The sequence below is a fragment of the Pyxicephalus adspersus genome, chromosome 1 (genome assembly GCF_032062135.1).
Source record: "Pyxicephalus adspersus chromosome 1, UCB_Pads_2.0, whole genome shotgun sequence".
Lineage (NCBI taxonomy): Eukaryota > Metazoa > Chordata > Amphibia > Anura > Pyxicephalidae > Pyxicephalus > Pyxicephalus adspersus.
Window position 1 is genome coordinate 95,412,628 of NC_092858.1, and position 72,089 is coordinate 95,484,716.

Sequence of the window (72,089 nt, forward strand, 5' to 3'; positions counted from 1 at the left end):
TAACCTTAAATAATTCAGAATATTCATATCAAGCATATCAAATCTTTTACAAGTATCCCAAGAACATGTTCATAACAAAGACTATCGATTCTCTTTGAGGAATGTGTTGAAGATAGGAGCCCATTAGATGCAAAACAATGTGGTTTTGCCATCAAAATAAGAATAAGTCCTTGGTCAAAACATAAAATATATAAACAGCAAGTTTAATCACTGATTTTTGAATTTACATGCATGGCTTTGTATCTCTCTTACGTAGGTCACACTGGTGTTTTGTTTATCTGGACATCACTTTACAATTCTACAATCAGAATTTGATTCTGAGAGCTTTCTCAGCATATCTGACAAGCATATTAATAAGGCAAAGAGCATATTGCAGTAACCCATTAGAATCAATCAACATAATTCATTGTTTTGACAGCAATAAATGGATGAAAGGTTATATCTGATTGGTTGCCATGGCCACTGCACTTTGCACATCATCATTTCTGTTTACACTGTTTTATTAAATAAACCTAACTTTATACTGATGTGTGGACACAAGCAGAATCCAATGTTATAGAAAAGTAATGAAAAGCATAATTATGACATTTGAATCACTAGCACCCATATATATACTATACACTATATATATATTTACATATACATGAAATCAAAATTACATAAGAATATATATATTTCAGGAAAAATACATTCCTAGTGGTTGTTTCCTATTGTAAGATAAGAAATAATTTTTTCTTCATACATATTTAAATAATTGAGCAAATGTGTAACTTTGGTTGTGGTAGTAAAGAATTTGAATCACATACAGATCGATGTTACAGCTATATCTATGCTGCCAATGTAAGCTGTTTCCATGAAAATTGTATCATTCCATAGCATGGCATACACCTTTAAAGTGGAACTAAGGTGAAAATAAAAAACCTTACTTTCCTACTTATCCTCAGATCCCTCTATCCCGTTGAAAATGTCTTCATTTGGATTCCACAAAGATGGATGGCAGGACAGCATGGGACCTAATTGAAGACAGGGAGCATCAGGCATCGCCATCTTCGTCCCTCTTCTTCCACGTTCTGGCTATGTCACATGATCTCGCACTGTGCAGGCGCAAGATCAGGTGATAAAGCCTGCTGTAATGTGCATGCAAAATTGGGCATGTCTACCCTTTTATGTAAATTAATAAATTTTGGTGATTGGTGCGGTTTAAAATATCTTGAAAATATCTTTGCCAAATATCTCACTGCCAAATGGTATTTGAAAAAAAAATGTTTTTGCACTGACTCTTCTCCTGGCATTCTATGAATCTGTAGTTTGCCTATTAGCTCTAAAAATGGAAAACATAGACTACAGTGGATTTAGCCGTAAAATGTTAAGTTCGCAAAAATTTGTTTGACTTCTTGTGAACCTAACCTGGACAAGTTCACCCACATCACTACTGTGATTAACCCATTACTTTTACATTAGCTTTTTAACCTGAAAGAGATTAAACTGCAGGAAAGCAGGCTTTAGGACCGCACAACAACAATATTGTTACATGCAAACGCATGTCATATAGATCTGTCACAATCGTATAGTGGTATTTCCAAATAGTACAATCATCGTATTTTTACTTTTTCAAATATGGTCCTAAAAATCCATCAGTACACACACAATTCTATGAAAGATTTGCTTTAACATGTTGAAAAGCAGAAAGTCAAAATGGATTTTTTAAAAAACTTAAATGATTACACAACATACCATTTCTACAATGGGAAGGATTATTTTTCATGCATTAAATAGCACTTTAGAATGCACCAATTCTGCAAGGCAAATGGACACCCATGGACATACTGCCCCTATTTCTAAACACTAAGTGCAAGTCCTAAAAACTAACAAAAAAAAAAGACTTTCAACAAAGGAAGCAGCAGCAAAACTAACTAAAGAAAGAAATATAAAGAGGATTGGCTAACTAAAGAAGAATGTAATAGTAGAATTTAAAGATGGGTTTAAAAATGGCATAATTGGAAAACAAATTACTTGAAAAAGATGGGTAAAAGAAATGTATTACACCAACTGCAATTTTGCAATAAATAAAGTTTGCATTTAACTTACAAACAGCAATGCTAATTTTTTTATAGGGGTATTTAAAGTGAATATATGTCCTGTTAATCTATTGCCCTACCACCCCTTCTATCATTATTACCTTTTTATTTGTCCTAGCAAAGCTGTATTTCTTCAAAGTATATTCATACCCAAAAGGTGTTTTTTGTTTTAGATGGAATAGAGAAAGATTAGAACTTATGATAGGTTTTACTGCAGTCAGAGAGTCTATTGGAGAGATTCAGCCAGAAGAGGAAGTAAATGAAACTCTCTATTATAACATTAGGTAAGAAATGCAGGAAGGTTTGTCAGTTTTTTTTATTTGTTGGCTGTTTTCCCCAAAATAGAGCATAAAAGTTGATTTACTGTTTACCCCATCAGTGAGGCATTTATTGTTGTGTATGCTTGTTTTATCATTGGAATTTGTGGTATATTTAATCATGGTAGCTGCACAACTCAGACCCCTACATTCCCTCCCCTATTGTGGATGGATAAAGAACAGGTAGAATGACGGGTGCAGATTTGGGATTTGATGCATTGGCAGCTACAGGTTTAGACCTTGACTTCTGGATACATCCACAAGGAGCAGCTGGACAGCAGTGCTTTTTCTAAAATGGGTGGGGTTGGGGAACTCATTAGGGGGATATGAGAATGTTCAGAGAGATCTGATAACAGGTTTTCACCTGCCCTGTCCATGAAAATACAATAAGGCACCAGGTGAAGGTAAAAATGGAAATGGGGCCTGTCCAGCCCATTTCTCCCCAGACAAGCTGCACAGAAACACAGAATTCCAAGAAAAGAGGGACTCTGACTCTTTTTATCTAACACAGCCCCCTTTCCCTACACATGACCATGAACCTGCCTTTAGTAGAGAACCTTTGAACCTAATGTATACTCCGATTATGAAAAAAGTAGAAAAGAAACGGGTTTTTTGGCAACAAATTAAAGTATATTTTTTAAATAAGTACAGAGTGGGTGACACACATTTTATTAAATCCGTATAGGAATTCACAATTTGTGTACCTATCTTCTACCTAATTATATTTTTTTGTAACTTTTCCTTTCCACTTAAGAAGCATAAGTCACTACTTATCTCATAGAATATAGGTTAATCTATGTTCAAATGAGCATGTACATACTTATATTACTATGACCTACACTATGATGAAATTGTCACACAAATTTATAAGCCACCCACTATATAGATTTGTAATCATCTATGTCAATATGTTAATATATAATTTATGCTAAGATAAACTTTCACATATGAAATGCACTCTTTGTACGATCTGATTCTAACATATATGTTTGGTAAATACTTGATAACATCTGCAATGATGTTTTCAGTTGTAAAATGACATTACCAATAATCTATAAATTTTTCCAGTGCATGCACATAGATTACTTTAATTATTGGATTATCAATAATAGACAGACCTTTATCTACATCTAATATATGCAATGATTTTGACAGTGGTAATGACATTAGCAATAATCCACAAATCATGCTTGTGCACCCATATAGATGTTTTGTTGTATTGTATTGTTCTAATTGGTATATTATGAACAATGGAGATGTTTCTATTTGCATTGAATCTATAGTATATATGCTCTTTTGACACATCTTTTATACAGAGATTCCTATTAACATTGTTGTTACTTAACAAGTAATGTTTTAAAAGAACCATATTGTATTAAAGAACTTATCTCCATTTTTTATAACAATCTTGATACCATCTTTTGTTTGCAAGTAGATTACTATATATTGAGGTCAGATATATTTATATATGTATACTGCATAATACAAGTTAATGATGCACGTTGATTTACACATTGTGCAGGAACACCCAAATGTTTACTGTCTATTGATTAATTATATAGTCTTGGCCTGACCTTTCATTATTATGTTATTGTTACATATAACTATATAAGATATTCATGATCATTTCTGTTTATACTTTACTGTACAGACGCTCTGACTCTCCTTGCACATCCCCTGATGAAGCCTTTTGGCGAAACACGGGATTGAGATTTTTGAGCTTTGTGTACTTCTGTTGCAACACTTAGTCAGACGATTTTCTATTTAGGAAGCAAGGCATATCCCTACAAAGATAAAACTGAGGGATGCCTTTATAGTCTATTTGTGATTTTACCATGTTTGCATTTCTTATAATGATTTAATGAAATGTGTGTCACCCATACTTTGACTTATTACGGGGTTTGCTACTACATTGTTGATATCATAGGTGGGGTCTCCTCCTCTATTTTTCGCATGTGGTATACTGAGATTAGTTTACTGGCAAGGAGGAAAGTGGAGGAGAGAGAAAAGAGTTTAGAGGGAGTGACAGTTGAGAAAATGTTGTTTGAGTAGACGTTCTATTTGATATGCAGATAGGACTGAGAACATATAGTCTACCCTTCATTAACTTTACCCCTTAGACTTAGTCAACCCCTACTTAGCTGAAGACCAGTTTGCAGTGGTGAGTGGCCCATTGAATCAAATTCTCCACCCACCAGCTTGTAATACTATTACTTCTCTTGAAGTTTTCATAAAGGAGCTCTCCTAATCCATTTGCTAACAATTGCTTTGGAGTCCCTTGTGAATATATGCTCAACTTGTGGAATACAAATATCTTCACTATAGGTGTTCTTCAATTATTTGTAACCATAAAAACAAAAACAATAAATACATTGTGGGCAGGCAGGTTCTTTTTTTCAGAAAGGACAGGCCATGTATCTTCTGCAATCAAACCAATTTACCTGTCTTTTTGCAAATGTTTAAATAAACTTACCTCTCCACACTCCTTCGCCAGCACCAACATCTTCACCTGTTCTACTTCCAGGTTGGGAATCCTATGCCATCCTCAATGACCTAACTCCCATGCAAGCACACTGGGGATCATTTATTCTTGGCAGTCAGATACACTGGGATTATACACTAAGCTGTGCATGCTATGGATAAGTGAGAATGCCCCTGACATTCTCGCAAAAATTTCCCCCAACATCCTATGGGTCAGCGAAATTTTGCCAAACTGATTTCACAAATTTCATTGAAGTTCAGGTTCCCACGCTCCCTGGGTTGATAAGTACAGCCCGGGGAGTATGGGAACCTGCAGTCAAATTTCACACAGTTCTGTGTACATTATATAAAGAAAATTGCAAACAGTCAGGTACGTTTTATTGCTGAATAGATGGGGAACCTGATTCATCAAGCCAAATCGGAAGCTCGTTCATGTGCACGTAGTCGCAATCCGGAATCGGATGCAAAAAACCCATTTATCAACCAAATTTCGTCCTGCAAGAAAACACTGGCATATTCTCCCGGCAGTTATCAACTGAAATGATTGCTCACTCTGAACTGCGCATCTCCTTGCATTAAAAGTCACTGTTACCCTAAAAAATAATTTTTTCTAATGGCACACATCTTTCACTTAGCCCTTAATAATAATGTTTGTGGTGTTCAAATGTTTAAAACATATATATTAGTTAAGAAATAAGCCTATTTTTAAATGACCTAATATTTTCAGTTTCGGAAAGAGTTAACTGATTTCAGCTGTTTACATAGGCACCTACCTAAACGCTTATGATGCCTGCCCCGAGGATCTGCCTGGTGATAAATACTAGCGAGTTCAGGCAGGCGAGACCTCGCTTTTGCCAGTGGACTAGATCATCCAACCATGTTCTTCTGTGCTTCCATATTTACCATGTTTCCCTGAAAATAAGACCTACCCCGAAAGTAAGCCCTAGCATGCTAATCATGCAAGGGTGAAATATAAGCTCTCCCCCAAAAGTAAGCCCTATTGGCATCTTCGGGGGGTGCGGTCACATGGTACATAGAGGGATTCCAAGAGGAAGGAGAGAGCAGGAGATTTTCAAAGCACTGGAGCAAGGGGTGAAGAAATTGCAGGGATAATTAACCTACGGTACTCTGGTGTGACACTACAACTAATAAGAGGTTGGTGGATTTTCTTCTCAAAGGGTCCTTGCTAGTATTTCAATCATTAGCAGCAATGCATATTTATTGATTGATTTTTTTTTTTTTTTTTTTTTGCTTTTAATATTGGTTACTGTTCTGTGTCTGCATGTTTTTGGAAGTTTTTTTTGTTTCTGTGTCCGCATGTTACTTTATGAGTCATATGTTAATTGTCAGCACATTTTCTTGTTATGTTGCACTTGTTTGCTTATAAAGCTGTGTTGTTTTCATTAATCATTTTTGTCCATTCTTATTCTTATGACTTCTTGTATATAACAGAAAAAATCTGTGATTTTGATAGGTCACAGGTAACACTGAGGTATCCTATTATAGCATTGTAATATTGGTTACAGGTTTTGTTAAAAAAAAATTTTTGTACATGAATAAATACAGATTTTTGTACATGAATAAAAACAGATTTTTGTACATGAATAAATATAGGTTTTTCTACATGAGAAAGACATAAGCCTGATTTTAGGAGGTAAAATAAATATAAAACTCTGTCTTATTTTCGGGGAAACACGATGTATGTTTGTATATATATATATATATATATATATCTATATAAATAGATATATATATATAGATAGATATAAAGACATAGATATATATAAAAAATTGTAAAAAATATATTATAAAAATAATAATCACAAATGTTAAAAGTTACACTTAACACACACTTAATAAATGACCTGAACATTAAAGCCTACTTTAAATTTGTTAATAATTAGATAGCTGTTCACTAGTGTACAAATGTAAAGGATCATATTGATAAATGATTATGGAATGTCAAACTGGGGGGGGATGTTGTTTGCTGTGTTCTACTAATCTATGTTACTACATTTCATACTTTTGCTTACCATTAAGCATAGTAGATGCTTTTGTTTTTTAAACTTTGAATGATTCAATGTCCATTTTGCAAATAAGAAGTCAATGTTAATGCTATGTTTTTGTGTTTGTGGCCATATTGTTTAATTTCAATAATTTGTCCTAATTACAACCTTTAAATGTTTGTCCTGCATAAATATTTTCTAATCCAGTTTTCCACCCTTGATAGGTACAAATTGAATCTTGCTTTGGTAAGTTTTTTTTAATGCAATATTTCTCGGTCCATTTTTGAACCGTTTGGGCTTTATATGGAAATGTGGGTTTACGTGTGTTTGTTTTTTTGTAATGTAAATGTAGTGGTGTTTGTGTGGTCCTTATCTTTTAATGTGACGTTTAAGCAAATGTGTTTATTTTGAATAAAGTTGTTTTCTAAACTTTGACATTTTTTATGGGGTGTTTGTTTTTGTGATCTCCTTTACAATCTCCCAGGAACTTTTAACCTTGGGTGATCCAACAGACCTCCAATTTAACAAGTCAACTGTGATTGTTTTTAAGCAGTTCCTTTCTCTGAATTGTTGAAAAGCTAAAAACACCACAATTTTCATATCAAAACTGTTGTTTGATGTGCATAGTTGTGCACCAAACCACAGAAGCCTGCTGCGCATAATTGTGCGTGAAAGTGGACCCGTTATGTGCGCGTGAACTGTGTTCTATTAGTTGAAAAACGCACCGGCCACTTTTGCAGAGAAGGATCCTCATTCGGATACGTTTTTCTTTTTAGGTGTATGTTGTTTGTTTGCCTTCACGTGCACTCATGTATGTACATACATGCATATATGTATACATATAATACATGGAAAAGAGAAATTATAGAAAGAAATAGGCAAAGAGGTTTTTTGGGGGGTCATATTGCTTAACATGCTGCAAATTGAAAAGAGTGCCTATTTCTTCCTATGATTTCTGATGTCATGGGGCTGGCTCCAAGCAACATTCATGGATTATATTGGTTCTGGTTAAAAGAAGGAATCCACCTTTATGTGCTTCCACTACCAAGGCGAGGCGAGTAAGTCAATTATATATAGTGGCCCAAGGTCTAAAAAGGCTGGAAAAACAAGAAAATATGTTTGGCACAAAGTGAATTTGTCCCTGGAAGTTTGATATACTACTTGAGCAAAGTTCATTTCTAAGAGTGCCTGACCCTGCTTGTGAGCTTGTCAATCAATGTGGTTTGATGTTGTGCTTGGAACCTGGACCTGGACCTCCTTCCATTACCCTCAGGTGTGTTAGAATGAGTATGCAACACAGCTGGACAGCAAGTGGAAGTGTGTTTGTATACAATAGGGCTAAGATCAGGCAGCACAGCACAATAAGAACAATCTATAACACAACTACAAATGAACAGAGGAGTTGTGTGGCAGCAAACCAACATGAGTGCAAATGTCAGACTTTAAAAAACAAAACAAAGACATAAAAACCCTGACAATGTATTCATAAAAGGAATATGTACATAATACATTCAAATACCAGTATGTGACTTTGAGAATGGGACAAAGACAACGAGGGGGGTCAAGTAACAGTTTGTAGTGGAAACCATGCATACATTTGTACGCAATATTTGTGGAAAAAATTACAAAACATAGAATTGCTAAACAACAGAAACCGTAATAAGAAACCAGGCTCAAACACATTGCAGCAACTGATGAAGCTAACAATAATAGGATTACAAAAAGTCACATCAACGCATACTATCCAAGCATACTTACTTGATTATTCCCCCCCCCCCCCAAACCTGTCCAGTTAAAAAAGTAATAATAATAATAAATGCATATGTTTTTCTATACATTTAAATGTATTATGCCATACACACACAAGTGAAATCACTAAATTTTCCTTGACACATGTATTAGAACATCTTTGCCAACAATCCTTTTTTCAAATATGTGATTTCTCTAAAGCCAAACTAGAATGAAATTTTAATCACATCCAAAATGCTTGGTCATATTTTTTTTACAGTCATACTATTTTGTGATGACATATTATAAAGTACTAATTAGTATGTATACAGATTGATATCAATTAGTTTGCAGTGTTGCAACCAAACAAAATAGTATCAAAACAACATGTGCAACAAATGTTACAATAAATGAAGCAATTTTGTGAATGAGTATAATGTAACAAAAAAAGTACCACTTAAGCTACGTACACACTTCCAATTATTATCGTTGGTAAACGAACGACGAACGATCCTGCACGATATCTGCGAACGATCGTATAGCACCCATCCTGTACATACAGATAACGACACGATCGTTCGTAGATATTGTACACACAATAGATGCGATCGTTTGAACGATACAGGAAGTTACGTGCACCACAGGAACGTTTGTTCATCACGCATGCTCAGACAATGGACGATCAATGAACGATCGTACACACGAACGATGGTCAACGATCGTCGTCCAATCCGATCCGCCGGTCCGGTCGTTCATTTCCAACGACTTTCCTCGTTCGTCGGCGTCGTTGGTTACTTTTTTTACGAACGATTTTTGCCCAATCGATCGTTCGTCGTTCGTACGTCGTTCATTTTGAACGATAAAAATTGGAAGTGTGTACGCAGCTTAACCCAAAAAAAGATAAAGCACTAAAGATTCAAATTGACCTGTAATGGACTGTAGATGCGCACAGAACAGGGAGCAGGTGTGCGCTAAATTAATTGCTATGTCCTCACCATTGTCAGAACTTAACCGATCCTCCTGAATCGTGCAGCTGAAAACTAATCGTCTTAATTGGTGTATTCTCGACCTCATTGCTCATTTATTAAAGCAGAAATCCAGCTGGCGAGTGTACTCGCACTCGACTCTGGACCGCGGAAATATGCCTCGTATATTGGCAGGTATATACGCACAGTGAGCTTACGTGAGCTTGCTTGATAAATCAGGGCCATAGTCTCTTCCTGTTTTGTAAACAAAAAAACATACCTTCTTGCAATTTTTTCAATTTTTAGGTTTACTTCTACTGGTTAACTTGGATCATGTTAGCAGCAGTTGTAGCACCTGTTTCTCCAATAATTTTCTACAAGGTGTATTCCTGTTTCATTAAAGCTTAATTTACTGCCATTTGTGTGTTGATATATAGGGATGTCAGCACTCACCTGTCCCATCATGCCTATTCTGCTTGCCAGTAGTTTGCATTTCCTGTAGCTGCTCCATCTCCCTTCTCTCCTGATGGTACTGTGCAGCCTGGTTAAAAAATTTAGGCCAGCACCTCAGCCTAGGGCCCATGTATGATTCCAACTAAGTTGTTCTGCATGTTCTGGATGCAATTGTTCCTGCCTGACCTGTCTAGTATGCTGCCCGCCCAGGCCCTTGCATGACCGTACTACTCTCTTGCCTCTGTGACTCCTACTTGTGCTACTACTGCTGACTATCATGCTTAACCTAACTTTCCTCTGACTTGCCCAGTTCTGTCCATTGTAAGTCCTGGACTTCATCACCTTGCCCTGGGTTCAATTCTTACTCCTAGTCCTCTGTCAATCCCAATATCAGGCACCATCCATAGTGCACTCAAGTTATTAAGGCAGCCAAGTGCTGGGATGGTGCAACTAGTCCTGAGGCTTAGTGGAGGCTTGTTACAGGTAAAGTGTGCAGTTACTTTTGAGTTAAACCTAAGATGATCAAAATTTCTGTTCTGGTGTACTTGTTGGGTCTAGTCTTACAGCAGGTTGCCACTGACACAGTAGGAGAAATCTAAAAGTACCAGCAGCTCCTGCAGGGGAGGTACTACAACTCTAAAGCTTCCTATTCACAAATGCAGGTTGTTGAAATGCTATTGTAAAGCTGAAATAATAAAATATGTGTATACATAAGTATGTGTATACTTATATGTATGACATTCCAGTCTGTGCATGTATAGTTTTTCCAACATACATTTAATATTGTAATACTTAGAGGCAAGGTTTTTTTTAAGATTTATTAAGTTTTTTTTTTCAAACTAATCTGAAAATGTAAGTATGCCTTTAAGGACTATATATTCATTTTAATATGAGAGCAGCAACTCATGCATTGTGATGCTTAATATAATCTATGCAATAACATATATGTGTATGGTAATGTAAGCCTTAAGAGGCACATTTTCCATGCCCCCTGTGTCTATTATGCATATTATGCCTCATCCAATTACATAAATCCTTAAAGTCCCAATTCGATCATTCCTAATGCCATAAGTTCTGAGCAGTATCTTCAGGTATAATTAGTCTTCACTCTACACAGATGTGTTTAGTCAGATTATATGTAAAGTTCAGGAGTTCATTAGAAGCACTTACAGCAAAATGAAATGTGAACAGTACCGCATAATGTGTGACAAACTCTTGACTTGCTGCACCACCAAGTAAAACATATTTATTCTCTGTTTAGAAATGGCAGGTTGTAATTTGAATTCCAACCTGGATATTTAGGGTAAATATTTTTTGAAACAATAAGGATGCAATTAGTACAAAGCTGCTTAATGAGACTGTGGAGACACACACCCAGGAGGAAGGATCTTCAGCAGCCACTGTAATAGTAATATCAAGCTAGATAAGCTCTTACAGAAGCACAAGAAAAGAAGCTCATTTACCTAAACCAATTACAAGGTGCTATGGCTTTCCGGCCTGATGAAATATACATTGCAGTAGACAATCAATAACACTGTCACTAAAACTAATGGATCCTTCAGAGGCCTGCCGTTATTTCCTCATAAAGCACAGGTGTTCTTAATAAACCACCACCATTCTGGCAAACCTGTTTTTTCTATAATAATTTTTTAAGAAAAACGACCTAGGAAGAAAAGAAAAGATAAACAATAATTTAAGGGTTTTATGAGGCCAAGAAATTCTGCATGTTGAGGAACAAATGGAAAATGTAAACAATGTCATAGTGCAAATGTTTAAAATTGCTAAAATTTGAACTCAACTGTAATGCATCTGCTGACATCAAATACTAATTGCAAATTTTTATCTGTCAAGAAGAGAATATAATGACACATACAATATGAAATTCTTATGATTCAGGAAAAGTGACCTCGACTTGCATTAAGGATATCCAAATTTTAATATCAGGGTGGTGTAATAGGCTTTATAGTTGCAGGTAATTAATTTGAGCATCAATTATAATATTTAGAAAATGTTTTTGGCCATGCTTGTCAAAGTGGTGAGTGGGTCTTTCGGGGCATAGGTGGCTTTCTTTGCAACTTTTAGCAAGTCTAGTCTTTTTACTAAACAGTATACAAGCCATGATTTAATTTCAAAAAGGCTATATTGCTTTTTATATTTTTTTTTTTTGCTGAAAATGTCAGGATATGATCTAGGTTCTAGGATATGATGTTGCAAATTGAACTTGTTAATACACGGGTAATTACTATATTTTTACACTTTATTTAATTGATTTTGTACTCAGAAGATATAATATGTTCACTTAGTTTGTCAAACTGTTTCATTTGACATATGTATTTGACAGTGTTTTAGAGGGAGTGGTAATTCTTATTATTAAGCCTCTGTATTTTAAAAAGAAAATGATCCAACTGTATTCTGTAGGGTGAAAAGACATGGGTCTGTGACCTTCCTGCTTTTAAGTTTAGGTAGCTAACTGGTAACCAGAAGCACTTCCCCCAGAATGATGTCATGATACCAGAACCCACCCACTCTCCCATCGCAGGCCCATGTCTGAGCCTGCGGTTGTATTCAGAGAGACAACCTTCCCACCGCCCGGAGCCTGCGATCAGTAAGGGGGGCATGGTCCGCGGTTCTGGCCAATGCACCCCCCCCAGCGAGCTCCTTCTCCTGACCCCATCGGGGGTGAACTGGTCTAAACCACTGACCATAAAAGACTTCTTTGTAAAAATAAAGAGTGGGCACGCATGCTCACTCCTGAAAAAAGTGGGGGCCCTGCATTCCCCCCTGTGCCTACCCCACTACATCCCTGCAGGTAAGTATACCAAAGGGGGCCCATGACCACTTCACAAGTTCAAATAACAAACAATTTATTCATAGGAAAAGAATAAAAACAAAAATCAGTTTTCAGTGATTTGTAGCTCAGTCATTCAGCAATTGAGTTTTAGAAGTGTTTTGAATCCATAATGCTATTGGCAGCAACAACTGCCTAATTTTCCTTTGGGCTCAGCTCCTAATTACTAGGCTTAAAAGGCTAGAAAAAATTAAAGTGAACAATAGGGGTATTTTGCTAGCATCTTTCATTCTGTCATGTCATCTATCTCACACATACTGCACTAATAGTGCATCTCTAGAATCTGGGGGTGCAAGCTTAACCTGGTAGCTCAAATCTTCCCCAGTATCAGCCTATGTCTAGCCAAATCTTCACCAGCATTTTCAACCTGAATCCAACCAAACCTAACCAGCAAGGCTTCACCAGTATCGTAAGCCTGTATACAGTAAAAACCAAATCAACAACTTGTATCCAGCCAGGTTTCTGCCAGTGAAGTCTTTACCAGCATTTCCCTATTTTCATCCAAGTCATTGCCAGCATCGTTAATGTGTATCCAGCCCAAAACCTAACTAACATCAACTTGTATCCAGCCAGGTACTCTCCAGTATCATTGGGTTGTATCCAGCCAAGTGTTTTCCAGTATCATCAGGTTGTATCCAGCCAAGGCCTAACCAGTATCAACCTTTATCAAGCCAGGACTGTGACAGCATCTGTGATATTGTGGATAACATTAATTCATGATCTTCCCTATAAATATAAAATTGTCTTCTTTTAAAATGCTTTTGTCTGGAAATTGTTTAGCAGACTATGGTCATAAATTTTCCCTTATCAGGTATTTCTTTATCTGACAACCAGGGTCCTTCCAGACCCTCTAGTCACAACACCTGCTGTGACTGTCTGGTTGTTGGGTCTGCAAGACTCATAGAATTCAGATAAAGCTGCATACATACGTGCAATAATAGTCGCTGGAAAGAATCTTTCACGATCGTTTACAACTACTATTATTGCATGATGCATGAACAAGTGCTGTACATACAGCACCGTTCTGCACTATGCAGAGGGGAGGGGAGAAGGCAGGGCGACACCCTGCTCTGTGCTCTCCCCCTTCCCTTGCTTTAGGATCGTTAGTCGGTCGTTCGGACGATGGACGGCTGGCACTGTACACACGCCACATTCTCGTCCGATATCGTCCCTGAGCGGATTATGAGGCGAGAACCGTTGGACGTGTGTACGTAGCGTTAGGCTAGACAAAGTGTCTCTGATTGACCTTGAACTGTATTTTGAAACCCATTTATTAATAGGCTTTATATTTCTAATATACCATTCTGTATAAAGTAGTAGTTGGCTGATTTGTGGTTGAATCGTTATGGTGAACATTTTGAGACCAGTAACTAGTCTCCTAGGCCTCAGGAAAGCATGGAAACCATATTTAGCCTGTTCTGGTGAACCATAAGTCCCAGACATGCCTAGTTTGGTCTCTGTGAACTCCTTATTTTGTGGTGATTAATAATCTGGGGGTTGGTATTTCATAAAACCTGTACTTATGGAATTATTAATAATAGCTAGAACAAGGGAATTGTTGGTCTGTATCCACAGAGCATCATAACCCATGTGGACACAGCCCCTCAGACAGCCCCCAGCCTGCTGTCATTGGACGGTCCTATTAGTCCTACCTTTGTTGTTGGCATAGAAAAAGCCATGTAAGTCTAGCAGAGACAGCTCTCACTGATACCATCTTGTTGCTAAGGACAACGGCACTGACACATTGAGCACTGCAGGGAGCCCAGTGACTCTGACTAATAACTTGGACTTTACGCAGCAATCTGGACCAAGGAAAGCCAACTCTACCTAAGTATTATTTCACAGTTTTCTGCTTTATTGTATGCTGTTGCTACAGTTCTCTTCTTATTTTCTGTTTTGTTATGTTCTTTGATTAATCTTTATTTTTCTGTAATTGCTTTTGTAATGTTTTTGTATGTTTTTAACTTAATAAACACTAAAAAAAAGTGTAAGCTGAACCTCTGAATGCTCTAAGTAAAAATAGTGTAACTTGCAAACCTCAAGACACCACTATAAATATTGTGATTACCAAGACATCCCTGTCTGGAGAGGCAGTGGGGGACACAGAGAGTATTAAAGAAGCAGAAACAAAGTTGTGGTTGCCAAGGGTAACAGTGGGTCTAAGCACATGCTGGCAGTCTACCTGTGATGGTGTGTGTGGCAAGGGGTAACAGAGTGGTTAACCTTGCCCCATGAGGGCCCTTCTCAGCCTGCTGGTGCGTGGACTGATGCTGAGCGTGCTGGAAAGTCTATGCGCAGGGGTGCGGGCTGAGAGGGCGTTCGTCACAGCATCATCTGCATTTATTTAGCCAAAACCTAACCAACATCAGTCTGTATCCAATCACGTCTTTGTCATCAGCCTGTATGCAGCCAAGTCTTTATCTGTGTACAACAAAAGCTGATATTAAGGTAAAACTTCACCAGCATCAGCCTCAGTTCATCCCCTAAATTTTTAATTGAAGGGCTTGTTGAAGGTAGGCTCAGACAAATAAAGCGTTTTTTAAAAATTTTATGTGGTCTTAAGGGTTATGTGAATCGGTAAATCTATTACTATTGCATTTATAATTTTATGGGTATAGTGATAACACACAATAAAAAGTTTCTCCTTCTGAAGCCCCAATTTCCAAGTGCATGTAGTCAATGTTGTCGATTCTCAAGGAGGATTTGAATTACTCTATTAACCCCCTAGAGGTAATCCCGAGTGTGATTCGGGTGGAAAACATTTGCAAAAAGCGGTAACTTTAGAAGCCCCTCTTACCTGTACTCTACACTCCAGCGGCAATCCCGCTGTGATACCGGGGCGTCTGTTCGTCGGGGGAGTGGCTACTGAGTAATCTGCTTTTAAATGCTGCTCGGGTCCCGGCCATGCCGCTGCACCTATTTAGTTAGATGAGATGCACCGTGAAGGATTTCTGCATGGTGCATCACATCTAACTGGTGATGCGATCAGCAATAGTAAATTTCCAAGGGTTATGCCAGCGGCGATTTTCCGCTGGCATCACCCCCAGGACTTACTATAGCTGCTTGTATCACCCAGGGGATGTGACGCTCGCAGCCTCTGGGTGATGCGAGCAGCATCGTTGGTGGTTTCAGGGGAGTGAGCAAGGCGGGACACCCCTATTGGATTCTGGGGGTAATAGTAATTACTATTACATAGTAATCTATTTTTAAAATTTTTACATTAAAAAACACATAAAAGTACAAGCACATATTTTAGTGCACCAAGCATCAATGCCCAGTGCCCTGATTTACTTTTTGCCCACTATTAGCCCTGACCTTGATCTGACTTTTTGATGACTTATAAATCACTTCCTGAATGTATCATTTCACCACTTTGTCTTTGACCTTTCCATGCAAAAAATGTTTTTATTTATTTATTTATTTATTTTGCACGGAAGTATGGAAAGAATTAGAACACCCGGCGTTCGTGTACGCGTCCCTCTGCAATTGCTGATGATGTCAGTGCATACGTCCATCGACGGGGGTCGTGGTGGGAAATTCAAATATTTTGTATTGGATTCAATACAAAGTCCTGTATCCAATCCAATACAAAATAATACAAAATATATTTATGTGGTTTTGTCTATAGGTATGTGACGTTGGACTAAACCGTTTTAAAATTTACCACACTAGGGAGGTGTTTTAGAAGTATATATTACTATACAGTATACCGAACTATTGCATTTTCAGTATTTTTTATTTATTTATACATTTTTGTTTAAGCTGATTTTTGTGTTTTTTATTTAATTTTATTATTAAAGTTAATTTTTTTTTTTACATGATTGTGTTTTTCAAACTTTAATATATTCAGGATATCTACTAGACCCTTGTTCGGACATATTTCTGTAAAGCTACGTACACACGTCAAATGTTTCTCGCCCGATAATCGGCATCGGCCGGATATTGGGCGAGAATCTGGCGTGTGTACAGCCCACGTCGTTCATCGTCCGTGGATCCATCCAAGTATAAAAAAGATGCTGTAAGCCTATGGGAAATAAAAGGGTAATATAGCGCTTATGTATTTATATTTATATATTTTTTATATATTTAATTTATATATATATATTTAATAAATGTATTATTTTTACATGATTTTGTGTTTCAAACTTTACTATATTCATACTATTATATTATACTGTAAAATAAATTTCCATAAAAAACAATGTACCGCTTTTAGACATAAAAATTTAGACATACCGGACAGAAATGAACCGCTCATGACGTTAAAGAATATCACTGTTCCTTTGATATCACGTCTAGCTAACTAGTTCTTAGCAAGGGGGAAAATACCCACTCTGATGGAATGTTTAAAGACTACCCAAGTTTTTCCCAGTCCTAGAGGATAGGAAGCAATGTCAAATGAAAAAACAACAATTTTGGGCTGGAAAGTGTATTAATTACATAATTTTGAATTGGGAGTTGTATTAATTATGTAATTGTTTAGTGTGCTTTTGAGCCTAATTACTATGTTATCTAATGCTACTTTATACTTTTTGCCTTGACAATGATTATACAGATACCAACTATTTTTATTATAAATGATTTTAAAACCTTTTGTTAAACTATTACAGTGTTGTCACCAGAATAGCAAACAGTTGTCAAGTTTAATTTACAAACTCCTGTGTGGCAGCTTTGAAATATGGAAATTAGATTTTTTAAATTTATGCTTCCAATTGTCTGATCTTGACACTTGCTAGCATTATGGTGATAATTGAAAATTCCTTGGAGTTATAAGTGACCATTTATGTTAGCATAATGTATGCAGTGACAATTTATGAATCAGCTAAGGTAACTCTGATTGTAAATAGCGAACTCAACTGTTCTTACAATTTGGACATTTATTACTCAAAAAAGAACTGGATTTTGGTCTTCCTAATTGTTAAGGTGTTCTTTGTTATACAGTAAATATTGTAAGGCCTTTATAACTTCAGAACCTGCTTGCACACTACTGGAATATAAAGAATGGCAAGGGTCAAGGATCTGGACATCAGCTTAAAGTTTAATTATAGTTCCCCCTTCAAAAATTGCAAACAGGCAGGATTTTGTATTGCAGGAGGGACAGGCATGTCCCTTCTAAAATAAAATATGCTAAACCTGCATGCTGTCAATCTTTTTATCCATGTACATGGCACTGAGCATGTGCAGCTTTGTGTAGAATGCTGGCAAATGCCAGTTATCCTGTCATTACCCATGGCTGCTAAGGTTAAATGAACTCCCTGCACATGTTTGGGAGTTACAGCATCCTGTCCTGGCCAAATTAGGATAGCCAAAGATCTGACATCTGGAAGAGGAGCAGATGAAGATGGCAAAAATGACAGAGAGGTGAGTGTAAATAGAAAATTGCCATCAAGTAGACATCACATGTGCCATATGCAATGAAGCACCTGTGTGCTCACGATTCTTATCGTTTAGCTATGCTTTAAAAAGTACTGTTAGAGTAGAGCCATACAGAAGGCTTATCCAATAAAGCTCATGCACAAACCCCAGTAAAGCATTTTTTAATGACCTTTCAACCTGCAGGCATTTGGTTAATCTGGTAAATAATTGCAATGTGAGCTGGATGAGATTTACTAGGATTGCTTTTACACCCAATAAACTTCTTATTGTGCATATACAAATACCACAGCATGCACATGACATATGCACTGAATCTTGTGAATTTAAGTGATAACTCTAAAAGTTGTTATTAACCCTGGATTTAGGATAGTGTTGCTGCATTGTCTTTAAGTAGATTAAAGTAGATTTAATGAAGGATCTTTTTTATTTTTTGTTTGTGCTGTTATGGTTTAAATGTTTATAAGCCTCATGATTGGAGTTTATATTGAATCCAATACAAAGTATTTACTTTGTGTTTATTTTGTATTATATTGTATTGGATTGGATACAAGAGTTTGTATTGAATCCAATACAAAATTTAGAATTTTGAATTTCCCACCACGTCGATGGGTGCACACACTAAGGTTATCAGGAATCGCTGAGGGACGCATACGAACGCCAAGGGAAGGACAAGACAGTGATCCCACTGAAAAGACTGGCATCTGACACTGGAGACGGGCATCGGCACTAGAGAACTCTGCTAGAAGACAGGATCCGATGACAGCACGCTTGATTCTTTTTTAGGCTACCCCGAGCCTAGTTGGAGGTAAACGCTTTCAGCAAGTTTTTTTACCACGAACTAGGCTCGGGGTTACCGCCCAGGAGGTTGTGGCATCAAAATAAGGCATATCCTGTAGGTCCGTAGATAGATTACAGGTGGTTATTTGTGTGTAGGGAGATGCATATTGGGCTAACAAGCATGATTAGTGTTCAATGGTAGATCCAGAGGGAGATTTAGAGGTGTGGATAGTTGAATTTAGGAAAAAAGATTGTGTTTATGTTAAATATGGTGAAAACATGTCTGAGATAATGTTTGGCAGTCAGGGTCACACTTCTAATAAGTGTTGTATAACAAACTTTCAATGGCCATAATTCTATTTTAGCTTCATACTGCTGTTTGTTGATACTGTATGCTTGTAGTATTTGGCATTGTTGTTAATGTGTTGTGAACAGTTAGTAGAACAAGTAGTGGTGCAGGTTCAAGTAGAAACAAAGCCAATTGGTCACATGTACAATACTTTTTCTGTGTATTATGTTAACTGGTTATATCTATTAATTACTATTCTATTATTACTAGTGATTTATTTTATATTATTATCTTGTTTGTAGTTTAGCCTCAAAACCCTTTGAGTAAAATCTGAAATGCAAAGCTTAAAGTATATGCTGTGATGATAAAGAGGTTAAATCCAAGTGGATATGGCTATTTTAAAACTGTCATAAATATTTTTTAGTGATCCATCATAAGGCAGTGTTATATATCAGTGTAAGTGCCAATGAACTAAAGATCTTGTCCCACTCATATTAATCTTCAGACATCTGCATGTTAATGGTTCTAGCAAATAGAACACTGGACATGATCCAGACTCTTTGAAGCCAGCCTTATATCTTCAGATTTATATGTAAATTTTAAAAGGTTATAATTTTCTGTCTATGACTTTCATAACCCCATGAGTGCTAATAAATCTTTCTACTGTATTCACTTATATTCAAACAATTGTAAATTCGAACAGAATTTTCTGTATTTTTCAAATTAGATGTACATACCTACATTCACGCATGTTTTCTTTGTATATATAGTCATGTAATGAAAGTAGGTTCATAACAGCTAGTGGACGAGACATAAGTTTTGAAATGCTCTTGAGCCACATTTAAAGGGCAAATATAATTCTGTAACTGCAAATGGTGAGCAGGCAGGATTTTTATTGTAGAACTATATGCAATGTCCCTTCTGCTATAAAATATACTTACCTGCCTGTTTGCAGTTTTCTTTGTCTAGCATGCACTAGTGCACTAGATATTTTGGCTCCAGGGGATTCTGGGAATGAGTGAACTTGCATGAGTTTAGCCATCCTAGACTGGCCAATTAAGATGGCTGAGAATCCGGATCCCAGCAGAAGACCAGCGCCTACAGCAAGCCGAGAAAAGTTGAATGTAATTTAAAAATTTCAACCAGGCAGGTAGTTTATTGCTAAGTTATTTTCTTGCATAAGGGACAGGCAACCTGCAGGGCTGGGATACATGACATGTATACCCCAAAAGGCTGCGTGATGCTCCTTCGATCGAGGGGCTTTCTTCTACATGTGCAGTGATACCAGCACTTTTTTTTTTACATTTTCCAGAAGGCACATTACCCAATCTCGAGCCTGTGCAGTGAGTTCAGAGGGCAGAGAAAAAAGATGGCAACATCCGGTATCCAGCCCGTGGCACACCGAAGAGGGAAGGCGGGATGGTGCAGAACCGACTTGACTAGGATTGTGGAGGGATTGATGGCTTTCCACAGAGGTAAATGTTATTTATTTTTAATGATAGTTTCTCTTTATTAGAAATGGAGCAACAATGCCTCTGTAGCTCTTACCTCCAGAAGGACTATTGGAAAATGCTCAGATAACCAACTATAAAAAAACTTTCAAGCTGGGCCATTTTACTGCAATGACATCAGTAAAGAATGACACCTCTCACATCTTTTTTCTCTAAAATGAGTTGCCTAGTAACTCATTTATTCTTTTCATAACAAGTTTTCCCATACTATTTTCTTTTTTCAAAAGCAGCCAATATGAACATAATAGACATTCATGAGAAAGAAGTAGATGGCCCTATTAAATCCTCCCCATAACTGTATAATATATAGAGTCATTATGCATGGGAAATGCATCTTGTTTGAAGGAACAAAGGGGAAAAATGGAAACACTTTCAAATATATTTGGTCTTCACGATTCCAGCAATATCTTTAGTCCATCACATAAACAGCAATATAATAAAGAGATTAATATGTTGCTTAAAAGGTAGACTTTAGGTGTACTTCAATTCCATATTTATGAATTTATCAACACATGTTTTTTTTTTAAACAGTCTAGGTTCCTTTTTTGACCTAAGATCAGCAATTGATTGTACAGTGGGGTTCAATCTGGGTGGGAAGAGGCCATTGAGTTATGCTTTAATGTTCATGTAATAATAAAAGACATACTGATAGGAAATGAGAACAGAGAGAATGAGAGATGTTTAATATTTTATTGCTACTCCATTCATTATTCAGTGACATGCTGGGGTGGGGGGGTTAAGATCTGTAAGTTATACTTAACTTCAGCAGAGAAAACTCAGGTCATCACCATGTATAACTTTATAGGATATTCCATACCATATCAAAAATACAACATACTGTGCAAATTATGGTAAAAATAAACATAAAAAATTATCTCCTGCAATGCTGATAACCAGCAGCCTAAGCAGCTTACGCTCTTGTAAATGAACTTTGGAAGGTTAATGTTATCGGACTTCCATCTCATAATTTGTTTAGTTTTTCTCCTTAGTTTACGATCAGCATTTTCACTTTGCATCCCTTGATCCCTCACTTGTCTAATTTTTAATGTTTTAACTAATAAATTGCCTGCATATTTGAAGAGAAGAAAAATGTTTTCAGCAATTTTGAGTTGAGTCACAAAAAGTAGATTTTAGACACATTCGTATTCTAAAGGAGAACATCTTTCTACTACTTTACTTACAGTATAATTACTGACAACATTCTAACTCCTTTGTGCTGGGTTATACATGCATTCACTAAGTCAAACATCGAGAAAAAGACTGAAGTGTAAAGAGTAAGTGGTTCATTTTATAAAAAAGAAATTTTAGTTTGAAGTTTAGAACAGATTAACCTAAACACATCAATTGCCAAAGATGCATCTAAAACAAGCATGGGCAATCTACGGCCCGCATGCCGTATACGTATACGGCCCAATACGGTGGTTTCCCTGGCCCTTTGGGTGTTCAGCGTCTCTGTCAGGAGAAAGACCCAGCTGGGGAGGGCGCACCAGCCAGAGCCGCGGAAGAGGTAGGAGGGCTGTGTCACTGCACACAACCCGCCCACTCTCCCATCACAGGCTCAGATCTGCGATGGGAGATTGGGCGGGGTTATGCCATCATGACATCACGTCATGATGGCATAACCCTGCCCACTCTCCCATCGGCCCAACCCCTCTTTCAAATTTTAATAATTGGCCCCTGACTGAAAAAGTTTGCCCACCCCTAATCTAGAAATTCAATTTTTTAAGTTTAAGCTGAAAAAAAACCCAATAACAAATCCTTCATTTTGGCTTCCACATGATTTTTGATGCAATTGGCCTGATTTATTAAAGCTCCCCAAAACTGGAGAGGATACACTTTCATCAGTGAAGCTGGGTGATCCAGCAAACCTGGAATGGACTTCTTCAAATAATTTGCTATTAGCAAATCTTTTGAATCCTGGACCAGATTCATTCCAGGTTTGTTGGATTACCTAGCTTCACTGATGAATGTGTATCCTCTCCAGCCTTGTAGAGCTTTATTAAATCAGGCCCAATGTGCAAGTATTCACAGAATATTTGAAAATCATGGTACATATACCTACCAAAAGAAACCTCTCCAGTTACTTCATCTGGCACGATTCACTGTACACTGAGCTTGGCATGTAATTTTGGGTGCACTTCCATAAGGTGTTCAGACCAGTTGCAAGCACTTAATAAGGGACTGTTATGTCCCTTATTAAGTGGGACATCACGTCATGATGGCATAACCCTGCCCTTCTAAGTATCTAAGAAGGACACATGCTGACTATAGACCACAACACAGATTCCCAAAGTTACATATTGCATGGATTAATTTTTTTTTTTTTTGTTTGGGGGGACCTTTAAGTTTAGTTCTTGATTCTCAGTACACATTTACCATCAGCACAGTCTTTTAACATTCTATGATTTAGAATACAGCAATTGAACAAAGTATCTCAGAGTTTTATGAAAAGTGCTTGCATGTATAGCTCCAAAAATTATATATATTGTATACCATTAATTAAATGTAATATTTTGTTGGAAGTTAAAAAAAACATTAATTTCTCAATATGAAAATATATTGCATTAATATCACTATTTTCTGCATGTATAAACGTTTCTTGCTTGGTGCAAGAAGAATAGCCTACTCTGAGCCCCAGGGGACTTTTTATAAAAAGTGTCAGTGGAATATTTTCCTTTTTAAATCATGATCATTACTTTAAGATTGCCATATTTGTAAAAGTATGAATGGGTTTTGTACCCTGTCAATCAGTTTCAAAAACAGCGTACACTTGTACCAAAAAGAATTACCTGAAAAGATCAACTGATCACCACTTTTGTAAGTGAATGGTTAACATTCCATATTACTAGTATATTATTTTTATTCAAAGATAAATGGAGAAAATAATATGTGAATATATATCTAAAAACATCCACAAACTGATAAAAGTTTCCAGTGAAAACCTCTATTTCAAGCCAATTGGAAAAAAATTTAGATTTACAGATGAATTCTATCTCGCAAAGGAGATAAAGATTTTCATCCATCTCTAAGACTGACATTAAATAGTTCCAGGTATGAGCAGTTTCTACTATAGACCCATGTTTCACCTTTGTTAATCTTCTGCTATGGACCCTTCCAGACTTTTTAATAATGTGCATGACCCTTCGAGACACAAATAGGAATGTAAAAGAAAAAGGTCACTGACAGTGCAAGCAATTTCTTTTTCCAAGTAAACAGCAGATTGAAAAATCAACTACATAGTTATATATACAACATACAGAGAAAACAAATAATAAAACCTAGTCTTTCATATTTGAAACTTATTACCAATGAGCTGACCTGTAATAGCAATATTATCTGTGGGAAGGAAATCTTACACCCTGAAAGCATTGCTCATACTTCCCATTCAGTGAACTTTCTACTGAAAGAAATGTACAAAACCAAACAAGCCTAATGTGCTTTTGTTTCTTTTGGACCAAGTAAAGGCACAAAATGCTTAGGGCTTTGCTAGCTAGACCCAGTTTATATCTCAAGTGTCTCAGTCATATGAACAGGCAATATTTTAATATTGTTCTTTAAATGAGAATATTCTGTACTGCCCATACGATCAATTCAATACTTCTGTTAATTTTTTCTAGTGCCTAATATGAATAATTATCTTTGTAACAAAAAACTTTTATTTCATAATATATAAGGGCATTAGATGGCTAAATCCCTTATCCTCTTTTGCCACAAATTTTGTAAGTTCCCCTGTTATGTCCTCCCAATTTGTTGTGATCTACTACTGACATTAATTTATGTTTTTTGTGTGTGTTTTTATTTAAATAAATAGATCACTCCTGTGGACTTGAAGGTACAGAAAACCAAAAAACAGGGATCCTACAATATGTTTTCCCTAGGGTTGGGAAATAAGTCTTCTAACGATGCTGTTACAAGTTTAGAAACGCAGGCACAGCCACCTGTTTCTGACTTCTTTTTGTAGGTCTGCAGAGACTACTGTTGGGTTTAAATTAGTACATTAGTACATTTTCTATTAGTAAGAAGTCTGGAAAGCTCAGCTAATTCAAGTTTTAATGTTACAAAATCAGTAAAAAGTCTATAAAAGGTGGATGAGGACTTACAGCACTGTATGCATATTTTTGCAATGTAATGTTGTATTAAAATAACATAAATATTCTTCCACTACTGAAAATATTTAAGGACATTTTTCAGCATCCTTGTTTAATGTCTGAATCTTATCCTAAGTTACTTATCATATTCTTATCAACACTTTAGAATATGTACAAAACAGAAAAATTGAGCTTTGAAGTGCCAAAGCTCTTCCACGTTTTTCATATGAATAAATACAATATATGAGTTGAAATATAGCTGGTGTGTGAAGCTGCTCTGAGAAATTTCATCATGTTTATTTATATACTGTATTGACAAGCTCCTTCAAAAGGAAGCCAGCTCACCAACTAGTTTCCCAAAGAGCTATGTAACATATTCAGAAACAACTCTTTTAGGTATAAATTCACCTTTTTATGAAATCTTTTTTATTGTCCATTCCTATTAAATTATAACTTAACATTTAAAAATCAGATACTGTATGAAATAATTCCACATTGGATCAAATAAACTTTATTAAATCAATTAAACTTGAATGAATGGGCTTGAAATAGGAGGGCATTTCTTTTTACAGATTATCAGAGCTGTACTTACTTCAGTTTTAAGGATTTTTTTCCCTCCCCATAAGATTGAGAATTCAAGCACTGGATCAGTTGGCTAAAAAGCTACCTATTCAAGAAATTTTGACCACATTCTTTCCATAATGAAAGGGTTCCAATGTGGCTCTGAAATGTAATTTGCGATATATACAATAAAACATAAATATATATAGTTATCTGTTAGGCTGTGTTGTTTGTATACAGCTTCTTAGAGGTTATCTGGCTTGGTCAACCAGTAAACATCCCAAAACTTTGTAATTCATAATCGGCCTAGACTTGAAAGATCCTTTGACCTTTACATTGTCAAACCATTCTATTAGTTCTCATAAACCATCACTTTGCTCTAAGAGAGTTGTGTTTATATTCCTATTTGTGCTGAATGTCTGCACATAGTCCTACTATAGGCCTGTATAAACCCTTGAGGTGTTGGCCCTACTACCTCTGCCAAATCTTTCCCACTGGGCCAAAGAATCTTTCTGCTTTCTGGATCAATTGAGTTAAAAACATGTTCAGTGGAGTTATTTTTAATATGTGATTATTCCTCTGCTGTGTTAGGAGGAAAATGTTTTTTAGCCATTAATTTTGACACTCGAGCAGAAATATTCCTCGGCAGTTCTGGCAGCTGTTTAGAAACTTTAATTTGATCATTTTGTCGTAGCTGTATGCTGTTTGTTCCTCGTTTCATTTTCCAGTATTATCAGACATACTAATACAACAACAACGTGCTTGGCAAGCCATAATTCAAAGTAAAATTTAATTACACAAAGTATAATCCCTGTTCACTAAGGGTATTACTGTTCTTTGAACAGTTTGCCATAGAGACCTAGTGATTCTCTTTGCTCTTATCTGTCCGTGCTTGTAATAATCCTTCTAATTGAACTGTACAAATAAACCTCTTGCAGTAAACCATGGGTTGTAATAACCCACACACTATTATGGATTAAGCATAACCTAACCGATGAGTGTTGTTTTCATTGAATGCTTGTTTCTCTTGCAATTAAGTGAGTTCTATTGTAAAGCACTAATGGTGTGTCCAAGTGAATTAGCAGTAAAGTAAATTGCAGGATATTAGTGGACATTATATACCTTTGTCTTTGATTACTGAGCTTCTGGTAAAGCAAGTCTAAGGGGTTTATGAAAGAGATGAAAGCAAAAAGCAAATGCTGTTTTGTCTATAGTAAATACTTTTTATCTACCATTCTTGGTTTTAAAATAAAAAAAAAAATTATATATTTATATATTAGGCTACTAAAATATCTACGACTGCTATCTCAGTTTGTTTTATATTAGCAAGAATGTACTATATAAATACAAGTTAATAGTATCAATAATAAATTGCAGAAGCCTTAAATACTGGATTAAAAAAAAAATCAACTTTTAGATCAATCACCATCATCCCGCTATGACATAAAAGAGTACTTTCATATAAAATGTGTGTATAAAAGGGATACATTTGTCTGGGGTTGGTTTAGGATAAATCCACTTTAGCATTAGGGCCACCTGGTGGAGTAATTAGAATTGACATCCTGTTTAAAATCTTGTAATCCTAATTTAGCTTTAAAGTGAACCCTAAACTCAAAATTGTACTTTACATGAAGGGGTAGACAACCCTTTTCTATAAAGTAAAAATAACAAAAAGGGTGCAGCACCTCAACTTTCTGTCTTGATTGCCATACATCATGCATCCGAGGAGGCTCTGGCTGCTCTTTCTGCGCATGTCTGATCTTGGGCATGTGCGAAGGAACCCTTTCCCTAATGGGAAAAAAAATTGCCAACCTCATGCATGTGCAGTGAGATCGGCACTCTTTTTTCCCCTTCTGTTTCACCTGATCCCGTGCCTGTGCAGTGCAGTGACGTACGAAGAAGAACCTAGAAGAATGAAGAAGAAAGCCCCATCTGATGCTATCTCCACACAGGGCCAAAGAAGAATACCGGGAGGACGCAGGGACCTTTTAGAATAAAAATTCTTTTAGGCAAAGATTTGGCAAAGAAAGGTAATTTTTAGTTTTGCTTTAACTTTGATTTTTTTTTTTTTTGCTTGGGGCATATTCCCACAGATCCGCTTACCTCCCCAACTAATTTAGTCGCAATACTATGCTGAGATGCTTTGCATTTAATTTAGAAAGTCTATAAACTTTAATGCAAATGGATCAAATAATTTAAATGAAGTTCATTATCATTGAATATATCAAATTTGATGCAAATTATACTTGCATGAATTTACAGTAATTTTAATATACAGAGTATGAACAACATTTATTCTACTACCATCATGTAGTTGACAGAAACAGTTTATGGTCCATCTGTACCACAATATATTACCCATACATGGGCACTATAAACGTGTATAAAGGATGTGTAGATTATTGTTTTCTACTTTCATCCATTTATTCAGTTAACCTTTTCATTTGTTGAACTCCTAACCATTTCACATACATACAACTTAGACAACAGCATAACAAGTCTTTTAATAAATATACTTAAATAAAAAAAAATTTAGACAATGATAGCAGTTCACTTCCTTAAATGAGTAGTATCAGACCATTCCAACAAGACAGTCATGACTATAATCATCTGCACTAAATTTTATGTATTTATACCAACTAACTAATGGAGCCAGACAAACTGAGCACATTTACTATAAAATATAAATAATACTTTGCAAATACAGGCCACCTTTTCTGCAGTCATGGCAAATTTTCAAAGTATTCTCAAACAATACCAGTGCATATACGGTGCACATACAGGTAGTCCCTGAGTTAAGGACATCTGATGTACAGACGACTCCTAGATACGAACGGGGGCTTACCTGCTGGTTTGTATGCAGGACAGAGACTTGATAGGGAAGATGGGGCAGTTCACATGAGGTGCAGAAGAACTTTTTTGCTAAACACAGTGGAGACTAAGCCCTTCTACAACATCTTGTATATATGTAAGCCATAAGTTGTGCCCTAGGATTATAATGATTCAGTGCAGTGTTTTTGTTTTTCAAGTAAAAGTAAGTGCTTTCAGTTACATTTGGATCAGTTTATATTAAATTATATCTGGCATTTATTTCTGATAAAACCTCTTAAATGTAAAATTACTTTCAGTTAACTGGTCCATTAACATCTGTCAATATCCAGAGGTGTACCTAGGGTCGCTTGTGCCCTTTTAATTACTACCTCTCTTTCATATCTTGATTCTAATACCTTTAGGACACACCTTTTTTTTCCTTGGAGCAACTTTAATATTATTCTTTCTACATCCAACAATAATCAATATTTTCCTAAAGCTTATTTATTGTCCCCTTGAGATACAAGGATGTGGTATATTATTGTGCTAAACTGATTCATGCTATATATTTAGAAGGGGGCTGAACACAGAAAAGTGTTTCCAAGCACTATTTCATCCAATATTTATGTTCCTATAGCAAAAGTCCTTTGACTACCCACATGTGTACTTTGGCTCACTACAATTATTTAGGTTAGGTACTTGGGATAAAGACAATGGACAAACCTATTTGCCCTGTACCCCTTTTAAGTAACCGAGGAGAGCATTATTACTATGATGCTATCATTGGAATGCATATTTAATGTGCAAAGCCATTAACTGCATTTAAAAGCTGAATACTCCCTTTAACAGCACTGTAAATTGATTTGACTTGTAACTGCCTAGTGTTAACTGGTGGCATGGTAGGAGGTAACCTTATGCCTTTTTTCATCATTTATTGATTGCTGCAAATATAGCCGTCACCCAGAGAATGACAGATGCCCTCAAGGCATCCTTTAATAGATTAGCCATTTTATTTCATAATTAGAAATGCCTTTGGCCTTTTTATCGCCAGTGAGCTGACAAGCACCTTCAACATCAAACAAAAGAAACGCTTTATCAACACGGAACACAGCCTTGGATTCTGGGCAGTGTTGTTAATTTAAATGCAGCTGAGTGGAAGGTAAACAATACAGAATTATAGCGCGGTGTGAATCGTTGCATATACAGAGAAAATGATAATGTTTTATATCAGCTGCAGGTTGGACCAGGTACCATTAGAAAAAGTCATCTCATTTATATTTTCTGTTTAGTTGTAGCAATCTGTGGAACAATGAAGACTGTGATATGGCTAATTAATGTGGCAAAAAGACACAGGGCAGCATTTTAGAAAAAGCTCTTCCTATTTTGTTCTTTCCAATGAAGATAGTGCTGACAAATACATTTTTAAATTAAACAATATAAACAAGTACACCAACAAGGAGATGCAAATAACTATTATATCTCTCTTCCACTCTCTATGAACAAATTAGCCATTCTTTAGTATTAAGGATCAAACTTATATGTATATATGCATTATTATTCAAATATAAACAAATCTGAATATAAACCGTTATACCTACTTTTAACCCCCCACCCAAAAAAAAACAGGAAAACTACATTGACTTGAATAATACCATTTTGCACACATTGCCCCTGATTCATCAAGCAGAATCGGATTATCGCTCGCGCATTCGTATTCGCGATCCGAAATCGTACGCCATCGCGCTATTCAGCAACATGCAGGAATCCGGCTGGCAGTGAGGAGGCGAGTGTACGAGCACACTCGAGTCCGGACCGCGGTAAACCGCGATCGCTGGCCGCGCGTACTTTCGCGCTTCCAGCGAGCGCGGATTTTATTGATGAATCAGGGGCAATGTCTGTCAAACTGTCACTTTAGACTCTATCTTTTTATTATTCCACCTTCCCTTTTTTACACAATAAAGTATTTGGTATAGATAACTTGCTTAGTGGCCTAATAGAGCAACCCTGGTATTGTAAAAAAAATGCATAGTAAAAGATATTACATATATAACATTATACAGAGAATATTAAAAAAATATATATATACATATATATATATATATATATATTTAGAAAAACTTTTTATTGTTAAAGAGGAAATTGTCTTCCTTTTTGTAAACACCTTGCAATACCCAGAGATTTTTACAATTGGTGCCGCACATAAGCAATCTTAGGCGTATTCATCTAGGTTCTTTTAGATATCTTAATTTGCTGAGTATTACTAGAGGAATCAGAGTTTGAGTTTACCTGTCAGAAGAAAATAGAGAGATATACAACCTAGGTAAGTACATACTTCAGATAATAATAATTTACATGATAACATTTCTTTGAAAAATTGTTTACAAAGGTTGGCTGCTGATTGGGACATGTTTTTTCTTCTCCCTCAACTACCATCCATTAAAGGCTAATTCTTCAGCTGTTCTAATGCTATCAGGGCCTGGGAAAACCTTATTTTTAAAGACACATGCCAACTATCTTTGGGAATCTGAGTTTTCTAGTTGCCAGTTCAACATCTATACATATTTAATGTCATGCCACCAAGTCTTTACTTTCTTGGAGACTGGGCTGCAGCTTGGCACCTCCCCTTCATTTTGTGACACTTCTATTTTTACTCCTCCTCTCCTGTGCTTCTTGATGGCTGCTTGGTTGGTATGAGGCAGTTTCAACGAGACTTCTGTGGCATGTTATTGCCCCAGCCAGTTGGCATGGATGTTCTATTTTTGGGGCTCACACCCATACGTGTCAAGATGCATTAAGACACCTCAGGGTGTCACCTCAAACATCCTTCTCTTATAGGCTAATTTCTCTCAATTGTTATTAAGTCATTTGTAAACATTTTATTCTGCCAGCTTGCTTTTCTGCATGCTCCAGTCCATTCAATGTTTACCTGACATAAAAAGCCCAATCTAATGCTGTATTCTTCAACTATACCCAGATCCTTGAACAGCCTAGGAAACTAATAGTGCTGTACTAGCAATCATTTTCCCTTGGGACTTGGGTACAGGGATGGCATCTTGATGGAGGACCAACAACTTGAAAGTGTCAGTCAGCAAGAGTTGAACCAAGAATAAAGGTTTGGTATACAAGACTTCATGCTCAAATGTACAGGCAGTGGTCAGTCAATGCAGGTCAAATGTTTATAAGATATATATATTTGATGTTCAGTATAATAAATATTTTGTTAGAGAAGAAGACTGCAAGACTGCTACATGACCCCCATATTTATATCCAATTATTTTCTGTAAAATATATAAAAGAGATTTCAGCACAGTTTTCTCTGAATTCTTCTTTTATGTCAATATTAGAATTTATTATCTCTTTAAATGAAATATTGATCTGGCCTCATCTGCTACTAACCCCTTGTGTCAATACACTTTCATATTGGCAAAGGAAAGGTAATTTCTCATAAGATATATGAGCTGAGAATGTTCAAATATTGTAAGCACCTTATATAGATACATGCCTAGCACATATAAATAAACCTTGCACTTCCTCTCCTCTATCTCCTAGGTGCAGGCATACAAGGCACAAATCAAGACCCCAGTTAACACAGAGATCTATCAGTGCTTGGTTTGACCCAAATGACCCTTTAACTTACATTTATTTATGTACAGATAAGTGGTTAGAGGGACCTCTTCATACTAGCTGATTCTATAATTGGATGATATGCTTCAGGCTGGTAATTTCAAATAATTCTCTGCAAGACACTGGGATCTGTGACATGTGCCCTATTCTTCAACTGTATTTTTATTAAGCTAAAAAGGTTAGATTCTCCAAATTAGAATAAAAGAAAAAAAAAACAACAAAAAATGCCCTTGGTCATAACAGATAATTACCTTGCTTAGTGCCCTGTGTATACTAAATTGGATATTTTAAGTCTCTATTATAAAGCACCTGCTTCTAATATATAAAAAAAATGTGGTAACGCAAATCTAATGATTATAGCATAATTACAAAGAAAAAAAAAACGGCTTTATAATGCAAATAAGGCTGAACAGTCAACCCTGCGGACGGTAGCTAGTAATGACAATTCTTACCTTTGCCTTTTCTGCTTCCATAGTGCTGTCATGTCATAGAACCTTGGCTTACATTCCTGATTTACAAAGCAGAGATCAACCACTATGAACTAAAAAAGATATATGCCACTGAACTGATAAAAGCAAAAAAACATAACAGCATAACAACACGTTTTGCCTGTTAGCAAGGGGCTGGTGCAAAGAAAGTGTAAGATATTATATTTAGATATTAGGCTTTCATACATCAGTCCCACTGTGCATGAAGGTCTTGATAGGAAAGTTAATTAGGAAAGTTGTACACTTATTTAAAGTGTATCTAAACAAATACAAATAGATATTATATATTGCAGTTTTCCAGTCCTTCAATGTAGTGGCTATATTTGTTTTCTATTTTTCAGACTAAATACATTTCATACAAGTATAGGAAACATACCTTGCCAAAAATCCAATTGGCAAGTTATCAGCTCTCAACAATCCCTTATATGAACTACAGAAGGTAGTGGGAGGTGTTTTTAATCCTAAAATACTTTCTGTCTTAGAGTGGTGCTTCTTCTCCATAGATACAGTATGTAGTAATCATTATCACCCTAGGATAGGAAGTGTGTTAGTGGTTAAATCACCAGGTAAAAATAAAAGGAAATGAAGCCAGAAAAAAATGAAAAAAATGCATCCATACTAATACCACATCTAAGAACTACTGAGCTGAAATAAATTACATTTTGTTCTTTTAGATATGCTTTAAGCCAGTGATTACTGCAATCCCAAATGACCCATACACTGGCCCCTCTATACCTGAATGATCTAACAAAGTTATCTCAAATATACTGTTTATATATTTTTCATAGACCCAGATCTAATGTTGAATGCTCAATTCCAAACAGCAACAATAGTCACTAAGTCATCATTATTTTTATAACGGCTGATGCAAGTACAAGGGCTGTTTGACAAGTAGTGAGCCTAACATATAAATAATGAAAATATTTGTAAAAACTCTGTAAATTATTAAAATATAAAGCCTAAGATGCAATTGGACTAAAAAGTATAAATATATCTTTTATATTTTTTTAAAACAAATGTAAAAATTGTTAGTGATTTTTTTTTTGGATGGAGAAATTCGAGCACAGAGCGGTCATCAAATTTCTTCACCTAAAGGGCCTAAACACTAAGGAAATCCATAAAGAGATGCAAGAAGTGTTAAAAGATGGTTCTTCTACTTATTCCATTGTCAAAAGGTGGGTTGTCGAGATCAAATGAGGTCGAAAAAGCCTTTGTGATAAAGAAAGGCCTGCAGCACCCAAAGTTGTCACAACCCAGAAAATGATTGACAGAATTCATGATATTGTCCTCCAAGACAGAAGACTGACCACCGGAAGCATTGCTATGAGTGTGGGGAGTTCAATGTAAAGAGTTTACCACATTCTTACTGAAGAACTTGGAATGGGGAAACTTTCTTCAAGATGGATCCCGAAACTTCTGACTCCTGACCAAAAGGGCGAACGGATGAGATGTTCCAAAAGTCTTTTTCAAATATTTCAACAAAAATTAACAGCAATTTCTTGAAAAATTCATAACAATAGATAAGACTTGGATCCATCACTTTGATCCAGAGACAAATCAGCAGTCTCAACAATGGAAACACAAGGGTTCTCCCACCCCAAAGAAGGCAAGGATCACAAAGTCCTCAATGAAAGTCATGGCCTCTGTCTTCTATTCATGATGTAGTGATGATTCACAGTGACTTATTTGACTGCCCTTGAGGGCCAAGATGTTGAGTTCTATAAAAAGGGTATAAAGGCCTTAAAAGAAAAACCTGAAAGGTGCGTTCTGCTTCATGGTGATTATATTGAAAATTTATAGAAAATAAAGTTCCTAGCTTTTGTCTTTATGGTTGAGGCTCGTTACTTGTCAAACAGCCCTTGTATCATTGAATGATGAGATTATCCCCATTAAGGACAAACCATGACAAAGCCTGGCTATAAGCTACAAGCCCTATACTGATCGCTTTATACAAAAAGGTAAGAGTACTTTTTTTTTAAGAGTGCTAATTATAAAATTCTTGACAAAATGTCAGTCACCAATTCAGTGGCAGTGGTCACATTCACTTTCAGCAACTCTATAGAAAAATCAGGAGGTTTACCCAGAAAGAAATAGGAATATGTTACCCAATGGTGTTACCAAATTGGAAATAGAATTCACTGGTAAAATAACATAATTACAGAGGAGGCCACCTTCAAAATCCAACTAGACTTGTGTATATCCACTTTTTACAATACAATATATGTTTCAATGCAACAAATTTAGAGACACCTTACATACTTCGTGGACTTTTCTTATGACAATCTTTTTTAGGACCAACGTTTGTAAACTCTGAAACTATCCCCAAGAATCTATAGTTGGTACTCCTCCATTTCAAAATACCATTTCTTACCAGAGGTTACTTCAAGTTGCCAACAAGCATGTAAAAATGTTTTCAGAAGTCAATCAACACATATATGTAATTTTTATTAAACAGTCTTACCACAGGTCCACACAAAAAATCCACCAAATCTTGGATCTTTTGATCTAACATACTTATCCTTCTCCCTCTATTGGAACTCAAGTGTTGCTTTAAAGCACTTTCAGCCAGTATGGTAATGGGAGACCCTGACATTGTATTTTACCTTACATTTTTTTTTTATCTTTTCTCTTTTTCAACTTTTGAAATATTTTTTTTCACTTTAAGCACTATCCTTATTAATAGTTGATTATTCTTAGAAATCTTATATACTATACATTTACCAAAATAAAATTGTTAATTGGATAATTGGGGGGAGGTGGCAATAGAGCCCTAAACAGAATGGAGAATGGCTGGTGAACAATGGACTAATTTCTAAAGTTTAAGTGGGCATCTTAGTGCCAATGCCTAGCGATGACGCTTTAATAAATGCATTGAGATTAGAATATTCTTTCTTCACAGCCTTTATTTATACTACTGTTGATGTGCCACCTTTTATCAGTGGGGTAATCTATATATTTTTCTGCAATGAATATTAATTTCTGTAACTAAGAACAAGAACTCTTTTCTTCCTCTCCCAAGGGGAACCAACATTCCATTTGTTAAACCCTATTAAAATGGTCTGCTGAGAGTTTTCTCTTAATGATATTGCTTATGTTTTTCTTAGATTTATATAAATAAATTAAATTACCTTGTTAGCGTTTTTTTCTCCTATGTACCATTTTTCATTTAGACAGAGTTCTTGTTTTGTATTAATGATAGGACAGCATAGAATTTTCTAAATACAGCAACTTCTAAAATGTGCATTTTATGTTTAAAAATATCATCATTACAACTTTTATTTCAAGATTACTTTCAGGTATCTTTAAATTTGACAACAAATAACTATTTTATCCTTGATCGTACTAGACTCTCATTACCTACTGTCTGGACACATTTTATGTCAGTGTTTCCCAGTCATCAATGTCATGGCATTTGTAATGTGTAAGAAGAACTCATTCCCTGTTTTAGTGCATCCCACTTTCTTCCAAAATGTTATCTGTTGTTTACTAAAACAAAAGAAGAATAACCTGCTTTTAGGTTGTCATCAGCATTTAAAGTGCAACTGTTAATACTAAACTATAGGATCTGGTACTTAACTTTCATAAAGTTAAAGTTGCAGGCTCCAGGCATATCATCCTGGCTTCAATACTTAGTAAATCACTGATCTGTGAAAAGTATGAAAGAACAGCAATCTGAATCTCCATAGTTCACATAAATTTATTGGTCATTAGTAGTGTTGGTTCAATAGCTCACTATTTGATTCGACAGCTATTCGCTCAAATAGACCAAAATTATTAAGGTGAACTAATTTTGAATTCGAACACTATTAAAGTCAATAGGGGAAAAATTTGGGTTGTTTTTCAGGACTGTGTAGAGCTTTTACAGTCTATAAATACATTTATAAAGACATGTCAAGATGACCTCAGCTCTGCACAACACTGTACAAATAAAAAAAAAAAAAAAGGAAGGCTTTTTTGTGTTGCTGGCAAGACCATTTTATGGGGTGATCAAGGGAACATGCCAGATTTTATACAGGCCCTCCTGGGTACTGGGCAGGCGGCAGCAGGGTAACAGCAGGAGGAAGAGGTGGTGGGCCCTGGGACGGAGTGTGGACAGCATTAGTAACTGGCATCTAGAGCTGGGTACTGGGCAGGCAGCAGCAGTAACAGCGTAAGGAGAAGGCGGTGGGCCCTGAGACGAAGCAGAGACTGCATTAAAGGTTAAGGTTGTCACCTATACGGACAGTGTAGAAACTGTAGCTATTGGAGACATTGCTGTGTATTGATCTAGAAAACTTATAGATATTTCATATTTTGATCCCACTTGCTATCAAAAAAGCCATAAAAATTTCTGTATTTCTCTCCAAAAAATACGTTTATGTAACTGTGATAGCACTAGCTATATATCCACAAAGCCATAAAAATGTCTGTATTTCTTTACAAAAAAATACAGATAATTTATTCTGATCCCACTTGCTATCTATCAAAAAAGCCATAAAAATGTCTGTATTTATCTAGAAAAAATACAGATATTTCATTCTGATCCGACTTGCTACTAACAAAAAAGCCATAAAAAGGACGGCATTAGAGGTTGAGGCCATTACCTTTATAGAGAGTGTAGAAGCTGTAGCTATTGGAGACATTACTGTGTATTTATCTAGAAAAAATAGAGATATTTCATTCTAAACTCACTTGCTATCAAAAAGCCATAAAAATATCTGTATTTCTCTACAAAAAATACAGATATGTAACTGTGATAGCACTGGATATATATCCACAAAGCCATAAAAATATCTGTATTTCTCTCCAAAAAATACAGATATTTTATTCTGATCCCACTTGCTATCTATCAAAAAGGCCATAAAAATTTCTCTATTTCTCTCCAAAAAATACAGATATTTCATTCTGATACCTCTTGCAATCTATCACAAAAGCCAGACAAATTTCTATATTTCTCCCAAACAAATGGTATATAGCAAATGATAGCGCTTGCTATAAATCCACAAAGCCATAAAAAAGGCTGTATTTCTCTCCAAAAAATACAGATATTTTATTCTAATCCTACTTGCTATCTATCAAAAAAGCCATAAAAATTTCTGTATTTCCCCAAAAAAATACAGATATTTCATTCTGATACCAGTTGCTATCTATCCAAAAGGACAGAAAAATTTCTGTATTTCTCTACAAAAAATACAGATATTTAATTATGAATCACAGCTCTGTTACAGGTGATATAGGCCTCAAAGTAGATAGGGACAGAGGGCCCTTAGGGAGTACCTCCGTAAAAAAGTTACACAGCTACATTGCAAGTTATAGGCCTCAGGGACAGAGTAGAGGTAGAGGGCCATGTGGGGGAGGAGTAGAAGGAGATGCAGAAGGCTGTGAAAGTGCTCTTCCCATCAAGGTGTCAGCAGGCCGTGCAGCAGTTGCCGACTAATCAGTTCACTCTGCAAAGGGGGTGAAGTCATTGCCGATGCAAACCTTATTGATTTTAACAAAAGTGATTCGATCGACATTTTCAGCGGAGAGGCGAATGTGTTTGTCACTCATTACGCCCCCAGCTGCACTGAACGCTCTTTTAGATAACACACGTGCAGCTGGGCAGGCAAGGATCTGAATGGCATGTTCTGCCAGCTCCGGCCACTGCTCAAGCTTGGATACCCAGTAGACCAGAGGGTCCTGGCTTTGCAGGTAGCAGATGTCCCATGTAGAGCTCAGGTATTCCTGCACCATAACTAGCGCTGCTGACTGTCATTGGCAATTGCTGCATGACTGGTGGCTTGCTTCCGCTGAAAAAAAGCCTGCATAGTTTGGCTTAGACGACCTCTACTGCTGCTTCCACTCATGCTGCTTAAGGTAGTTGTTTGGCTGCCATGGCTGGTGGAATTGCCATAGGGATCCCTGCTGCTACTGCTGCTGCTGCTGTTGCTGCTGCTGCTGCTGCCGGCTGGAAAGGCTGAGCACAAGTCCGGTTTAATCACTTTTTGGTAGTGCTACATTTTAGGTCCCCTGTATTGGGGCAAGATGAGTTGTTCTATATCAGGCTTGTAACGTGGATCAAGTAATGTAGCAATCCAATAGTCGTCAGTCTTTGTTTTTATGTGTTGTATGCGCTATGAACTCCTGCATGAAGGCTGTCATGTGGCTCAAACTTCCCACAGCTGAGGCAATTCTGAAACCATATTACTGTGGGTCAAACAGCAGCACAGGGTCATCCTCCTTCTCCTCTATCTGGTGTTGCCATCCATGGAACATGCCGTCTTGTGTTTGGGTGGATGGACGCTCAATATCCTCCTCTGCCCCTTCCTCCCCTTCTCCCATGCCTGCAATCGCCTCCTCATCTCTTCCACCTCCTCCTCTTCCTGAATTTGCGATGAACTGTACCTAGTAGGCATGCACGTCCGAGATGATGTTTGAAACATCATCTCTTGCTGCAACGTCCGCTCTATGTCGTGATCCACCACCATCTGCAATGCGACAAACAGCAGCCGATCTGCGTTGGAGCTCCTCCTCACCACTGGTAGAGCCTGAAAAAAGTAATGCTCGGCTACATTCCCCACTCAAATTGCTGGCAGCAGAACGGGTAACTTTGGTGGCAGAAGGAGCAAAGGCAGCGGAGAAAGATCTAGCAGCTTGAGCTTGCTTCTTGGGCGGAGGTGGTCGCACAGAGCTCTGTGCTTTGAAAAGGTGATCCTACCAGGTTACCGGGTGATGCTAGAAAATGCCTGTAAATACAGGCAAGCTCTGGCCTTATAAAGGCCAATGGCTGCCTGTGTGACATGCAGTGACAGACAGCCAATGGGCTGCCTGCCACAACAAAGATGGAGAAGAGCATCCCTTCTCCTACTGGCGGGCCCTAGGCATTATATGGGAGGTCCCTAGGCATTGTGGGAGTGCCAAACTTGCGGCCTCGAATGCAGCAAAATTCGGGTCGGGCTGTATTCAGGTCAAACATTAGGACAACGCGAATTCGAACAACCACAATAGTCATTAGCATTCACATATAAGGTTTTTTTCTGCACAACTGTGTTGTTACCTGTGATACTGCAAGATAAGGCCTTATTTTTCCACTCTCTTTAGTAGAGTAACATGCTGTTTACTCTGCATTACTCTGCACTGAAAATGCACAGCAGCATTGTCATTCTGCGGATAGGATAGTTTCAGACAGACAGGTAGTTTTTAAAAAGGAAAATTTTAAAAAGAGATCGATATTTTAAACCAAACTTCTTGGAACTTATAGATTCTGGAAAAACGGTATAGTAGATAGTGGAATAATATGCAAGACGGTAATTTATGACCAAAAAATAAGTACTTACTATTCATTTATGTGTTAGTCATCATGTGCCACCTAACTCCATGACACTGAAGGAGACTTATAATCCAGGATGCTGCAACTAAAAAATGAAGTTAGCAATTGAAGATTCTTTATCTCTTTCCTCACTTTAAACTATTGAGTAGAAGTGTCCACTGCTATGAGCAACCATCAATGAAAGTGCTTAGCCTTCTTTCCATACTGAACCTTTGAAGATGAACAATCCAGGAAAACGGTACATACAAATGTAGACATTAGAGAGCTGTGCAAGAATGCATGTGCATTCATGCTTTTGCCTTGTAAAGACAGAAACAGAATGGTTACAAAACCCAGTGGCAGTCTGTAGTTCAGGTAAACAATAACAAGAATTTGAGTTTTGATGAAGAATTTTTGAGTGGTATGCCATGGGTGGTATGTAAGGTAGAGATAACTTCTGTACTAAGGTTTTATTAACAAGTTATAGTGACTAAAATTTCCCTGTCATGTAGAGTATATTACTTGAAATACAGTATTTTTGAGATTAGGTCTGTGACAAGGAAGAAGCAGAAGGGACAGCTACCTCAGACATTGACCTGGGGAGAGAGGAATATGCTGTAAACCATTCCGGCCTATGAATCCCCCTGGCAATTTTTGGTTTAAAAGTGACAGATTATTGCTGCACATTACAATGCAACATCCACCTACCTTAGAATGTTTTCTTTTAGACAAAATGTACCCCTTAAATAACCCTTAATTTTTTCACATTTACCATAGGCATCATAAAATATTGTCAGTACTGGGTGTGACTACTATTTTTCTAGCCAGTGCATTGTCCCTGTTCTATAGATAAACTTAAAGAGCCTATGAAGAAAAAAGACCTAAAATGGCATAATTTAAGGTCACAATTGTTCTTGGACACTGCAGTCAATATCCTCAATATCCCAATAAAGCACACACTCTGTCTCCACAAACTCTACGTACAGGATGAAGAAACTCCAAGACCTTATGGACTCATTTAGATTTTTTACAATAGTTTATTTTTTGACTGATTCAGTCTTGCGGTTTTGAATGGTTCATTAGCTGAGTTACGGAGATAGAAAAAAATATATATTTTTGTTTTTATCTATGTTCTGATCATGATCGGCCTCTAGAATAGGTTTAGCTTTTGCTTTATCCAAAGTTTGCCAAGATGTAATATGTTACTTACCAAGTGGATTATAGTATTATATATGTATTATATATATAGTATTATTATAGTATTGTATTCTTCTACAGACTCACTTAACAGATCAGTTATACATTTTTTCTTATCTTTGGATAGAGTATAGAAAGGTTGTGTTTTTGTTACTCTATGAATAATGGCTTTATTTATGTATCTCCTGCCTAACTACAGTACTTACGGAGACAGGAAGTGAAAAACTCTCTAGTAACGGCTCAACACTCAAATAAAAGTTTTTCGCTCAGGATCATTGACCTTTCAGTCCTTGCTGGACTATTCCAATTGGTAAAAATCCCCAAAAATATCATTGCACTAATTGAAACACACTGTATTTTTAATGCAGAAGCCACTAATGGATAATTGATTTAAAAATCTATAACATTTTAATTTGGATGCATAGTAATAATCCAGTATATTTAAAAATTATGTAATTAAGACAAAATTGCTTGATTAGAATTTGAATAAATCTGAATTGCTTTTAACGTGATATTTACCAAAGTGGCATAACCCAAATGTAATTTGAAATTCTCTAAATAGGTAATACAGTGTCTGCAAAAGTTTGATAATAAAGCTTCAAGATCTCTAAAAGCTGATATAAGGCTGCACATTGTGTTCTGTTGTAAACTAATATAATTGTAGTGCGTAAGACTGAGATTTCATCTCCACCAGGCAAACATATCACCTTTTCCTGCAAATAAAACAACCTACTAACACATTCTAGCTGAGCTTTTTGATTGGACTTGATTTATTAAAGCTCTCCAACTCTGGAGAAGATACCATTTTATCAGTGAATCTGGTTAATCCAGCAAACCAGAGATGTCTAGTCTTTTGGAGTCACAACTATTGACCTACATTTATGTTCAGTTGTAGGTTTCACACCTACCTAATCTTACCTTCACCTTCTGAAGAAGCTAAATATTACACATCACACTTTCCAGCCTTTTAATTAATAATAAATAACGTTTTGCTCTTGGCCATTAATTGTAATTTATTAATATTACTATAATATTTCTATTTGGCATTGTAATTAGTTTTTTTTTTTACTATTTTACAAAAATAATCAATTTCTAGCCATGCCTAAGGATACAATTCAAGTTCCACTCCTTAACTGCCTGCTCACACCAAGAAAAAAACAAGTAGATTACTTTTTTTCAAAAAGTTGTAAAGTTTTTTTCTTTGGGGACATTATTATTTTATCGACTAGAAGTAAAGGTTAATTTCCCCAAAGGGAAAGTTTTCCTTCGCTATCCAAAACTAAAAAAAGTAGGCCGTGGAATTTTTATATAAAGATTCTTTTATATATGCTGAAAGACCCTTTTGTCAACTGATAAACATCACTCTAACAACATATTTAAAAAAAATACCCATGTTACCCCAACACAACAAGGGTTAAATGTTCATTTTGGTCTGGAAAATGTGAACAGCAAGTTACTTCATCCATTGCCCCACAGAGCTCGGCATGGCTTTTGTTCCTTCCCACTATCTGGCCAAAAGCCCCAGCTCTCCATTGGCACTTAAAACCAGGATTTCAGGTTTTGAATTGTAGGGAAATTTCCCATTGCCTCTGACTAATGCTCAGATTAGTTTATGGGAAAAAAATAACCTATGGGATAAGGTAAATAAACTTGCTGTTTACATTTTCTGTAGACCTTATTAATAAGCAGTCTGTAGCCCAACTGCAAGGAATTTCCTGTTGTTTAAATCCTAAAGGCTGTGCACATTACAAATAATATGAAATAATATTTGCTCAGTACTCCCTGCACTTATCATTTTCCACAAAATGGTAGATATCTGAAAGGTATGAGACTGGTGTGCTTTAAATTGGTATCTTTCATTTGCTGAATACTGTCCTGTTTGGTATTAAGAGGTCAAGAGAGGTAATTTGCATATTTTGGAATTAAGCTAATTGCCAGTACTCAGACCTTCCTACATTATGTAAAAGAACATAGAAATGGTATACCATTAACAAATTAATTTGAAGCAGGTGTAATGTTTCCCTCTCAGAGCTCCATTTTCACGTAATCATAAGAGTGAATTTAACAAATTGATGCAAAATGCATCAATGTTTTAATAAGTACTACATTTATTATTCTTTTAGAAATGCATCCTGAATACAAATAAAGATTGTATTAACCACCTGGGTGTTTCACTGATGTCTAGATTTCTCTACCAAAAGCGGTACCCTGTTTTTCGCGAAATTTTTTTAAAAATTATAGACCTGTAATTAACAGAAATATGTCCGAACAAGGGTCTAGTAGATATCATGAATGAAAAAAAAAGTTTGAAACACACAATCATGCTTTTAATAAGATTTAAATAAAAAACACAAAAATCAGCTTAAACAAGACTTCATAAATAAATCAAAAATACTAAAAATGCAATAATTCGGTATACTGTATAGTAATACATTTTTCTAAAACACCTCCCTAGTGTGATAAATTTTAAAACAGAGTCCAACATCACATACCTATAGACAAAACCACATAATTTATTTGTATTATTTTGTATTGGATTGGATACAGGACTTTGTATTGAATCCAATACAAAATATTTGAATTTTCCGCTACGACCCTCATCGACGGGCGCACGCACGCGCATCATCAGGAATCGCCGAGGGACGCGTTCGCAAATGCCGGGTGTTCTAATTCTTTCCAAACTTCCATGCAAAAAGTGTTAAACTTTTTGCATGGAAATTTATTTTACATTGTAGGCTATAATTCACCGAATTACTCAATAATTACTTATAATTCACCAAATTACCGCATTACTCACCGAAATATGTCCAAAACTTTATAAATTTATTAATAAAATTTTTTTTATAAAACATAAAAAAATAATGTAATGTACCTGTACAGTAGCTTATATAATATATATATAATACAATTATATATATATATATTATATAAAGATTTCTTTGTATTGGACTCAATACAGCTTTTTTGTATTGAGTTTAATACAAAGTGATTTGAATTTCCCACCCGCACCGACGCATGCAGCGACCTCACCGGGAAACCCTGGAGATCGTCACTGCACATGCCGGATGAAGAAAGAAGAGGACAGACATGTCCGGAGGAGCTGCGGGAACAGAGTAAGTATTTTTTTTTCAGTTGTAATCCGATTGTCATACAATGTTGTATGACAATTGGACTGCAATGTCACGCTTGTTTATATTTTTAGCTACCCCGACCTTGGTTCGGGGTAAATGATAGTAGCAAGTTTACTTACCCCATACCAAGGTCGGGCTAACCGCCCGGGTGGTTATTCAATCTAGCACATGACATTAGAAACACATTTATATGTGTATCAAAGACTGCTGCAACACATTAAAGTGCACCTGTGCACCTAAAACACACTGAATTTGGTGCAGCCCCCCCTCCTATAGTATCATTTTTTGTTCTATATTGGTTACATTATCAAGCTTATTCCTGCATCCTAGAAGCATTTTTTCGCTTGGAGAAATAGCTGATATCATATCCACGGTAGCTACTTCAGCAGACCTCACCTACTGAGTAGATAGGAAGTGAACAGTGCAAGGAAACATTTAAGTGACAGCAACAAACATTCTTATAAAATATTGATGTTAGTGATTATTTTCTTTAATGTGTTATTGTTTATTTCAAATAGTGGGTTCGGGCTGGGATATGTTCCAATGGGCTATGAACCCTTCAGTAACTTTGGGTTATACTAAAGTTATGTACACAGATCAGATGACCTATGTACAGTGGTCTCCGTAAATCATTCATCAATTCATTGTGGAGAAGTGGCGAACAACCAATCATGAACAACTCTTGTGCATTCTTATGCAGGAGAGCACAGCAGGGTGCCACTCTCTTGTCTTCCGTCCTCCGCTCTCCATAGAGTAGAACTCTGCATGTGCAGCACTTGTTTGTACATTTGTCAGTTGAAATAATCATGAAAGATTATTTTCAGCAACAATCATCTGATGTCTGTTTAATGCCTGTATGAGGCTTAAAGTGGACCTAAACTAAAATTTTTTACTTTACATAAAAGGATAAAAAAACCTTTTTTTATAAAAAGTAAAAATGTTATTTGTTTTTTAAATCACTTTTTTAAGTTTTTATTTAAAAAAAAAAAGATGCAGCACCTTTCCCGGTGATCAAGACAGAATGGGAGCGCAGAGCATTAAAGAAGTAAAATAGATGGTGGCCAAAGAAGGATACTGGATTGACATGGGTCCCATTCAAAGAAACCCCCCAATGGATCAATGGATCTGTGGGGTTAAAGTTAAGTGTGATTTTTTTAATTTCACCTTAGTTCTGCTTTAAGTTCACGGGCTTTGTAACTAGTTCAAAAATTGGCAGGGAATTTAAAAATTGTATTTTCACAAGAACATTCTGTAGGATTTACAGAAACACTACATTTTAATTCAATTTGAACATATTCCTACTAATGTTGGTGACAATACCATGTTGAAGGGATTTGTATTTAATTAGTTTAGCTATATTTTCGCAAATTTGTTTTACAAGAACACACATTTTTTGTGCAAAATGTGCCAGAAGCTTAAAGCTTGTCTACTCCTATGAATAAAAGGGTTATATATTAAAATCTACAATTCGTGGGGCGTGGCCTGGCCGGCTAGAGAGCTGGCTGTGTAATTCCGGAGCTCTGCGGGAGCCGACCAACATTCACGATATCTCGGGCGTCCTTTTACCCATCCATGGGCAAGCAAAAGAAAGCTAGGGTGGGGAAGCTTCCCCCTACCCCAGCTCCGCAACAGATGACGGCTCAGACGTCCATACGGGCATATATTGAGGATTCTTCACCGGGACCATCTGCAGCCTTCAAGATGGCGCCGGCCTCCTCCCCGCACACGTGGCAGCGGGGAGAGAGCGCGCTTCTCTCAGAATCGGAGGAAGGGGATTCCCGGACCTCCGCCTGCCCTACTGCCAGCTTGAATCCTGCGTCCTCTCCCATCCAGGATCCGGAGACATCTGCCCAGGAGCCGGTGAGTCCCATGGCCTATGCGGAGAGATACTGCTCCCCTGCAGCCTCTCCCCCCGGGGACATTGCCCAGCGGGCTGATTCACAGTCCTCTCCACCTAAGGACAGGAGACAGGCTGATACTCGGCTAGGGGCCTCATTACTTGCCTGGGACCTTTCCCATGGGGGGCCCAGGGTTGTCCTGACTACTGATTCCCCCAGGGGGGCTTCAGATCGCCTGGGCAGCTCTTTGATAGATCATGGGGATCTGGGACCAGATGAGGAAGACAGGAGAGATGTGGCCCAGCTGGGCTTGCCTGTGAGGAGGAAGAGGGGCTCTACACCACAGGAGACTTCTCCCAATATCTCTTGGCACCAATATCTGCAGCTTTTACCAACTAGAGAGGATTTTCAAAAATTAGTGACAGAGGTACAGGCGACCTGTCGTGCGGAAATAGGAGCCCTGCGCACTGACTTACACTCTCTAGCTAACAAAGTTGATGTGCTGGATGAACAAGTACTTCAATCTAAGGAAGATATCATGGTTCTTTCCCATAAAGCTGAAAAAAGTAATCAGAAAATAAGAGAGCTACAACGTTTAATAGAGGATATGGATAACAAGTCCCGCCAGAATAATATTAGAGTGCGAGGCCTCCCTGAGGCAACCCGGGACTCTGATCTTAAACCAGTGCTGCAAGCTTTTTTTACCCGAGTTTTGGGACGCCCATCCTCCCGAGAGGTTCAAATTTACAGAGCCTTTAGGACCTCCAAGCAGCCGGGGACTGCGTCCAGACCTAGAGATGTTCTCTGTCAGTTGGTGGACGTGGATTTGAAAGACGCAATTATGGCCACAGCTAGAAATATGAGAAATCTGGAGTTTGATGGAGCCCCACTACAGTTGTATCAGGACTTATCCTGGCATACCTTACAACAGCGCCGCTTACTTCAACCACTGCTGACCGTTCTGAGAGATAATCGTATCCCGTACAGGTGGGGTTTCCCCTTTAGTCTCTCAGTGCGTCATGAGGGGAAAACTTTCACCTTGCGGTCTCCAGAGGATTTGACTCCCTTTTGCAGAGACTTGGGGATAACACGCCCAGATCTTCCTGGGTGGGAGCAAGAGGATCCTTTGCGCCCCCGCTCGCCTTCCTGGCAACAAGTGGTCTATAAGAAAAGATCTAAAGGCACACATCGAGAGACAGCATCTTCACCTAATCGGCCCTCACCACCACATCCTTAACATGGCGGAGGACTGCCTAATGGAGTCCTCTTGTTGAGTTCATGGACCTGATAATTGTTTTACATAATGTGCTCCTTTTCTCCTGCCTGCTGCTGGCTGTAGCTTGGCGGGCTGAGATGGGGGATAATGTTGTTATCTAACGCAGATTCTTGTTTCCTTGTTGATAGAAGTCTTTGAACAACTTTAAAGATACTACCTTTGCTGCTCTACCTCACACCCTGGTTTAAGTAACACATATACCATGCTTGATGTACTACCGAAGCCCGAGATTGGCACGACCCTGGGGGGTGCTCGTGGCTCCCTCTGGCTGCAGCCGGAGGTGGTCTGACCTTCCCCCAGTGGCCTGTTACTGATTTTGGTCGGCGCCGCCCGACCACACAATGTTTTTTATGTGGACGTTGGTTCATTCTCTTTTGGCCCCCTGGGCCCGCGGTCCCTCTGGGAGAGATTGTTCATCTGCTCAGCAATATTGTTCTCTGGTTCCACTTTGTCAGTGGCAGAGACTGGCGGATGTCAATCCCCCCCTACTCGCCAATAGGCGAGTGTTAACTCTCTGGTTTATGTTTTCTCTTTGGTTTCTTATTTTTTATGTTGTGGACAGGAGCATGCTTGTTGACCCCTGTCCCCCCTCCCCCACTTTTGAAGGTGACACTATGTTGGATTATGACCAGTTCTGTACAATTTTTTGCAGGTCTAGACTAGCTCACGCTCTTCCATGGGAGGATCTAACTGTAGCATTCCGTTCCCACTTTGGCTGTGAGGATGACTAGGATATTGTCATACAATGTCAAGGGGTTGAACACTAACACAAAGCGAAAATTGGCTCTCAGAGAATTCAAACGCTTATCCCCAGATGTCATCTTCTTGCAGGAGACTCACTTTGACAGTATGGGCTCGCTTAATTTTGCCTCCAGATTTTATCCCCAATCATACATGGCTAACTCCCCATGCAAGAGAAAAGCTGGAGTGGCGATCCTCCTGAAAGACTCCTTAATTTTATCTTATCAAGCTCTGTACTGGATACAGAAGGGAGATATATTATACTGAATGGTACAGTACAAGGCATGTCTGTCACACTATGCAATGTTTATGTCCCTAATGTGGGTCAGATCCCGTTTCTCAGCAAAGTATTATCTAGAGTTGGAAAATTAGACCACACCTACTTGATACTGGGGGGAGACTTTAACTTGGTCTTCTCCCCTACTCGTGACAGACTTACTTTACTCCATTCCCAACCCTCAGTGCAGATGTCCCGGCAATCTAAGATATTTAGGCAACTGATTAGAAAACACCAACTCTTCGATAATTGGCGAATTCATCATCCTACTGGGAGACAGTACTCCTTCTACTCTCCCCCACACGGGACTCATACCCGCATTGACCACATTTTCACTAATCTCCCCCTTCTGAGAAATAGTGTTTCTGCAGAAATTCATCCTATCACTTGGTCGGATCACTCCCCCATTACTCTAGATGTAACCCTTTCACACAGATCGGTGAGAAGATGTCATTGGGGGTTGAACGAATTTTTGATTAAGAACCCAGATACTAAGTCCTCCCTAACGGAGAATTTAAAAAATTTCTTCAAGGAAAATGAAGATGTGTGTTGCACACACATCTACGCTCTGGGAAGCACATAAAACAGTACTTAGGGGACAATGTATAGCTCTGGGTTCCCGCCTTAAGCGGGACGCTAATTTGCACCGTTCCATTACGGCGCAGGCTTTAAAATCTGTTGAGGTAAAATATGCAAAGAAACCGACCTTGAGTCTACTGAGGGAAATAACTACCCTCAGGGCTAAATTGAGAGCGTTGGAATTGAGGAAGGTGGGGTGGCTGATGCAGCGAACTCGTCAACAATATTATTACAAAGGAGATAAAGCGGACACACTGCTGGCCCGCAAGCTGCGGGATTTGCAGCTGCATTCCTCCCCGGGGGCGATCAGGGATGAGAGTGGGGTGGTGCGGTATGACCCCTCTCATATTGCCTCCTGCTTTGAAGCCTATTATAAACGACTATACCAAACGGTCCACTCGGCACAGGCCCCTCTGGGTGGATCTCTGCGGCCGAAAATTGATTCTTATCTAGAACGGGTGATCCTTCCTAGGATCGACCCGGAAGCCCTTACACACCTCAACAATCCCATCTCTTAGGAATAAATTGCGAATACTATTGCTAAGTTACCTTCCTCTAAGGCCCCAGGCCCGGATGGCCTGCCCTATCTATATTATAAAACATTCCTACCGGAGTTGTCACCACATCTTCTAAAATTATTTAATGATTTTTTAAAGGGCAAGCCCATTCCTTCCTCTATGTTGGGGTCACACATTACAGTGCTACCGAAACAGGGCAAAGATCCATTGGACTTTTCGAACTACAGACCGATAGCTCTTTTAAATTCAGATCTAAAAATCTTTACGAAAATCCTGGCTTCAAGATTGGCCCATTTCTCCCTACTCTCATCCACGGGGATCAGACAGGATTTATTCCATGTCGACGAGCAAGTGATAACACTAGGAGGGTGATCAATATCATTGACATTATTAACAAACGGAAAAGCCCATCCGTGATACTAAGTCTGGACGCTGAAAAGGCATTTGATCGCCTCAGCTGGCCGTTCCTTTTTGCCACCCTAGATAGAATGGGCTTTTCAGGCCCTTTTGTCAAGGCAATTGAGTCATTATATACGGCTCCCTCGGCCTCGGTCAAATTACCCCACGCTACCTCCGGTTGGTTTCAGATTAAAAATGGAACAAGACAGGGGTGTCCGCTGTCTCCCCTGCTTTTCGCAATGTGTATTGAACCCCTAGCGGCTTGTATCCGGTGGTGTTTTCAGTGGGCCGCGAGTACATGATCCATTATTGAAAACGAAGCGGCACCCAACCACCATCCGCGGACCGGAAGTGGTCCGCAGCGGTGTTTGTATGAGATGCCGGTAAATGTACACAGTAGTCTGTGTACAAGCAATGCGAGCACATGACATGCAGCTCGATTGGCTGTCAGATGTCATGTGATCGCTTTGAAGCAGCAGAGGTGCACAGAGAGAAAAGAGAAGACGCCAGAGTATGTCTTCTCTTTTCTCTCTGTGCACCCCCCCCCCCGGTCCCCAGAGAAATTTCCTTCCGTGAAACCGGTCCCTGGGGCCAAAAAGGTTGGGGACCGCTGATTTAGAGAACACGCACAGCGGATTGCTAAAGGACATCTTGGAACACCTGAACTGAAGCTACTTTTTTTTTTTTTACCTGAGCCTATAACAATGCACAGAAATTGTCAACAGTATATATAGATAGGGTAATTCCTGTAATTTAACCCTTTCCTAATTAATTTGAGACATTTTGCAAGCCATGGTAGCTTACAAATGCCATACATGCCATCAGTGAAGAAGGTTACTATTTTGAAGTGGAAGAAGAAGAATTAGAAGAAGTGCTAACTTCTACCACTTTTTAAGGCAGGGACTGTACCATCTTAGTTTGGTCATTAGGGCATTTAATTGGCATGCCAGTGGATGTCTGGGAGCATATTTCTGTGTCCTGGCCAAACATTCTCTAAGGGAGAACTGATGACTACGAGAAGGAGAATAAGGAGGAGGAAGGAGACACTGCATGCAAGGAGCAAATGGATCTCCCTGTACATATATAGTACAAAATTCCCACCCTGAAGATGACTGACTCCTATGAGCAACAACGGTAGCAACAGCAAAAGGAGCAGTATAGACATCAGGAAGAGCAGCACCAACAATTGATTTTTTTGTACCAACTTTAGGGTGGATGGAGGATGAGAAAGACACAGCAAAATTTACTGGGCACAGTTTTTCTCCCGGATAAGTGAATGAGAATTCTTGATGAGTGCATATGTTTTTTTATTATGTACCTCCACTTACCCTGTGTTTACATATGTTGTATACAAGGGTAGCAGTCATCATATGACAACAATGGCCAAATGTATACCTGGAAATTTTGGCTGCATGCATACAGTTAGGCCTGTAGCTTGCGAGAAAAGGAGCATAGGGGAAGCCCAACATGACTGGGCAGACAGGTAGCAGACAGCATAGGCTAAAGTTTTTGGTCGAAGTGAGCGTAAAGGGGAGGGGGGAGTAAAGGAGGAGGAGGTATAGGAGGGGTAGAAAGAGTTAAAAGGACATGAAGATGAAGTAGGGGTCTTCCCGGAGAGAGACAGCATACAGGGAAAGTTTTTCCCACCCTCCCTTCCTTTTGTTTGTTGGTAGTAGAGTTATTAAATGGCAGTGTGGGGGTTTATGGATGGTCATAGTGTAGGTGGATAAGGTCCTCGAGGGGAGTGTCCTGGTTGTTTATTAGTTATGGTTTTAGGGACACATCTATGGTATGGAGACCCTGGTTATGGTTAATGGTTTGGTGTAAATTGTTTTCATGGGTCTGCACAGGAAAGAAAAGTATATATTCGTTCCCGAGCTGGGAGTATGGGTTGCTGGGAGCAAATGTGGTTTAAGGTGCAGACACCAAAAAAGACATAATGTGGTGGCCTTCGAGGACCAGCAACCAGTAAGCTAAAATTGGGGAATCAGTATCGTTATGGTATCATTATTGTTCATTTGGTATTTACCTTTATAGGTATTACGTGTATACTACTTGTTGATATTTGACTGTATTTATGTTATGTTTATATTGATTATTTATATGTGTTATTTATATTGTTATATTGTTATCTATATAGTTATTCATGATAATAAAGTTATTTAGTTAATATTTTGTTAATAAAAGGCCTACGGGGCATTTAACCAACATATGGTGTGGTCTTTATTTGGGGGGGTTAGGTGTTAAAGTTTCTAGTGGGGTAATAAAAGGGGGGTTAAGGGGTTTGTAGTCTGGACTTGTCAATGCAGTCAACTTCAACTGTTGCTTGATGATTTACCCGCAAATGATGAAAAGAAAAGAAGGAATAAATACCTTAATTCATAGGTATTTACCTATGTTTTTCCTTACTGTTTTTGCATAGTTCCTTTTTTTTTCATAAGGAAATATAAAATGAAGTGAATATAAGCATGCAGTGCCAAAGAAACTTTATATAAGACTGTGATATGTTACACACAACAACCAGAAATACATTTAGACCTCCCAAAATAGCCCCTACATCTGAAACTGTATTTGATATTTGTTTATGCAAAAATATAGACAAAATTCTAATAAAAAACCTGGCTTTGAAATAATATTCTGATGGAGTGCTCTGCAATGCAATAGAATAATTTAAATTATGAACTATGGGGGAATTTACCAGTAATGGAAGTATTAGTATTCGTTGTAAATACACATTCTATTACAAAGAAAACATGAACATTTTGTGAACACATGGGATCATTTTAGTTGATTAATGTGCACACATATTGTACATATTTTGTTTTACCAAAATATATGCGCATGGAAATGTTTATTTTGCTACAGAAAATCAAATATAAAAACACAGAGAAAACACATTATTTCATTGCATTTAACCCTCTATTCATTGATATGCATTTATTCCCAACATTTATTTAAACTCAAAAACAAACATTTATATCTGAACTTCAGGTAGGGTAAAAAAAAACACCTATACATAGGAGGTACCCACACCCTGAAAGAGCTAAATGCTAATTTTGGTCTGGGGTACTGTAAAAAAGGATTTTACATACCTTATATCTTGACTCCCCCGCAGACTCTTCCTCTGTGCGACAAGTCCTCCGCAACCACTTCTTTAAGGTACTCTATTTAATGCAGTACCAATAATCTTGAATTGTAAGTAATGCCACCTTGCAATGTGGAGGTAGCCCAGCTTTACCATATTGCAGTTTACCAGTAGGATGTGAAAATGAAAAATTTAGCCTTGGGAAAAATTTAATGAAAATGGCATATTTTCTTTAATTTTGCATCCTAATTTACTTCATGCCAAATACTTTAATAAGGTTTTTATTTCCAAGTTATTTGGTAATTTTACATTTAATTTGAAACTTGATTGAATGTTGATTTGTTTGTGAATATGTAAAAAAGCTAAAAGGCAGATTAAACTGCCTCTATACAATGTAAACCTGGAACGTAACACCATCCTTGCATAAAGGTGCAACAACATTTGAAGAACAGACTTAGTTTTCTTCCCAGCTCAGGAAAGCTGCAAACCTTATGTATGTAAATTTTACTAAGGATGACTAAACCAACAAAATCAAAATGTAAAAGCAAATACAGAAGGTACCTGTTGATCTTGACAAAAATTTGATATCATTGTCACTAATCTCCTCACGCCCATGAGAGTGGGTGACAACCATGATTCCCCCTTGGATAGAGTTAAGATGTATACATTGTCACCCCAGCATAGAAAGTATGTTAATCAAAGGATGACTGAGTGAAAATAAAGGAAAGAAGCATGAGAAAAGAAAACTAATGCAGTCACCACATCTAAGGAATGGCAAGCAGAAATATATTAGAATGTTAGTTTAGAATTCATATATGCTTTATTTGAAGGAAATGTAAAACACTAATAGGGCACAGAAACCAATTGGGAATGTGCACAACAGGAGGTACCTTTAGCTACATATCATATATATTGGATCCCCTTATCCAAGCATAGCATGGGAGGAAGTGACTGGGGCAGGCTGAAAAAGTGAATAGGTTTGTGCAGGGAGGTGAGATAGATTGGTATGGGTAGAATATAAATATATACCCTTTTGCATATAAATTAAAATACTTTTTTTTTTCCATTTTTCCCATTTCCCCTGGAGCAAAGATATACAGGGGTATTTTTGCCTTACTCTGGATCAACTATGTCTATAGGGTTTTTATCTAGGGTACATATATTTCCCTAGTTGTTGAACTTTAGGGACATATTTCTTTTTTTCAATGTGACTATGTAACTTTTGTAAATAAAGCACCAATCATATTACACAATGATGGTAGCTGATTAACTGTTAAGCATTTTTATGACTGGTCCTCTTTAAATTTTAATTATTCTTCTATTTTATAGAGGGAAAAAGATGATTTATTTGTTGTGTATTTACTAAAGCAGTAAATGATGTAAACTGTGGATTATGCTATGCAATGATCATAACTACACCAGTACAGAGAAGGTATGAGAGACACTCCTATACGACCAACCTAGCAGCTGCAATGAGAGGGTCTCAAAAACAGGGTATGACCTTTCAAATCCTAAACATCAACTCCCCAAGCTAACAAAACTAATACATAGTAGTGAAATTGACTAAACACCAAGAGAATGAATTCAGAAAATTACATGCCCTTCTTTACTAATGTAGACATAGTAAATGAAAATCACATAAAATATAATTAAAAACATTAGATACTAGTAATTACATATTACCCGTAATTCACATGTATTAGACTTAACTTACACTAAAGCTAAATTATGCATCTCTTAGGAGTCATAACAAAATGTGCATACTCACCTTGCCAGCAAATTTAATTAAATTCAGAGTAGTTTAAACTGTTACATTAAAATTTCCAAACCTTCAGTGCTAACAAGCTGACAGGGGTTAATTAACTTCCTTCATGTTACTAGATCCTTTGTCAGTGCTTTTTTTCTAAGTACTATAGATTACAGTCTTTCCTGACATGAGATATAGCTAGTTAATGTACAAGTGTGCATGTCAAACCCAGGTAATGATAACTGATTTTTATTGTGTCATATATTATATCAACTTAGATAAGTGACATGATCAAAAGATAACATGAAAAGGTTAAAGAAATATCTTTCCTTCTGTACCTGTCAGTTTGCAAAAACATGTTTAATGTCCCCATCTGACACATGGATTTCCGTTTGTTGAAGTCTGTAGGGGCACCAGTTTGCTACCCAAAACAGTACTAATATGCTAGGATGATTGTTTTCAGGCAGAACCGTTATTTTCTGGTCCTAACCAGGCTTAGGATTTTGCAACAGTGCACTGATAACCTTGCATGAAAAAACTTTATTTTTATGGGCTGCTCATATAAAAACTTTGCATGGCATAAGCCTACTGTGCCTAATGGTAAATCCAGTCCAGCAAGTGAGTATATGAAAATGAATGTAGGTTAATAGCAATAGTTGGCTTACTCTGAGGTCCTGGCTGTATTAACATATTATATTGGTTTGCAAATAATGACATACTTGTACAGTGCATTTTGTCAAAAACTTAAATATAACATTACTCAACTGTAGTTAACAGCAGGAAGTGCTCCAACTGGATAATGTTTGTGTGTATATGCATAAAGAATATATACAGTGGGCAAACAGGTATATTAAACTAACCAATAACATATAAGTTAGAGCAGGTAAATATGAATAATTACATGTACATATTTTGGGTACAGTAGATATTGCTCTGTGTGCTATCAACGCCCCATGAACAGGTAATGTATTAGAGATATAGGGTGCTCACCTTATCTAGAGAAATGTGGGGGTGCAATTGCTGCCTGTCAGTTCTGAACCCATGCCAGACATAATTTATTTTCTACACTCTGTAACACTCTCAGTCCACATCAACAACATTGTATTCACAGAACACATAAAACTATATTGTAGAAAGTTTCTGAAATGCTTTTGTAAATGCAGCAATTAAAGGTTGTAGACTTTGAAAATTTATATCTTAAAGCTCACAAGTGGGTTTCTCCTCCATATGTTACATTATGCAGGTTTAAGGTTTAAACATTTAGTATTGTCTATCATTTTAATAGTTAAATAGTACATTTTATAGAGGTCTATATCTTAGACCAAAAAAGGGGTTTGGTCTCCAAAAGGCACAGAAGGCACAAAAGGCACTTTAAAATAAGCAATACTTGTCGGCTTTGATTGTCATCGGAGATTTTTGCCACTTACTCAAAGCAAGCCTGTGATTCTTGTTTTGTTCGTACAGCCTTACAGTCCCTGGATGTAGGCTAACATGCTCCCTGCATCTAAAAAACCTTAAATCACAGACCAAAGTCCTCTGTAAAAGCTAATTATACAAGGGCTTGCATGGTTCTACTACCCAAAGATAATTCCAAAAGCAATTTTGCTATAATCTTTAATAATATTATGATATTACATTATTTCATTTTAAAAATGATCAAAGATGACCTGTCAGAGTTAAATACCTAAAACTAGTTATGAGTGTAATAAGAACACTTAAAATGAGTACCCAGTGATTTCAAATGTATGTATGAGTAGTGTTTAAAAAAGAAGGACCAAAGCATAGGTAACAATGAACTATTTTAAAACAGGTTTTAACCTTTAGCATACCCAGGAGTGAAAATCAATGTATTAGACATTTATCTTCCACGTAGCTGGGGATAGATTAGCATTACTCATGTCAGACAGCCTAATATCTTAAACAGATGAGTACGCGTAGGTGCTGAAACTATGATAATGTAATTTATATTATAATTAAATCAAAGATGTGCAGTTTAAGTAAGGCCAAGAAGATTGCAGAGGAAATAAAATTAGCATTAGTCCGCTTGAACCACTTGTGCTCTTTTCGTTTAATAAATATGTATGCAATATATTCAATAAAGGATAATCTTTGGTAAAACACTTTCTTGTCTTGCGTTCAAACTTTTCCAATATACTTGATGTTATGGGCATGCACGCAACTCTTAAATGAAGACTGGTAATTAAAAAGAAATGATATATAGTTTTTTAAGACTTCTCCACATTGCATTATTGACAATGATCTCTACATAGGCATGCATGTATGATGGAGAAGTGCAAAGCCGTAATGTTTTTATAACTTACAGCAATGTACTGAATCTGAAATTACTTATAGCTTATAGGTATGCAAGCTTATATATTAATTGATCTTCTGGCCAAGCGCTGCCAGTGGGTGCCCACAGTGGATGCTGTGGCCTGAAAAACCAATATGTATGTGCTAATGGCCACTGTGATGGTACCATGTGAACAGACCCAAGAGGAAGGGCCTCCAGCTATTCCATTGCACTTCTGCTGACAGATGAAAATGGTCCATGGTTGCATAGGTCAACCGGTAGCAGCAGTGGGAAATTTAAGTGGCAGGCATGCCAGTAAGAGCACTATCATCTTTTCAGTTTAAACCAAATGTGGTTGAGGTTTTTAGGCAGCATTCCTAACTTGTATTAACTGACAACTTTGGAGGATCAGACTGTTAGAGAAAGGGTTGCTTCCGCTGACGGTGTGTTCAAACCTAGGATTTAAAAAAAACAAAACAAATTGACATACAAAGCGAAGAACATGTTATCAATATAAGATGTTGTTTGCATTCCCAAATTATCTTTCGTGATTGAATAATATTATGAGCTGTAAATTGAAAGCTTTGCATTTATCCCTTGATGCCCTCAAAATCACCAAAAACATGACCCCCTCCCCACTGCTGTACACACTTCCTCCTTTTTTATTGAACACAATATAGTAATCTTATCATGGTATGGTTGTGCATTTGGCTGCTGTAGAGAATCTAAAAAAATAGCAAAAATGTTTCCCTATTGATGTCATAGGTGTTTGGTTCCAAACCAAAATTTAGGTCTAGAACTGAGACATATTTAAGAAACACTACTGTATGCAGTTGGACATGGTGTCCGACTTACTGAAAATACTGGAAAGAATGGTAATGTTGCAGACATGCCAAACAACCATTTCCTTTATAGGGTTGAAAAACAAGCAGAAGATCAACATGTGTACACAGAAAGGAAAGATTAGGAAGTGGACTGAAACAGATCTGCTAACTGACCTGATATGTAGATATTTTTGTTCATTGTAGTGTTAAGCCAGTGAAAAAATTTAATGGTAAAGTATTTAATAAAAGAAATGAGCTGTTCTTGTGAAATGTACTTCCTGCGGGAGATAATGCACATTATCCAAAATAAATTGCTCTCTGAGCAGTAAACACAAACTTTCCAGTGTAAGTGCTATGTAAATTGGAAACAATGTTCATCTTCCTGAAATAACCAGCTCACAGATATAAATTACAATGTTGGTGTCAGCTTTGGTAACGCTTTAGTGAAAATACAAGGTGTTTTGGAGGGGAAAGTATGGGGAACATGTCAAGTTAACTGCTTCACAGCGAAATCTCACATTCATGCCAAGAAAAAATAACAAGCCCAGTCCAACCTTCTGAAAAGTGACAACAAACCTAAGCTGTCATCTTTTATTTGTGTGCATGCTTTCAGTGGCACTGGTACATTAAGATAATGAAAAGAGAACATTCATAAAAGATACATAAGAATCGAATAAGTGGGATTTTATAGTCTGATTTGGGTAAATAATTATAGTGGAAAAACTACATATAGGTAAAACGTGTTTTTGCATTTTTGAATAAAATTGAGCTTCAGGGAGTTATTTAAAAACACCAATTAAAGAAGTTATTTAATATAAAAATGCAAAATGAATACCCAAATAAGTTTGCTTGATTGCATACTAATTCATGCAGTTTACCTGGACTATTGTATTGTATGTGCTACTAGATAAAAAAAAAAACATATCTTATGCAGGAGGTGTACATTGTTTACATGTAGCTCATCCTAGCACAATAAATGTATATTTATATACTGTATATATACATATAAAATCTTTGAAAAAGCTTTGTCTGCTCCAAATATGCACACTTACTACTTATTCTACCTTTATAAAGTAGTGAAAACAAGACTAGTCTCAGTGATGTGACATATGGTAGGCATCTTCCCCCTCCAGCTATGAATAAAAAATGCTTCGATAACTCTTATTTAGCAGGGATCCTGCTGTGAAATAGAATGGCTTGAGACAAATAGAAGATTGCCTATTCTATAATTTCAAATACCCCATGCAGTGTCGCCAGGCCTCGTCTTTTATTCGTTTTAGCTAAACAACAGGGCTGAGCTGACATCTCCTCTGCTTGATCGCCGTGCTGGAGTTCAATGGGTCACAATACACACAAATTTATCAGAATAGAAGAAAAATGAAAAGAAACAAGAAAAAGTGCTACACTTAGTGCCATCTGCGAGTCAGATGGCTGTATTGAAATCGATTGCAGGGAAAAGCTAATATCTACATTATAGACACATATAAACAGAGAAAAAGAGAGTAATCAATACATAGCTATATATATATATATATATATATATATATATATTTATATATATTACATGCATGAATGCTAATAATTTGGGAATTATTTCTATAACCAAGACGCACACAGTGCTTAGGTGTATGGCAGACGTGGTGTTGTTGGACACGAGAGTGTTGCAACTGACTGTGACTGTCAAGGTGAATGTGAAAACATCTAAAAGATAACTGCTTACTACTGCTGAAACTAGAAAGCAGTGCGAAACAGAAATATGAAAATGTGATTTATTTATACATTACTAGGGTGTCCACCTTTAGGACATGAGTCTAAAATCCATGTATATCTTTAGTATTTCTCTAACAGCCAGCAGCACGTTTATGAAGTTATGGTTCACAAGAGGTCATAGGTTAGTAGCTTCAGGTGTTTTATACATCTATTATTTCCAGTTCTTTTCAGTTGTTCCACACATTGTAAGATATTCCCAGAGCCAACTAATTTTAGGTGGGAAACAATGCAAATGAAACATCCAGGATTATGGATGAACACACCTACTCAGTTATATGAGTTATATGCAGGTTAGAAAACATTTGTAACTACTAATAATTAACTAATTAACTGATTTCTGGCACTAAGCAATCAGATCTGAGAAGTAGAATCTGTCATATGTGTGTACTTGCACAATAAACACGTAATTTGGAATGTTACAGAATTATACACTTCATACAGTGCTTTTGCCTCCTGATCAGAGGAAAAAAATAGGAGAAACAGTTACACATAAGAGACAATGATGATGTTCAAATTACAAAGTGGTGCAACCGCCACCCCTGTGACCCCCATAGTTGTCAGGGGGCCCAAAGGCTGCAGCAGTGCTGGCAATTACTATGGAATTGCAAATACTGGATGCCACCACTAAGGTAGTGGATTGTGTGTGTATGTAGTGTGTGGATGGAAGTACTGATGTGTTCAATAAATAAAGCAGTGGTGGTGAAATGAGCCATAGGAAATTCTGTGGCATGGGTTGTATATACTTAGGGCTGTTCTCAGTATGCTATGTAACCTGACGCCTGCACTCAGTACATTACATACATCTGACCTCTGCACTCTGTACAGCAGCAGTCACCAACCGGTGGTACGTGGACTTCTGGTGGTCCGCAAGAAGATTTTGGGGGTCCGCAGCTCTGGTCGGGGCACCCCCGAGCAGGGTCAGGAGAAGGACCCTGCCAGGGGGAGGCACCGGCCAGAGCCGCGAACCACGTCCCCTGAGCAGTTCCCAGGCTCAGGTAGGTGGGCTGACTGTGTCCCAGCACACAATTCTCCCATCGCAGGCTCAGATCTGCGATGGCAGAGTGGGCGGGGTTATGGTGTTTTGAGGTCACTATAGGGAGGTATGGGGACCGCGCATGTGCGGTCGGGAGCTGGTAATTTTAGTGGTCCGTGGGACCAAAAGGGACCATACTTGTTACCCTTGCCCTCAATGTGTTACACACTCTAGACTGAACATATGTAATAAGAAGATGCTGTAATATGGTCTGTAATATAAATGCATGTATAAGCTCTATGTGGCTAGAAAAAGAAACAAACGAAAAAGAGATGGACATGGATACAGGGGTGAGTGTTGTCAGGCCACGTGCTGCCTTCAACAAATAGCAGAGAAAGAAACAACTGAAGGTAAAAGACTCTTTGGTAACATGGATATCTCATGAGGCCAATAAGTAATACAACTTTGTTCTTCCTCCAGGATGTGTAGGTGATATCAGAGTGACATAGAGTCCACAGCCCTAAGGTAGGATAGGTTTCAGTTATGAAGAGTGAGAAGGTGCCAGTAACACACCTCCTGTCCTATGGTGACAATGCTCATATACCACATTGTATCTCTACAAAAGCTACAAAAGTTATTATAGGACAGAAAATGTTTTAGTAATACTAATTGAGTAATTTTGGCAGGCACTCTTTTTAAAAAATTAGGACTTTGAATTGTCATGCTTGGGGAGACAGGGCCACTAGAGGGCGCTACGGCTTGCAAAGAAATAGCGTTAGCCCTGAGAAGGGCAAAGGTGCAGAATCTAAGCAGTAACCAGGTCTTCTCCAGAGCCTCTAGTGGTGAGGATGTTGTGCTGCTGGTAACTGCCAGATTGTGGTCCTTGGGTACACCAGGGTGGGCAGGAAAATACTCGGTCCCAAATCACTAAGTAGATAAAATTGTCAAGGAAGGCCGGGGTCAAGGCAGGCAACAAGCAAGAGAGGTCAGGTCAAAAGCCAGGAGACAGACACCAGTGACACAGGGGCCACTGGGGACACACGGAACAACACTGGAAGCAACAGGAGGCACAGATGACACAGGAACAACCACAGACAAAGAAGAACACTGGAACAGCACAAGGGAATCAGCTGGGAAACAACAGACAACAAGGGGTTAACACAGAAGCTGGACAGGGAAAACACTGAATTACCCACAGGTGTACAGGAACTTGCTCAGCAGAGCTAGGGGCTCAGCACTAGTGGAGACACGTTGCACAAATGCTGGGTGCTGTGTCTGAGCTAGCTAAATAGCCAAAGATGATTAAAATGGCTTTTTCCTGATTGGCTGGCGGAATGAGCGAAAGTGATAAAACTTGGAAGAGCAGGCACACCCAGGGTCAGAACTGTCTGCATGCGCAGAAGAGAGAGGCATCTGCGCTTTAGTGAGGAAGAGGTAAATGTGACATGCAGCACAACAGGTTGTCAGCATACCATATATATGTAAAGCAACTTCGAAGAAAAAATTTTGACATCTATATTAATTGAAATAAGTAATTAGTTCACAAAATGAGAGGTAAGTGGTTCCTCTCGTTTAAAAAGCAATGTTTTATATGGTTTCTTAGCAGCTCAGAGACAAAAGCCTTAATTTCGTAACAGCGAATTTAATTTAACATGTATTTAGATAACAAATCTTTTCCTTTATGTATTTGACTCTTTTCCATACATTGACAATATAAAATTAGATAATGGCTGTCAGAACACACCCAGATGACAGATGAGGTGGCAGGATTTTTTACTATTTGACGGATCTACAAATATCACACTGCCTTTATCTTTGCTATTGAACTGGCTCAACTTCAACAATAGCCTGGTTCCTAAGGGAGATTGTTTAACATGATCAGTTCTTCAGCCTGTACTCCAGTATTGATTGACTGCTCAGAAAACATCAATAGGTGCAAGTGTCTTCCCAAAATATCTCAAAGGATGAATGTCTAATGATGTACAAGGACATATAGCTCCTCTTAGGTAATTCAAGGTGTCTCTGGATAACGACACACACTTGCACTGAAGAAATAGTCTAGGAAGTCAAGTACTCTGTGCTTCTCTTTCAATCAATATAAATGACATGATTCACAGTGGGATTTTCAATACATTAACATTAAAGAATAGGAATAGCTGTTAGAGCATACATCAAACAACATATTAAATTATATTCTTTATTTTTATTAGGGATAAGTCCACCCAAATGTAAGAGCTCAGGTACTCTTTTTCTCTTTAGGGATGTAAGGTTCGCAAATTTAAAGTTTAGACACTCATACTACATTTACCCTAATGTAAAATAATTGAAAAATCCAACACAATTTAACTGTGCTTAGCATATAGGAATAAAACTGTATCAAAAGTACACAACCTAAAGGTAGCTGCAAAAAAAAGTTTGAGTTTCAAAAGCTTTAGTGACCCATATACAGGATGCAAAAAAAAAGTTTGAATGTGCAGACATTCAAGCACTCACCATTATATATATTCACTTACAAGCTTGGATTTGAGATTTCATTAAATAATACCTATACATACCTTGACATTTTTCTATGGCAGCATTACATATTGATTTTTTTAAAATGCCGTTTAGCTTGGCAGTTCATTGTCTAATGAACCAGTCTGTCAGGAGAGTGTGTGCATTTTGCACTGACATTGGCACCAATCATTCTATTTAAAGCTCAGCACAAGCTAGAAAGGTTGCGGAGTGGTTATCAGTTCCTGTCACCTGACCTATGCTTCTTTTACCCTGTTTTCTTTTACCTTACTTCCCTCCTGTCTCCAGCTGAACATGTATCTTCTGCTTTTGAGTTTAGCATGGTTCCAGATGTCACCTTGTTGTTTGTGTCTCATTTGCTGCCCATCTGATCTCAAGCTTTGCTTTGCATCTGCTTTATACCTAGATACCTCTGCTGCCAGGCTGACTTCTTTTCACATCGAATATGATTCTTGGTTCTGCACATTCTGTTCCCAATGTGCAAACCAGCATTCTGGACTGAATTTGGTCTGGATCTGTCCAGACTGCATCCAGAGCCACTGAAGGCATCTTTGCCATTCCTTGCCCTGCTACACTGTCACCAACTTTGTTGATGCTTGTAGTAGTCGTTATGCTTGGTTAGGTCATATAACCTAATAACCTAGGTGGAGTCTTACATTGTTTACATGTGCAGCTCAGCCAATCCAGCCAGCAGATGTTAACAACTGTAAACATTTTCTAGTTGATAAATAAATAATACGCTCTAAATCTAGCTAATTTAAAACTTTTATTAAAAAAAAAGCTGACCCTAAACCGGGGAAGGATGCTTCGGAAGTGGCTAATTATAGACCTATCTCTCTGATTAATTGCGACTTAAAAATTATGACAAAGATTATGTCAATTAGATTGTGTCTCATTTGCTGCCCATCTGATCTCAAGCTTTGCTTTGCATCTGCTTTATACCTAGATACCTCTGCTGCCAGGCTGACTTCTTTTCACATTGAATATGATTCTTGGTTCTGCACATTCTGTTCCCAATGTGCAAACCAGCATTCTGCACTGAATTTGGTCTGGATCTGTCCAGACTGCATCCAGACCCACTGAAGGCATCTTTGCCATTCCTTGCCCTGCGCTACACTGTCACCAACTTTGTTGATGCTTGTAGTAGCCGTTATGCTTGGTTAGGTCATATAACCTAATAACCTAGTGGGAGTCCTACATTGTTTACATGTGCAGCTCAGCCAATTCAGCCAGCAGATGTTAACAACTGTAAACATTTTCTAGTTGATAAATAAATTATAAACTCCAAATCTAGCTAATTTAAAACTTGTATTAAAAAAAAGCTGAATTTCAACTCAGAACTCAGAATATTTCTTGACCATTCTGACCAGTATCATTCATTATTTAAAACTAAGTTATAAATCCTTAATAAGTATGTGTGTGAAACCTGCAGCTATTACGCAAATTAGTATATTAGTCATTTATATTTTTACTATTAAAATTTTGCCCATTCTGCATTTAAAGGACTCCTTTTGTAGCATAAAACAGTGGCAGATTCAATGGTGAATGCATAAGTGTCTGTTGCAAAATCAAAGGGGACCCCATGACATTTTCCTTTTTTAACAGAAGAAAACCACGAGGTCCAGCTTTGAGGCAGGATTTTTAGTGTTTACAACATTGCATTGACATTGCTACAGTGAATGAAAGTGTTTAAAGGTATAGTTTAAGTGACTTGCCGGGTCTTAAACAATCTTAACTGCTTAAAATTTTAACTATTATTTCAAGAAAAATCTTGCTAATTAAAGATTTGTTTGCACAAAAATTACATTCTATTCTATTAGTGTTCCATTAATTACAATTGAAGAACTGTCATTATAGGTGTACAGTACATAAAAGTAAAACAGGTGTTAAATAAGTTCTCCAACATTATTCTTAGCTGCAGCTTTCAGGGCGCACTAGTCTTTACTAACCTAGAAAGATGTTGCAGACAGGGAAAGCTTACCTTGAACAGGTAATACAGAAAAATCAACTGCCATAAACACATTGGAAATGAAAAGATTATAAAAATGTCTACAATGCATAATTTAGAATTATAAACACAAAAGCTTAGATACATTAGGGTACATTTAGACCTACCATAGAATCACTCACGAGGCTCCCATTGCGTGGCACATTGCTGCTCGGCCACTCGCATCTCGTCCCTGGTACCTAAAGAACCAACGCCTGCACATTTTACAGCTGGCAGCAGTGAACAGTACTGGTACAGCTCACTGCAACCTCTATTGAATCCCTATGGGGCTGTGAGAGGTTACATGTAGCACCTCCCAGAGGCAGCAGTTCACTGGCACAATGTCCTGCAAACTCATGTCCAGTGTGAACATAGCCTAATACACATTTATATTTACTTTTGTTGCTGCGGAATCTCTTTGGTTATATAGGCGAATGTATATCTTTAAAGTGATCCTGGGATTTATCAACAGCATTTTGTAGAATTTCCCTAGATTATAATAAAAAGAGATTAGAAAAATTAAAATGATGTTTTCTAATGGGAAATACATGAATTGGCAAATCAAAGTGATTTAGAATAAAGTGTAGTTCAGAAGGAAAAACTTTGGAAAGATTCCAAAATCTGAGATGGGAACAATTGATTGCATAAAATGATACACGGCTTATTGACTTACAGGAAGAATTCTATGGCAATTTTATGATGGCTGAATGGATCGAGTATCATAATATTAATAGATGCAAGAGTAATGATAACAGTGATGAACATCATTCCTAGGCACCTCTGCATCACCAGATCAATGGACCATACCAGACATTAAATGGGTTGTCATTAGATCTGGAAGCAAATTATCTGATGGATATATAATAGGAGAGATTAATGGTAAGCTCAGAAATGAATAGTACAATCACCTCTTTCAGCCGTTTTCTGATTGATTACAAGGAGTAAGGTGGTGAAGCAATATTTATAAGGCTAAACTTCCGCCATACTGAAATGAAGTTTAATGTTCTCAACTAGCAAATAGTATGCTGTAGCTGATGGATGTTTAGGATACAAATACTGTACCCTTCAGACTTTTTTGAGGGGAAAAAAATCAGATGTGCTTATACTTAATTTGCATAAAAATAAATGTACTTATTAAATTATTGCATATTAACATTTTAAAGTGATCATTTCCATCTAACATAAACTTTCATTTAAATGTAAAAAAGAAACTTAATTTATGAAATATCACCTAATGCAATCTTGGATCACAGGCTTTTAACAAAAATGTGTGTACAATTTTCTCATAAATAATCGCTTGGTAAATCTATTTATAACTGTATTGCAAATAAAACGTGTCTTATGTTTGGCCTTGAAAAGGAATCCTCAGCTTTGTAAATGTGTGGCATCACTCTTCATGTTGTAAAACAGGAGTATATGGTGGTACATAAGTGGAGAGTTGTTTTAATGAGGTTATGGGTTCTGGATTTCACAGTAAGGCTACCTAGCTAGGGACATGGCTAGCACTCTTGCCTTGCTAGGATCTCAGGTTTAAATATTGCAAGGATATCATTTCTCATGTAACTGTGAACTTATAACAGTAACAATATAGACAAGGGGTCTTTTTATAAAGCAGTAAATTGGGCATCCACAAACATTCGCTGGTGGAGAATCAGTCATTGCCAAAAAAAAAAAATATACAATGATCTGGATATCATTCCAGGTAGGGCTTGTTAACAGGCTCTTTCTATAGCGAATGTTACCTATATAGCTCTACTTTAGATGAGTTCGATCCGCTCATGCCTTGGACCTATTTGGCGTTTGATGGTTTTATTTGTGTTTTTTTTTTCTTCTTTTTTGTTTTTCCTCTTGTTGTTCTAAAAATCTTAATAAAAATATTGAAATAAAAAAAACAAAAAAAGCTGAATTTCAACTCAGACTCCAACTCATATTTCTTGACCATTCTGACCAGTATCATTCATTATTTAAAACTAAGTTATAAATCCTTAATAAGTATGTGTGTGAAACCTGCAGCTATTACGTAAATTAGTATTTTAGTCCTTTATATTTTTACTATTAAATTTTGCCCATTCTGCCTTTAAAGGATTCCTGTTGTAGCATAAAACAATGGCAGATTCAATGGTGAATGCATAAGTGTCTGTTGCAAAATCAAAGGGGACCCCATGACATTTTTCTTTTTTAACAGAAGAAAACCACAAGGTCCAGCTTTGAGGCATCACTAATTTTATTTGGAGGATTTTTAGTGTTTACAACATTGCATTGACATTGCTACAGTGAATGAAAGTGTTTAAAGGTATAGTTTAAGTGACTTGCCGGGTCTTAAACATTCTTTACTGCTTAAAATTTTAACTATGATTTCAAGAAAAATCTTGCTAATTAAAGATTTTTTTGCACAAAAATTACTTTCTATTCTATTAGTGTTCCATTATTTACAATCGAAGAACTGTGTCATTATAGGTGTACAGTACATAAAAGTAAAACAGGTGTTAAATAAGTTCTCCAACATTATTCTTAGCTGCAGCTTTCAGTGCGCACTAGTCTTTACTAACCTAGAAAGATGTTGCAGACAGGGAAAGCTTACCTTGAACAGGTAAGACAGAAAAATCAACTGCCATAAACACATTAGAAATGAAAAGATTATAAAAATGTCTACAATGCATAATTTAGAATTATAAACACAAAAGCTTAGATACATTAAGGGTAGATTTAGACCTACCATAGATTTACCCATGAGGCTCCCATTGAGCGGCACACTGCTGCTCGGCCACTCGCATCTCGTCCCTGGTACCTAAAGAACCAACGCCTGCACATTTTACAGCTGGCAGCAGTGAACAGTACTGGTACAGCTCACTGCAACCTCTATTGAATCCCTATGGGGCTGTGAGAGGTTACATGTAGCACCTCCCAGAGGCAGCAGTTCACTGGCACAATGTCCTGCAAACTCATGTCCAGTGTGAACATAGCCTAATACACATTTATATTTACTTTTGTTGCTGCGGAATCTCTTTGGTTATATAGGCGAATGTATATCTTTAAAGTGATCCTGGGATTTATCAACAGCATTTTGTAGAATTTCCCTAGATTATAATAAAAAGAGATTAGAAAAATTAAAATGATGTTTTCTAATGGGAAATACATGAATTGGCAAATCAAAGTGATTTAGAATAAAGTGTAGTTCAGAAGGAAAAACTTTGGAAAGATTCCAAAATCTGAGATGGGAACAATTGATTGCATAAAATGATACACGGCTTATTGACTTACAGGAAGAATTCTATGGCAATTTTATGATGGCTGAATGGATCGAGTATCATAATATTAATAGATGCAAGAGTAATGATAACAGTGATGAACATCATTCCTAGGCACCTCTGCATCACCAGATCAATGGACCATACCAGACATTAAATGGGTTGTCATTAGATCTGGAAGCAAATTATCTGATGGATATATAATAGGAGAGATTAATGGTAAGCTCAGAAATGAATAGTACAATCACCTCTTTCAGCCGTTTTCTGATTGATTACAAGGAGTAAGGTGGTGAAGCAATATTTATAAGGCTAAACTTCCGCCATACTGAAATGAAGTTTAATGTTCTCAACTAGCAAATAGTATGCTGTAGCTGATGGATGTTTAGGATACAAATACTGTACCCTTCAGACTTTTTTGAGGGGAAAAAAATCAGATGTGCTTATACTTAATTTGCATAAAAATAAATGTACTTATTAAATTATTGCATATTAACATTTTAAAGTGATCATTTCCATCTAACATAAACTTTCATTTAAATGTAAAAAAGAAACTTAATTTATGAAATATCACCTAATGCAATCTTGGATCACAGGCTTTTAACAAAAATGTGTGTACAATTTTCTCATAAATAATCGCTTGGTAAATCTATTTATAACTGTATTGCAAATAAAACGTGTCTTATGTTTGGCCTTGAAAAGGAATCCTCAGCTTTGTAAATGTGTGTCATCACTCTTCATGTTGTAAAACAGGAGTATATGGTGGTACATAAGTGGAGAGTTGTTTTAATGAGGTTATGGGTTCTGGATTTCACAGTAAGGCTACCTAGCTAGGGACATGGCTAGCACTCTTGCCTTGCTAGGATCTCAGGTTTAAATATTGCAAGGATATCATTTCTCATGTAACTGTGAACTTATAACAGTAACAATATAGACAAGGGGTCTTTTTATAAAGCAGTAAATTGGGCATCCACAAACATTCGCTGGTGGAGAATCAGTCATTGCCAAAAAAAAAAACATATGCACTTCGAAGATTGTCTATCAAAGAGTATTTGATGAATGTCAAAACAATTGCTTTACAAACAGACCTCAAAGAAAACCAAACAATATTCTTTACAGATGCCTTTAGTTCATTGGTCAACTTTTTAATGTCTTGCATACAAATGGTCTGCAAATTCATTAAATCCCCTTTCCCTTATGTCTAAAAAGGTGAGGGTGCTGTATTGGGTCTTCTGGTGGGATCATGGGTCAAATCTTGCAATAACATTCCAGGGGACCCTTATTTTTTCTTTTTCAGGAAGGAAGACCTGTGACATTAGTCTCATATACATGCTACAGGCAGAGGCTGCAGTGTATTTTAGGATAAGTGTATTTTTTTCACATGTGCCTTTTTGTTCCCTGATTTGATTTTTTCAATGGGGTTTTTTATTGATAAAATAGACATTGCATTTTGATTCCAAGTCAATTGCAACATGCTAAAAACTGTATGGTTGTACTTAAAGCAGACCTGTCATCAAAGGAGTTTTCACTTAAGTTAGCAAATAAAGTGAAGCAGATGTCAACCATCCAACCAATTTCTTCACTAAGGGAATATGCCATCTGCCATGTCTGACATGGTTCAAAAATACTGTTTACTGGCTAGTGTTTTGATACCATCTGAATCACTGACCCAGAATGAGTATACAGCTCAGGTGTTCAGTCAACTGTCTCACAAATTGTCAAACACAAATAGTCAGCATGTGACTCAAACTACTGACACCAAAAGCATCTTTACATCCAATTAATTAGCCTTGGTAATGGTATCTTACAAAATCTTTTATTGATTGATCCACTTTATGATACCCTCTAGATGCACATGCTTTTTATTAGGCGTCTGATAATAATAACATCAACTATATATAAATATGTAAGGAATTGATATATGATGTAGCACTAGCAATCCCAGGATTGCATATATTTTCCAATATGAAAACATCAAGACTGTCAACATCGATGTGGCACTCTACTTCCTATAAATTGCAAATGTATGCAGGAAATTTTTAATTTAGGGAGGAGGATTTAAACCTGTTTGGTTGGATCAGGCAGTACTACTAAATCAAAAAGTCAGGTTGATGCCAACTAACAGTTCTTTTGTAGGATAATACCTGGGCAGTTTGTTTCCCTTATCTTATTTTTAGGATTTGCTAGCAAAAACCGCTTTTGTTCCTCTCCACTTTTTAGAGTAAACATAACTACTCAGTTCTTTTCAAGCCACAAAGCTAAATAATGATCAAGTATTGTACAAACATGCCTTTCATCAATGCACAGCTGAATAGAAAAATGGGTTCAATAAACATTATGTAAACATTTAATGATCTTTCAGTGCACCTCATTATAATTTAATACCATTAAATAATTTCAGTTACTGGGGAGTTTCATTAGAAATGTCCTAGCAAGCAATAAATTGATCAGTTTACTTGAACTAGGGATTACTTTGGATCAGGTTCATCCACAATATTAGCACGTTTACTATAAATCACTATAGTCCCTATAGGCTAGTTGATGTTCTTTTTAAAGAAATGATAATGCATACCTTCCAACCTTTGGCATTAGAGAAGAGGAGCACAGTTTATAGTATGTGTGAAGATGATATACCCCATTTTGCAGACCATAGAAAATGAATACACAGAAAATGACTGGTTTAACCAACAAGTGTTTTTTTTTGACAAATATGTTTCTTTTATATTAACTATCAAAATGACAAATTAAATAATTTGTTGTAGATGAAAGATTCAGTTTAAAATAAACATCTTTAATAAACATTTAAATAATACATTTTTATTGTGGTGTATATAGCCTTCTTGGAACTCATATATCTATCCAAAGGTCTATTTTATATTGTTTTTATTGAAGTAATCATAGATTTGCAAATCACATGATAAATGGATACAAAGAATGCAAATGTAGAAAAATGAAAACACGTAGCATTGACAGCACACGTATATAACATATAAGTGACTAATATGTTTATTTGTAAATGTAATATCTATTTGATGCAATGCATCTATCAAAGTCAGAATTATTTTGTGTCACATGCAACTACTACTTCTGACAAGAATATTAGTACTAGTAAAGCATTAAAACATAATCCTCTAAGGGCTTGTTCAGCAGCGAGTTCCCTCTAATTTTTCCTCTCTGGAAACATTATCTATTTGATCTAGTCTTCATAAAAAAGAATATGCTTGCTAGCCTTAAGGGTTTGTAGAATAATATCCTGTTATAGTGCTGCTCATTGACAATAGAAAAGTAAACTGGATTAAGTGATCATATGACATGACATAAATACTATATAAAAAATGTTTGCATTTAACTACATTTTAAATATAAATGTGAAACAAAAACAATACAAAAATAACAAATTATTCTTTTAAAGTAATGACAACCTTAATGAGCAAAAAAAAAAAGACTGAGGAAGACAATTCAGCTGACTATAACTCTGGATATATCATTTTCACACTCATGCTCAATCTAAATTTTTCAGGATTGTGACATGACTACTTTGATTGACATACAAATTGGTGCTTAATGAGTAAATGAACTCTGAAAGCTATCACAAAAAAGCAGGCGGTTACTAAAGAATTAATCATTGCCAGTGGTTTTCTTTCCGGGTTTTACCATCACAGACTTATCATGTCTTGAACTACCGAACCAGAATAGAGTTGGCCATCATGCAAATGCGGAGCTTTTCTTCCTTAGGCCAGAAGCGCCAGCAAGGAAAACGTTAAGCAGCACAATATTGACATAACCAATCCTCACTTCAGGACTTCAGATGAAAGCTGCTATAATTTATAGATAAGTGTAGAGGTTTGTATAAAATGTGTTGACTTTTGAAAGATAATCCAGTATATAATTGAGGAGAAGGGTGCCCCTTTTGGTTTAGGAGAATGAAGCCATTTTTTCTTTTTCATTTGTTAGGATGACCAAGCAAAAAGTAGTTCTGAATTTAGAGTAGAACATATGTTGCCTCCAATAACAAATTTTAGGTATCAAC